General features: G+C 47.0%; 3 protein-coding genes across 7 annotated transcripts; 1 reads left to right on the top strand and 2 right to left on the bottom strand.

Moving 5' to 3' along the window:
• Window positions 1-13,621: 13,621 nt before the first annotated feature.
• On the bottom strand, window positions 13,622-37,139 carry LOC119842444 (early activation antigen CD69-like). 5 transcript variants are annotated; one of them, XM_038370554.2, is made up of 7 exons: window positions 37,026-37,139; window positions 36,220-36,348; window positions 22,768-22,969; window positions 19,976-20,068; window positions 18,634-18,845; window positions 16,355-16,458; window positions 13,622-15,569 (listed from the first exon to the last, which is right to left on the bottom strand). In XM_038370554.2, the coding sequence occupies exons 3-7, from the start codon at window positions 22,832-22,834 to the stop codon at window positions 15,461-15,463; spliced, it is 585 nt and encodes a 194-aa protein (XP_038226482.1). In that variant the 5' UTR covers window positions 22,835-22,969; window positions 36,220-36,348; window positions 37,026-37,139; the 3' UTR covers window positions 13,622-15,460. The 5 variants fall into 5 exon arrangements, with proteins under 5 accessions (XP_038226482.1, XP_038226485.1, XP_043353075.1 ...); XM_038370557.1 differs by lacking the exon at window positions 36,220-36,348 and having other exon boundaries at window positions 37,026-37,114; XM_043497140.1 differs by lacking the exons at window positions 36,220-36,348; window positions 37,026-37,139 and adding an exon at window positions 25,003-25,877.
• On the top strand, window positions 36,482-51,928 carry LOC119842446 (C-type lectin domain family 2 member D-like). The gene is made up of 6 exons (XM_038370561.2): window positions 36,482-36,767; window positions 39,257-39,425; window positions 46,459-46,554; window positions 48,435-48,622; window positions 48,842-48,945; window positions 50,223-51,928. The coding sequence occupies exons 2-6, from the start codon at window positions 39,338-39,340 to the stop codon at window positions 50,284-50,286; spliced, it is 540 nt and encodes a 179-aa protein (XP_038226489.1). The 5' UTR covers window positions 36,482-36,767; window positions 39,257-39,337; the 3' UTR covers window positions 50,287-51,928.
• A 1,668-nt stretch (window positions 51,929-53,596) lies between these two features.
• On the bottom strand, window positions 53,597-63,617 carry LOC119842657 (killer cell lectin-like receptor subfamily F member 1). Its single transcript, XM_043497090.1, has 6 exons — window positions 63,360-63,617; window positions 62,164-62,262; window positions 57,801-57,971; window positions 56,955-57,112; window positions 55,421-55,533; window positions 53,597-53,932 (listed from the first exon to the last, which is right to left on the bottom strand). Exons 1-6 carry the CDS (start codon window positions 63,442-63,444, stop codon window positions 53,809-53,811), a joined length of 750 nt encoding a protein of 249 aa, XP_043353025.1. The 5' UTR covers window positions 63,445-63,617; the 3' UTR covers window positions 53,597-53,808.
• Between the last annotated feature and the right edge of the window lie 6,783 nt (window positions 63,618-70,400).

Here is a 70,400-nt window from a genome sequence, read left to right as displayed (position 1 = left end):
CAGGGCTCAAGTAGCAGGGCTGTACCTTCGCTTTAAAGCACAGAGCTACACTGGGTGTGCTGCAAAGCTGAGTCCCCCAGGGAGTTCTGCCTCTGAATGTAAACTCTTTTGGGCAGGGACTCCCTCTTGCTCCCTCTTGCTCTGTGTCTGTGCGGCGCCCAGCATAAAACCCTGGATCTCAGCTAGGGCAGAGTCTGTGTGTGTACTTCTTGTCCTATGTTCGGTGGTCATGGAGAACAATTGATTTCCATTATGTTATCGTTATCGGATTACCATTAGCAGGACATTAACTCTCCCGTTGCAGGGTTTAAGCCATTAGTCTCTCTCGGAGAGATCTAGAATCTATTATAAATCAGGATGAAAACTCACGTGGGTTCTTCCCCTGTGGCAGCTGGTACTGGCCACTGTCAGAGATAGGGAGACTGGAGGGACCAGTCTGATCCAGTCTGGCAATTTCTATGTTCCTAAATTCTAGCAGAGTACAAAGAATAATAATTATCTAGGCAGCCATCATAAGTCTCCTTAATAAGCTAATACACAAGTTCCAACCCCAGTGATATTTTGCTTAACAGTCAGCAGCTTAGAGTGCTAAGATTTTATTAGCAATAATGCACTGATAATACTGTATGTATGCAAGGGTCTGGACTAGATGACCTCTCGAGGTCCGTTCCAGTCCTACCATTCTATGTATATTATGGCAGCACAGCAAATGGGTCAAATTAGGCTGGGGAGCCCATTCTGTTGGGAGCCGGCTGCGCATATAGTGAGAGGCAAAAAGAAAAGGAGTACTTGTGGCACCTTAGAGACTAACAAATTTATTAGAGCATAAGCTTTCGTGAGCTACAGCTCACTTCATCGGATGCATCCGATGAAGTGAGCTGTAGCTCACGAAAGCTTATGCTCTAATAAATTTGTTAGTCTCTAAGGTGCCACAAGTACTCCTTTTCTTTTTGCGAATACAGACTAACACGGCTGCTACTCTGAAACCTGTCATTAGTGAGAGGCAGTCCTTGAGCCCAAGAACGTACAATCTAAAGAGACAAGGTGCTCAAAAGGAGGCTCATTTTATAAGTGAAGGGACTTTAACCATCTCCTCTCTTAGGAGTTGAAGATCATGATGTGTGTGATCAGGGCATGGTTTAGGGGTCTCCTGCCTAGTGGCCTCAGTTCAGGTGGGGTTGGGGCACCTGGGCCCTCCCACTCCACCAGGTCCTGACCCAGGGCTCTGAGGGACCGGTTTGGCTGTGCACCCATCTCCATCTGGCTTCAGCCTTCAATCAGCTTCCGTGGATCTCTTCCTACCTCAGTCCGTACCCTACCTAGCCGTTGCCTGCGGCCGAGGGAGGTGTCACCTTCAGAGCTTCTAGTCACTGGATGTAGTCGGCTCGATGCGACTCAGCTGCGGTTCTTCCCTGGAGCTCCCAGGGAACGTCCTCCTCCCTGGCTTGCCAGCCTCAGACTGAGCTACCTGGCTGGCTTTTAAACCCTGCCTCCGACCCGAGCATGCTCGGCAAGGGTATAGGGGTGGGGCCTCCTTAGCCCATAGCTGTTCATTGACCCCCCTCCTGTCCAGTGAGGGGTTACACACCTTGTCACAGGATAGGCCTTTTCTATCACAATAATACAGCACGCATAGTATTTGCATTACTCACACCCCGCCTTGTGGAAAACCCCGATGTGTTCATCCTCATCACCACCACCACCACCACCACCAGTGGCCATCCTCCTGCCGTCTCCCTCCGCACCCTGGCCTGCACCATGGCATGCAGCTTTTATAATGCTTACGTGGCGCCCACTGGGGTTCACCCATATTGATGAAGGTTTCAACCCCCTTTCCTCATTTGAACGCCCACACCCCATTACTTCTGGGGTGACCCATTTTCCATAAGCCAACGTCTTCGTTCCCCTGATACTCATTAACACTGATGTCCCCTTATCACCGTAGTAACCTCAAGGAAGTCGCTAATGTTTCACCCCAGCTACCAATGATCATCTTGTGATCTCTCCTGAAGATTGTTATCCAAATCCACACAAAAAGAAAAAGAAAGAGAAAGGAGAGGAAAAAAGCAGAAAAGCACTTCTTTGGGGGTGTAACAGGGTGCAGACTCACTGGTGCAGCACCTCCTGCTGGTTGTCCTGGGAATTAGCTCGTCCAGCTCAGGAGCGCCCCCTGCTGGCCAGTGTCCCTCCTGCCTCAGGCCCCCGGTGCCCCTTTCCCTTGGGATGCTGCCCCACAGCAGCACCCCCATATTCTGGGTCTCCCCTCCCAGGGGAACCCCACCCCGCCTCAGTGACTACTACCAGTCATCATCAAGCCTCCCTCTCACCAGGGCAAACTGCAGTCTGTAATGGCCACTCATCACTGGCAAGGGGGTTGGACCAGCTGCCCCTCTGCAGCCCCAGTACCTCCTTAGGCCTCCCTGCAAGGCCTCAGCCTGGGAGGTCACCAGGTGTGCTCCGCTCCGCTCCTCTCCTCTCCTCTCCTCTCCTCTCCTCTCCCCTGCCCTGCCCTGCCCTGCCCTGCCCTGTTGAAGGTACCCTGTGCAGGCAGCAAGGCCCTTCTCACTCCAAGGCTGGAGTGAGACTGACCTGGCTCCTCACTCAGCCCTTTTATCAGGGCCAGCTGTGCCATGACTGAGCTGGCCACACCTGTGCCCAGCCTCCCTCAGCTGCTCTCACGCCTTTCCTAATAGGAGCGGGGTAACCGCTACAGGGGGTCAAAAACCAGCAAACATATTCAAATAAATGAACATTTTCATGAAGATTTTGATCTAGAAAAAAAGACATTTTCTGTTCGAAATTGTTTCTGAATGAAAAAACAGCAGCACCAAGTACTTCTATCACCAGAGCGCCTCTCAGCTGGACCTGAGAATTGGGCGGTATGTTTCCATTCGTGCATCTAAATTTCCTGTGTGGTTTCACAGTCCCGAGAGGTTGCCAGGACTTCTCGTAAAGGCTGCAGTGGGTCAGTTTTACTCTTGTGGGCACTTAGTCCTCATTTCGATCTGTTTGTTTGAAGGTGCAGCTCCGCTGAGTTTGGGGAAGATGGAGGACGACGAAGGTTACACAGTACTGAACCTCCGGCCGAAGAGGGGACACGCAGCCAGTCCGTCTCCAGATGGACACCAAGGTATTGATGTAGAATGTCTTCAGTTTGAGACATACCGCCATTGAGATCTGGATTGTTATGCCAAAGGTTTCAAGGAGAGGACAAGTAGAAAGCATTTTCCCTGGGTATGGGAGGCCGTGTGGGCTAGTGGTTAGGAGATCTGGGTTCTAATCCTGGTTCTGAGACCTTGGGCATCTCCTTTCCCCCTCTGACCATTTGTCTGTCTTGTTTCCTTATTTTATAAGCTCTTTGGGGAAGGGAATGGGTCTCTTACTAGGAACGTGTACAGGGCACAGCAAAATTAGGGCCCCAATTTCAGTTGGAACCTCTTGCTGTAATTATATTACTAACATAATATACAGCTGCAATGTTAGTGATGACAGAGTTGAGTGCCATTGGTTGTGTGGACAATACTCGGGAGTAGAGAGGGGCCCAGTCTGAAAAACTGTTACTTGAATCTGGACTCTGGTACTGCCGGTGCTAGATGTGCAGTTATTTTTCTCATCTGAAGGCTTCCTCTTCTCAGGCAGGTTAGGTTTGCAGATTTCCAATATTTCCCGCTGAAATAATGTTGCAGGGCTATTTTTTTAAAACGTCAATATAAATGACAGTCTTACCGACCAGCCGCTGGAGCTGACAATAGTATTTCTTATTGTTATTATTTTGTTTTTGTTTTACAATAGCACCTAGAGACGCCATCCATGCTCGGTACCTTTATGCACTAGGTGATATATAGATATATAACCAGAAACAGTCTCTCCCCTAAAGAATTTACAGCCTAAAGAGAGAATTATTTTCCCTATCCAGATGGGGGGAAATGAGACATAGGAGATTCTACTTGATTCCAATCCCACGCTCATCACCGCAGTATCTGAGATTGAGTGAAGTTGCCCAGAGTGAGACAAGGAATCTGTGGCCTTGGCCCAGCAAGGAATTAAACCACAATCCACAGTGTCTTAACCACAAGCCCAAGTGTCCTCTGGCAACACGCTGATTGGCTGCAGGGTGAATTTTGGAACTTATATTCAGGGCCGAAAATAACATTTACTCCTGACCTAGTATCTTTCCTATTCAGACCCCTTTGCTAGAGTTAATTAATGAATGATGATGTTTTACTAAATCTTTCATCTTCCAGAGTCTCCTACAAGTCCCTGTTGTTACAAAATTGCCCTAGGAGCTTTGGGGGCCTGGTGTATCATTCTGACATTAGCGGGGATTACAATCGGCGTCTGGGGTAAGCGTCTGGGATCCCAACCGTTTTTTAAAATTGATCAAATGCAGTCTGTTTTAGATAGATTTCAAGAGTGCTATCATCTTTGCTAAGTAACAGTATAACTAGGTTTGGCAGATTTCAATTGATTTTTATAATTTTGACAGATAATATCAATGTTTATTTTTAAGCATTTTTAAAATTTTTCGCAAGTTACATTTTCACCGTTGTGAAAAATTAGGGGTATTAAGCTTTTTGTATTTTTATCTATTTAAATGTTCACACTTGTGGGAAATTATGGGGTGGTAGGACAATTGTGGGGTCAGACAACAATAATTTAATGATGGCAGACGTGATTCTAAAAGTGAAAGCTTTATAACAGTTCACACAGAAATTTTCAACATCACATGTCAAAATATACAAGTAAAATTAGATTATTATCCATAAATATTTTTCATTAATTTGTATGTATTTGGTGAAGTCAACGTTTACCGATAAAAATCCAATTCTTCCAAGCCTATGTACTACAATTTTTTCTCTAACTCAATTAATTGTGCCAGGAGCTGCACAGACACACAGCAAGAGACAGTCCCTGCCCCAGCTGGGATCAGGGCCCCGTTGTGCTGGATGCTGCAGACACACAGGGAAAGACAGTCCCTGCCCCAGCTGAGATCAGGGCCCCAGTGTGCTGGGTGCTGCACAGACACATGGAGAAAAACAGTCCCTAACCCCAAACAATTCACCATCTCAATAGACAAGAAAAACAAAGGAAGGCTCTGTACTCCCATATCACAGGTGGTAAACTGAGGCACAGGTTGCACACAGAGATGCAGTGACTTGCCCACAGTCACAGACTGAGTCTGTGGCAGAACTAGGAATTGAAACCACACCTCAATCCACTACCTTAAACACAAGACCCACCCTACGTCAGTCAAACACTCATCAACTTCATTGGAAATTTTGCATGAATATGAGCCGCAAACCACCCTTCTTTTTTTTTTGTCCCACCAGCTTTATCCTCTCCAAACATCCAAAAGGAAAACCCGGTACACTAGCCCTTGACAGTTTCAATTGGATATTTAGACTGGAACTAGCAATAATCCAAGTCAGGAGAACCAAAGATTCCCCCCCACTAAAATATTTAACGTCTTGTCTTCTCCCTCTGCCTTTCTGCCTAACTGACCCCGATCCACATTGTCTGATGCTTTATTACAGTCAGACACTGCCAGGCAATTTCCTAACCCCAGCTCTGCTGGATGCTGCTAAGTTTTCCAGGGTCCAGCTCATGAAGAACAGGCTGGAGCAGCAGGGAACGCATCCCTGGAGCAGCTGGTGTCTCACTTGAGACAGCGTCTGTGTGACACAGCACCCGGCAGCTCTGCAGGTAACCTCACCTCCTTCGGACGCTGGGCTGCTATGCACATTTCACACCACCGGGAAGGGTCATCAGTGTGGTTTGAACCCCCGGTCCCATAGCACAGACTTCTATTGGGTGAGCTAAAGGAGTAACTCCAATAGCTGACAGTAGTAGAAAGTTAGGTCCAGTCCTATTTAACATATTCATTAATGATTTGGAAAAAAGGGTAAACAGTGAGGTGGCAAAATTTGCAGATAATACAAAATTACTAAAAAGATAGTTAAGACCCAGGCAAACTGTGAAGAGCTTCAAAAGGATCTCCCAAAATTGAGTGACTGGGCAACAAAATGGCAAATGAAATTTAATGTTGATAAATGCAAAGTAATGCACATTGGAAAGCATAATCCCAACTATACATATAAAATGATGGGGTCTAAATTAGCTGTCACCACTCATGAAAGAGATCTTGGAGTCATTGTGGACAGTTCTCTGAAAACATCCACTCAATGTACAGGGGCAGTCAAAAAAGCAAACAGAATGCTGGGAATAATTAAGAAAGGGATAGATAATAGAACAGAAAATATCATGTTGCCTCTATATAAATCCCTGGTACGCCCAGATCTTGAATACTGTGTGCAGATGTGGTCACCCAATCTCAAAAAAGAGATATTGGAATTGGAAAAGATTCAGAAAAGGGCAACAAAAATTATTAGTGGTATGGAACAGTCTCTGTATGAGGAGAGATTAATAAGACTGGGACTTTTCAGCTTGGAAAAGAGACAGCTAAGGGGAAACATGATTGAGGTCCATAAAATCATGACTGGTGTAGAGAAAGTAGATAAGGAAGTGTTGTTTACTCCTCCTCACAACACAAGAACCAGGGGTCACCCAATGAAATTAATAGGCAGCAGGTTTAAAACAAACAAAAGGAAGTATTTCTTCACACAAGACACAGTCAACCTGTGGAACTCCTTGCCAGAGGATGTTGTGAAGGCCAATTCCATAACAGTGTTCAAAAAAGAACTAGATAAATTCATGGATGATAGGTCCATCAATGGGTATTAGCCAGGATGGGCAGGGATGGTGTCCCTAGCCTCTGTTTTCCAGAAGCTGGGAATGGAAGATGGGGATGGATCACTTGATGATTACCTGTTCTGTTCATTTCCTCTGGGGCACTTGACATTGGCCACTGTCGACAGACAGAATGCTGGGCTAGATGGACCTTTGGTCGGATCCAGTATGGTCATTCTTATGTTCTTATGTTAAAGTTATTCTCCTTTCTGTGGACTAGCTATTGGAGGGGGATGCGGCACACACTTTGCTAGCATAAAGTAACCAATTTCCGCTGGGAGGTTCAAAGTTCAAACCGATTCCTTGGAATATTTCTGTTGACGTTTGGCTGCGTCTAGATTTGGCACCTACACGGATCGGAGAGGTGGCAAGGTGGCGTGTCCAGCAGAAATATGCCATAGGCCCATAATTGTAATTTCCTCCACCAGCCCCCGTCATTTCTGCTTGGTGTGGCCTGACTGTTAAGAGTAATAATGCATTCTTGGGGCCAGTTTTGTGGGTCATCTGAGACATCTAGTGGTCACTCAGGGTATTTCTCAGCCTGTACTCACATTTTTCTAAAAAAAAATCAGGAGTCCTTGTGGCACCTTAGAGACTAACACATTTATTTGAGCACAAGTTTTCGTGGGCTAAAACCCACTTCATCAGATGCATGGAGTGGAAAAAAACGAAAGCTTATGCCCAAATAAATGTATTAGTCTCTAAGGTGCCCCAAGGACTCCTCGTTGTTTTTGCTGATACAGACTAACACAGCTACCACGCTGAAATCGGTAACATTTTTCTGGTTTTTAGCTAGGTCCCGACCAGAAGCCCCCTGCTGTTCCAGCCCTGCATCCCCCCCCCCTCCAACTCTGCCAATGCCCCTCACTCCCAAACTACAGATCCCTGCTCTCCCAGCCTGAGCTTCCCCCCAGAATCCTCAACTCCGCTGATGAAGTCCCTGCTTCTATGTCTTTTTCCAGATGGCTCCGGGTGCAAAGTCTGCCCCCAGGACTGGCTGCCCCACAGGGACAAATGCTATTGGATCTCTAAAGAGAGTAAGTTCTGGAGTGAGAGCTTTAAAGACTGTGAAATGAGGAAGTCTCAGATGCTGGTGATCCAGGACAGGGAGGAGATGGTAAAGAAACTAAGCTGGGGGTTTAACTTTGCCTGGGGAGGTTTTGTTTTGGTTTACCACAGCTGTTGCTAACACAGCAGATGAGGGTGAATTTCAGAGGTGGAATATTTGGTTTAACAAGCTGGGCTAGACTGTCCCATGTCGCCAAACGTCCCCAACGGAAAATTCCATGCACCTGATCCCCAGCTGGTTTAAATCAGTGCATCTCCACTGCAGGCAGTAGAAACAGCCCTACCGAGGAAGGGGCTTGTGGGTAAATGGGAGGGGCAGAGGACGTGGCCTTGCTCCAGGCTGTTGGTCTAAAGAGCCATAAGAAAATTGCTCTGACTCTTCCCCCCCACATGCTCCTGCTTCCACTCTCAGGAGCGAGTATGGCCTTCTGGCCTATCCCTGTGCTTTCCTCTATCCAGAGGGCTTAGAGATGGGAATCTGTTGGAGTTAAGGCTGATCCTATTGTAGCATGTGGATGCCAGTGAATGGCGCTGTGTAAAGTCACTACTCCACCACTGCATCCAGCTACATCTTTCCAGTCCCATGGGTTCTCAACGACATAGGGTTCCCATGGGCCATGGGGAGAACACAAGAAACCAGAGAATTACATTCACCCTGATGCATCTGTCTCACACTTGGCAGGAGTTCATACAGAACATTACTCAAGGGACAAACCTTGTTTGGATTGGACTCACCATTAAATTGCCAGAGACGAAATGGACCTGGGTGAACACTTCCCCACTAGATCAAAGTCTGTGAGTGTTTGTAAGTGGTTACTGGTTTACATGAGGTAGGAAAGTTGTAGCTGTGTTGGTCCCAGGATTTGAGAGAGATAAGATGGGTGAGGTAATATCTTTTACTGGACCAATTTCTGATAGTGAAAGGTCTTCTTCATCCTCAAGAATTAGCAATTGCTAAACTCATTCCTTTTTATGCCTCTACCTCCCACTCATGGATGCATGAGGAATGCAACAGAGCTAGGCTAAAACTTTCTGCCAAAACTTTTTTTGGCAAAAAAATAGAGATTCAGTGACACCGAAATGTTCTGCAAATTCATGGAGGCTCCACCTAATTGTTAATTTCAGAAAATCAATCGATTGATCGATCAATCAAAGCATTTCATTTAGACATTTTCAAAACATTGGGGAATGGTAAATAATGAAGAGGAGAGGTCACTGATTCAGAGCAATCTAGATCACTTGTTAAACTGGGCGCAAGCAAACAATATGTGTTTTGGTATGGCTAAATGTAAATGTATACATCTAGGAACAGAGAATGCAGGCCCTACTTATAGGATGGGGGACTCTATCCTGGGAAGCAGGGACTCTGAAAAAGATTTGGGGGTTGTGGTGGATAATCAGCTGAAAATGAGCTTGACACTGTGGCCAAAAGAGTTAAAGCAATGCTGGGATGCATAAATGGGGATCTCAAGTAGGAGTAGAGAGGTTATTTTACCTCTGTATTTGGCACAGTGCGACAGTGGCTGGAATCCTGTATCCTGTTTTGGTGTCCACAATTCAAGTAGGATGTTGATAAATTGGAGAGGGTGCAGAGAAGAGCCACAAGAATGATTAAATTATTAGAATACATGCTTTATAGTGCTAGACTCAAAGAGCTCAATCTATTTAGCTTAACAAAAAGAAGGGTTAGGGGTGACTTGATTACTATCTATAAGTATCTACATGGGGAACAAATATTTAATAATGGGATCTTCAATCTAGCAGAGAGAGGTATAACGTGATCCTGTGGTTTGAAGCTGAACCTAGACAAATTCAGACTGGAAATAAGGTGTAAATTTTTAACAGAGAGAGTAATTAACCATTGGAACAATTTACCAAGGGTCTTGGTGGATTCACCATCACTGGCAATTTTTAAATGAAGATTGGATGCTTTTCTAAAAAATCTGCTCTAGGAATTACTTTGGGGCAGGTCTCTGCCCTGTGTTATTCTGGAGGTCAGGCTAAATGATTACAATGGTACTTTCTGCCTGTGGTACCTATGAAAACAAAATATATCCATTTTTCGGTTTGAAATTACTTTTCATTTAAAAATTTTCTTTAATTTTACGTTTTTAAAATTGAAAAAAAAGTCTTAAAATGGTCAAAATCGGAACAGAACATTTTGATTTTGTCAAAATGTGTAGTTGGATCCCAAATGACTTTTCTAAATTTTATTTTATGTTTTGCCAAAAATCTCAACAAGTTTTGGTTTCGGTCCAGCAAGAAACAAATTTTTTGTGTGTGGACTAAATTGCCAACAAACCAGAAAATTATTATTCACCTAGTGCCAATTGCAGCCACATTTGGAGCCATAATTTTGACACAATCAGTTGTAAGATATTTAGTGACTGATCTTGGCAATACTCTGAACAAAAGAAACTCTCAACCATGCTTGTAGCTCATTCCATCGCTTCACATTGACTCCATAGACATTTTAGACTTCAGAGTGACAAGCAGGTGATGCTCCTGAAATAATCTTATATCGATAGTAATAAATTACATTTTAAATCACAGATCTTTTGCAGGTTCCCGGTAACTGGCTCTGCTGAAGGAAACAGCTGTGGGATGATCAGAAGGAATCGGATTAATTCTGAATCTTGCAACACTGAATTCAAGTGGATGTGTGAAATGGGAGCCATCCTGCTATAAACCTGGTGGTCCCTGCTTGGAAAAAACGAAAGCTTTGTATTTTAGTATATGGGCAGTATGAGTTTTGCGAGTTGGAGTTATACATTTTAAGCCCATGGCTTGATCACTACGTGGTTTTGAAAAGGGAGAAGAAAAGTTATTTCCAAATATAAACGGAGGAAATTGTTTGGGGCTTTCTTCTAGACGGAAGCTGGTTTTGTTGGGTGGGATTCAGGAGATGTGGGATGATCCTTTGTGACCTTCTTAACAGTGAGCGTGATTAACCATTGGAACAAACAACCAAAGGAAGTGTTGGATTCTCCATCTCTTGATGCCTTGACTGGCTGCCCTTCTGGAAGATGTATGTTGGCCAAACACAAGTAATTGGGCTGGAGAAATGTAATGGCTTGTATTATATAGGCGGTCAGACTAGATAATCTAACTGTCTATGAAACTATCTTCTAAAGCACCTAAGTCACCCCAGAGTAACGGTAATCAAACTTTGGCATTCCCAGTCTGTGAGACATCCTGACATTTCAGAATTTTCTTTTGTCCATAATTGGAATGAAAAGTCAAAATTTCCTGTGAAACAAAAAAAATTGTTTTGGGAATATCAAGAGAGCCTTCTTAAAGTGCTTCATTTTGGCTTTTATATTAGACTATAAAAGTCAAAACAAAGTGCTTCTATAATGTTTCATTGAAAATCTTGATGAAATTAATCTGTTCCAGCAAAACATTTTAAGTTTTGTCAAATCAGCATTTTCTGCGGGGAAACTCCAGCGAGTGGTAGACTGAGAGGGACTCCAGGGAAAGCAACCAGGGAGTCAATGCTCTGTAACAGAGCAAGGAAGCACCTAAAGGTAGCTCAAAGAGGGTTGAGAATTGAGCCCAGAAGGTGAGCTAAAGAGGAGCCCAAAAGGAGCAGAAGAATCTTTTGTTGGCTTGAACTTTTGTTATCCAGGGAGGGGTTAAATTTGGGTAGTGACTTTGCTGCAAGACGGAGTGAAATCGCCAACACAGACCCCTGTGCAGAAGGTCAAGAAGACTTGCCTCAGAGGTGGAAACTGACTCTGAGGCAGGTTTCTCCTGCAGAGGCACACTCCACCAGAAGGGGGCATGATGGGGCAGCCATGCCCTGTGACAGCCTGTTTCTTAAAGCCCCAGCTCCTGGACTCATGTGATTATAGGATGATCTCAGCTTGAATTAAAATAAAAGTAAGTCTCTAACCCTGTGTAGGGCAATCTGCGGCCCATAGGCTGCACGTGGTCCATCAGGGTAATATGCTGGTGGACCATGAGACATTTTGTTGACATTGACCATCCACAGGCACTGCTTCCCACAGCTCCCAATGCCTGGGAACAGAGAACTGCTGCCACTAGAAGCTGCAGCAAGAGGTGTCTGCGGATGGGCATCAGCAAAACGTCTCACAGCCCGCCAACAGATTACCCTGACGGGTCACATGTGGCCTGCGGGCTGCAGGTTGCTCACCACTACTCTAGCCCCTGTGATTGTGACATAACGCTTGAAAACAGGGGCCCCTATAGGCTCAAAAACCAGAAGTCAAATAAAAAGAATTTTTTTTTTTTTTTAAGTCTCATGGTTTTAAAATCACACACATGATTTTCAGGACTTTTTGACTCCTGATTTGTGAACACTTGGGATTGGCGATAGTGGCTAACAGACTCTTGTGAATGCAATTCTGCTTTGTTCTTGATTATTGTATTGATCTAAAGGTCCATATGATCACTCTTTTTTAGTAGTAGTACTGTAGTAATGCCTCGGTCATGGACTAGGACCACACTGTGCTAGGGGCTGTACAAACACAGCACACAAAGATGGTCCATACCCCAAAGAGCATATAAATGGAGGGTGAAATTCTGGCCCCCTTGACATTAACAGTGAAAGTCCCATTGACCTCAGTGGGACTAGGATTTCACTCTGAAGCCTACATTCATGACAACACTTCTGCTCACGCTTTTGATCCATTTTTTTTTATGGGCTCGTCACCTGGAATTGCTGGGGCTCAGAGATCACAGAAACGAGCAAGGTGTAATACTTAGGGCAGTGGGGTAATATCCTTCTGCTCAGCCATTACTGCCTTAATGAATAACCAAGATAAAAAACATTTCACGGAGCATATATAGGTGCACACACGCCCCCTTCCCACCCACCACCACCCACCCAAAGTAAAACCATCACAGTTCCCCCATTATAGGAAAACATATTTCACTGAAAATATAAAAATGCTTCATTTCAAAAATGTTGAAACGAAACATTTATCATAGAATCATAGAACTGGAAGGGACCTTGAGAGGTCATCAAGTCCAGTCCCCTGCACTCATGGCAGGACCAAGCACCATCTAGACCATCCCTAACAGGCGTTTGTCCAACCTGCTCTTAAAAATCTCCAATGATGGAGATTCCACAACCTCCCTAGGCAATTTATTCCAGTGCTTAACCACCCTGACAGCTAGGAAGTTTTTCCTAATGATCAACCTAAACCACCCTTGCTGCAATTTAAGCCCATTGCTTCTTGTCCTATCCACAAACAGAGGTTAAGGAGAACAATTGTTCTCCCTCCTCCTTGTAACAACCTTTTAGGTATTTGAAAACTGTTATGTCCCCTCTCAGTCTTCTCTTCTCCCAACTAAACAAAGCCAATTTTTTTCATCTTCCCTCATAGGTCATGTTTTCCAGACCCCTAATCATCCGTGTTGCTCTTCACTGGACTCTCTCCAATTTGTCCATATCTTTCCTGAAATTTAGATTTGTTTTGTTTAGATGCCCAAAACGATTTTCTCCCAAAACGATTCAGTGAAACCAGCCTGAATGTGGGACATGTTTCACCGTCAGCGAATCTGCATTTGTTTGCTGAAAAAAAAATTCATATACAAAATTTCACCTAGCTCTAGTCAGGAGTTTGACTATGATGTGGGGTAATGGAAGTCTGTTTTTGTGTATTTGCTAGTGGAAGGACAATTGCTTACTGGCTGTCCTTCAGTAGAGTTCTGAGTGGATACATATTTCTATCCGCAGATAGAAATGTGTATCCATGCAGGGCTCTATCCATCAGTCTACAATACCCATGAAACTATCATCCCTTGACAATACACATCTCCTATGCATAATGTACATAGATAAAATACTCAAATGTATTACATTTTATTAAACAGTAGAAAAACCCCAAACCTTGAAAACCATGCAGCTGAAATCCAGGCCTATAAAAATTCCTTGAAATGTGGATAAAAGTTCAGAAGGAAGCGAAACGGTTGTTCGTGGTTTAGTCCAAGATCTTGTGAACTGGGAAACCAGACTGTAAGTGTGAGCTGATGTGGAATGAAGCAACAGAGACCGCACTGGGCCCTACGTGCAATAAAGTATTTAAAAAAATCCATCAGTAATGTCATAATCACCCTCTGCTTCTCACCAGTACAGCTCACAGCACTTTGCAAAGGAGGTCATCGCTATCCTTATTTTACAGATGGGGAAACTGAGACAGAGGGTGGCAAAATGACTTGCTCAAGTTTGCTCTTTAAGGGGCTTCCTTGTAGTGTCTAGTTCTTAAATTCACAAACTCCTATGGCAGTACTCTTCAGTGTTTTTGAAGTGGGGGCCACTTTGACAAAAAACCTTCAATGCGAGAGCCAATGTGTGGGATTCAGTGGTGAGAGCTGCAGGCTGGGATGAGGGATTCAGAGTGCAGGAGGGCGGTCAGGGCTGGGGCAGAGCATTGGGATGAAGGGGGGGTGAGGGCCCTGGCGGGGGGTGCAGGCTCTGAGGTGGGGCCGGGAATGAGGAGTTTGGGGCCCAGGCAGGCTGCCCAGGGGACGGGGCCAGAGGACTTCCCCCAGCCCTCTCCCTGCGGGCAGCAGCTAGCTCCAGGGAAGGGGCCTCTTTTTGTCCCCCTGCTGGCAGGCAGCACGAAGCTCCATGGGACAGGGCCCTTGCTCTTAAGAGGGAACTTAGGGAGCCGCACTTTAGCGTCAATGGGAGCAGCCACTGGCTCCCGGGCCTTGCAATGAAGACAACTGTTCTATGGGGATTTGGCTATGCACAGCTAGAGCTTCGTGCTAACTCAATACTCCAGGCAGTGAAAGAGTCTGTGACCTCCAGCACTCTGGGAAATTGCTCTATGGATGGCTGAAGCCTCGCTGATAATAGAATTAAACCTGTATCTAGGATTTACCTTCCTCCAAGCCCATATAAACAGTGGCAATGTACCTATGCTGGAAGTAGAATATAAAGAAGAAACAAAAGCCATGTGACCTAGAAGCAGCCCAGGGCTAAGAGGCACCACACTCCTCAGTCTGATAGCACCAAGGTGCCTGAATCGGCAGGCAGCATCCCTCCAACTGAGGGAAACTGAGGCATTGCAAGGCTAAAGCCGAAGTCTTGGAACGTAGGTGCCTAAAATTAGGACAATTCTTTAGGTGTCCGGTTTCCAGAAGTGCCGAACAGCTATAGCTCCCATGGAAGTAAAGGGTCAGTAAAGGGCTGGACAAGGTGAGGGGGGGATGGTGCGAGAGTCATCGAGGACAGGATAGGGAGGGGACGGGGGCTGTGTGGGTCAGAGGGGCAGCATGGGAAGGGGACAGGGGGCCACATGGCGGTCACGGAGGGCAGGACGGGAAAGGGATAGAGGAACAACATGGGCGTCCACAAAGGGCAGCAGCTGTGCCCCGCAGAACTTTTATCCCTGGAGATGCTGTATGAAATTGAGACCCCAGCTTGACTCTCAGATCCCAGAGGCAAGCTTGTGATGCTGGCTGCTAATGGGGGGAGTGGGGGTGGGGAGGAACCCCAGCAGCATCTGTTTGCTTGTAAAATGAACCCATCTGATCTGGAGACACCAAGAGATAATAAATCAGTACTTCTAAGGTGAACTTTTTTGCTCTCGGTTTTCAGAGTCGATCTGTGATTTAAGTCCTTCATTTCTGGCAGCCTCACTGTATGTCTGTGTTACTTTCCCTTCATCTATTATGCATACAGTTTGTTGCAGATCCAGCTTCTCACGGTGTAGCACCTTGAAGAGCTGACAGCAGTCTCCATCAGAAATGCGCAGTTTGCATCTCCTCTGACTTCAAACCTGGAAAGAACAGCAAGATGTGGCTTGTAAGCACCCCTCATGATCCTGCCTCAGTTTCCCTCCGAGGTTCCTGGAAATCAGCCACTCAGCACAAAGGTCTTTAAAATCGTATCGCTGTCTTCTTGGGGTCTGATGTATTGAACAGAGTCCGGCTCCCAAAGTTGGCCTCCTTTCACCCACCACTCTAGGTTCAGGGTTTCCACAGCCCTGCTTCTTGGTATTATGTGGTTCAGTTGTGGGAGGGAGAGCTCAGTGGTTCGAGCATTGGTCTGCTAAACCCAGGGTTGTGAGTTCAATCCTTCAGGGGGCTATTTAGGGATCTGAGGCAAAAATTGGGGATTGGCCCTGCTTTGAGCAGGGAGTTGGACTAGATAAACTCCTGAGCTCCCTTCCAACCCTGATATATTCTATGAAGTCAGCCTCTCCAGCCTGCACACATACTTCCCTTTAGACCAGGGTTTCACGGCCCTCTTTCCAGAGACCAGATGCTGGCCGAGTGCTTTTTTTTCAGCAGCTCGGCCTCTGATTCATCCAAAGCCTCACCCTTAATGCCTGATTGGGTCACATGACCTCCATTTTCCCCATCCAGGAGAGTTGGCCGCATCACTGGCGGGGTTGAGACACCCAGCCACCCAGCGATTTGGCCAAAGCATTATTCTACGATGCAGGCCCCGATCACACACACAGCCCGTGGCAAAGCCAAACGTGGAAACCAGACCTCCTGAGTTCCAGCTTTAAACACAGCACAGCCTGACACAACGTTCCAGATGAACAAAGAAACTCACAGGTTGTTGAATTTGGTGCCATTTTCCCATTTCCAGTGATGATCGGAGCCCCTCTGGAGACCAATCCATGGATCTGTGGTGCCTTTATATCGCAGCACGAAATCCTTAGGGCGATAAAGAAGCAAAGAGGAAGCTCGTTATGTACAATGGCCTTCAGTGACTGCACACAGCATCATTCCACCCCACTCTTGTCGACGAAGACTATCATTCCATCACTCTATATAGCCCCATTCCGGAGCATAAAGTGGTTTGGTTTTGTGGGAAATGTCACAATATCGCAAAGATCCAGCCTTCCTTCAGTCGCTCATTTTATTCCAAAAGCAGTGTTTCAGGCTCTTCAGCCATGTCACCAGGATGGACAAAAGTATCCCAGAGAATCGTGCTCTCAAACTCTCCAGCAACGTGCAAAGGGGACCGTTTCCTGACCCTCGCTGGCACCCAGGGCCACCCCAGAGAGCTGTGGGTTTGCAGGACTGAACAAGATCTGGGAATTTCATCACACAGCACCTGGTGCAACGCCAACCACCATGGGCACTCAAACTGGCGCAACGGTCTTTAGTAGACTATGCGTGTTTGACGACGACTGTATGTCTATATTTTAGAGCAGGGGAAAATGGAATTGCCATCCCGTGGGAAACTCTAAATTTTAGTTTTGTCCCGAATCAGGACAAAAGGTTGAAAGTTCGAAATTCTTCATGGAATGAAATATTTCATTTTGGGAAAATCGGACTGTTTCATTTCAACCTTATTAAAGTGATTCATTCTGCTAATTTTCCATCAAAAACTGTTTAAATTGACAAATTCTAGCAAAATATTTCAATGACTCAGCATTTCCCAACTGTTCTCTTTGACAATTTTTGACCTGCTCTAGTATATGTGCTTTGCAAAATCAATTAGTCGTTAGCACTCATCCCAAGGAGGTATTTGGATTATAAGAACTTTGCAACAGAGATTGTCTCTCACTGTGTGTTTCTGCAGCGCCAAGCACAATGGGGGCCTGATCTCAGCTGGGGCAGGGACTGTCTCTCGCTGTGTGTCTGTGCAGTGCCTGGCACAATGGGGCCCTGATCTCAGCTGGGGCAGGGACTGTCTCTCATGCGTGTCTGGGCAGTGCCTGGCACAACGGGGCCCTGATCTCTGTGGGAGACCTCTAGACATAAATAATAACAGAGTTTTTCAGACAAAATAGACCACTTCGGATCAACTTGTGACAGGAAGCCAAAATGCTTTTTGTACGGAATAAGTGGCAATGACTACCATGCAGGATCCAATGCCACACATAGATGGGAGTTCCTCTTAAAAACTCTTTGTGGCAGCCACCATTTTTCTGCCCAGCAGCAGCCCTTGCTCAGTTTAGCTACTGCCCACCAAGGGAAGGAGTGGCTGTGCAGATTATGATGTACATGCACATGGGAGAGGAAACTGGAACAACCTGGCTTGTTTAGCAGGCCTGAGAGGGGATTTGATTGCTCCCTATAAATACATCACAGGATAAAACACCCAGGAAGGAGAAAAAGACACTGAAGTTCAAAGCAAATGTTGGCATAAGAACAAATGGGGACAAACTGGCCATGAATAAATTCAGGCTGGAAATCAGAAGTTGCTACCCATCAAGGGAGGGAGGTTCTGGAACAGCTGACCAATAGGAGCAGGCAAGGGCAAACACTTAACAAATTTGAAGATGGAGCTTGATAAGTTTATTAACAAACTGGGTTGCCTGTGATAGCAGGTCCTGGACTCAATAACCCTTCCTGTTTTATGTCCTTATACTGAGAGACAGCGGCTGCCCCAAGAGCTCATAGACAAGACAGACAATGGTGAGGATTATTAACCCCATTTTACAGAGGGGGAACTGAGACCCCAGAGAGATCAAGATTTTCAAATGTAACTAGTGATTTTTGGGTGCTCATCGTGAGAAGCCTTAAAGGGCTCTGATTTTTAGAGGGCAGGAGTTCAGCAATTTCTCCAGATCAGGCCCTCTGAAGCCGTCTGATATTGGGCAACTGAAAATAAGTCGTCACTTTGGAAAATCTTGGCAATAGGCTTATAATGAGAACTGCCTTTCAACTCACACTTTGAGATCTCAGCCATGATGACCCAGATGCCAGCTGTGAATCGAGCTGCTGAAACGTCCATGCTATTTAGCGTCTTTACCATTACAGGGACCAGAGGCTGTTATGAGCTTCATGGCTGGAACCCCGGAATGAGTCAGTCATTATCATTGCAATTCCAGTCTACTGAGATTGCCATATAGAACAAGAAATCAGTTTCTTCCTTACCAGGTCCTGCCGGGTGTCAATCACAGCCAGGGAGGCACCAAGGGAAGAGCAGTTATTCTTGCTGTAGGTCCAGTTCCCTTCGGCCTCTGAGAAATAGTAGCATTTCCCTTGGTATCCGACCCAGCCGTCCTCACACGAGGGGACGGAACGGCAGATTGAACACGAGGCAGCGATGGTGAATGGACACGACTGCTGGGTTTTAAATGCCATCACTGGAAAGGAGAAAGAAAGAAACTGATTCTCTCCTGCCCCACTTCTCTGTTCACAGAGTCACGAATCAAAATAAGTTGCCCCAGATTTAAGCTTCAAAGACTCTTCAGCGTCTGGCTGCTGGCTGGAGGGCATGTGATAGGAAAGATCAGAAGTTAACCGTCCCTGTGCTCGGTTTCTGGGAGATAACTGGAGCCAGTCGGGAATTATTTGACAAAACGCTTCTTCAATTGGAAAATACCAATTTGTAAAAACTGAAACCTTTCACCAAAGACAAGTCGGTTTTGTTGGGAAGGTTTCTCGGGCCCAGGGGGGAATTTCTAATCAAAACAAGAGACAGAGACACCCCAGAGTAGCCAGTTGGTTAGGGCACTTTCAGGTGGTTGCTGGCCCCGTTTAAAGGGAGTCTGGGCCCAGGCTACAGGTGAGCTAAATTAAAGGGAATGAGCCTATCTAGGCAGTTAATGGACTAACAAACACCTAGGCCTGATAAAAAGCCATCGAGGGCTCTGATGCAAGGAAGTGCTCATAGAAAGAGGAACTCTCCTAAAGAATCCAGCCCAGGATGGGAAACAAACCCCAAGAATGAGGGCTGTACAATCCTCTGAACCCAAGGGGAGAGACTTTATTTCAAGTTTCTTTGGATGTAATAAAATAGAACCGCAGCAGGGAAATTTTGCCTCATCCTCTTTTGGACTCTGTGTGGAGTTCTCAAGGGGTCCTGAGAGACGGGAAACCGAGACAAGGTGCCTGTAAGGCCATGCCTTGCTTCTACGGGCACTGATCTGGGAGGTGGGAAACCCGGGTTCAAGTCTTTGCTCAGAATCAGGCAGAGCTAGAAGTTAAACCTGGCACCCTACCCACCGGGCTATTGCACCAATCTGATTGGAGAGAAGAAAAATTCTAAACACTCAACATTTCTCATGGAAATTCAATTTTGTTTCCAGACCAGCTCTACTCATAAGTAAAATGGGAATAATAAATACTGCTTTAACTCAAAGGTGGCGGGGCGGGGGGAGGGTGCTGTTGCAATAAGGGCTAGACAGGTAGAAGCTGGGAAGACAGGATGCAGGTTTGTAACAGCCCCATGCAGAGAACAAATACTGAGCTAAGTAAAAGGCTGTTTACTCACCTGTCAAAGAAATGAGAACTACAGCTATGACGAGGACTTCAACTACAACTCTAATCTTCCATCTAAAAAATCTGATACGTGCAGATTTGCCCTCTGAAAGAGAAAAAGCCATTAGTATCCAAGTATTCAATGGAGTTAGCCATGCATCAGACTTGCCAAAAACAAGTTGCTTTAGTCTGCAGTTAAAGTTACCGTACAACATCCCCCACCTGTTTTTAAAAGGGGAATGAAAAGTTAAAGATCTAGACAGTCTTCCACTTGGCAATATTTATTTTTGATCTAATCTTGATAACTGCCAACCTCTTGCCATCTCCACTGGCTAAAGCAGCGTCTGGTTGATTTCAGACATCTTTCAGGATCCCTTAGTCAAGTGGTTGTCCAACTGTGGTCTGACAGCCCTTGTTGGTTGTCTGCAGAGAGCTGCTTGGTCACATGGCACTAGCTCCTCTTCCTTGTTTCCAGCTACTAAATTACATGTGCTTAAGGCACTAGAATGGGACTCTGGACACAATTCCCAGCTCTACTATTGAGTCCCTGTGTGTCCTTGGATAAGTCACTTATCCTTTGTGATTTCACTCCCCATTTGTAAAATAGGGATTATAATCCTCTCTTTCTTCTACCCTCGTCTGTTCAGACTGTGAGTTCTTTGGGGCAGGGATGGTGTGTCTGTGCAGAACCTGGTGCAATAGGGCCCTGATCTCAGTTGAGTCAGGGACTGTCTCTCGCTGTGTGTCTGTGCAGTGCCTGACGAAATGGGATTCTGATCATGACTGGAGGCTGAATCTAGGCCCTATAATACATACTTTTTATTATTATAGGCAGCTAGAAGTGCAAACAAGGGATCAATTTTCAAAGCAGTGGGCACAAATAGCTGATACTGAAGCCTATGTGACTACTAGCCTGCTGAAAATTAAGCATTAAAGTGTTAGCAGGATTGGGGCCTTCAGACCAAAAACAAAAGGCACAATAAGGTTTCCTTCAAAATGGACCATATACTCTATTCTCTACCAGATTTACTGGGTTAAAATAAGGCTGCAGAGTTGCGCCAATTTCACTCAGCTGTGTGATTTTAAACCAGTACAGCAAAACTAACACAAAAGATGGTGTGACTGCTTTTATTTCAGTTTCAGAGTATCTTATTTCTTAGAATCAGAGAAATGTTGGGCTGGAAGGAACCTCAAGAAGTCATCAAGTCCAGCCCCCTGCGCTGAGGCAGGACCAAGTAAACCTAGACCATCCCTGATAGGTGTTTGTCCGATCTGTTCTTAAAAACCTCCAACAATGTGGATTCCCTTGGAAGCCTATTCCAGAACATAAGAATGGCCATACTGGGTCAGACCAAAGGTCCACGTAGCCCAGTAGCCTCTCTCACCAGTGCCAGGTGCCCCAGAGGGAGTGAACAGAACAGGGAATCATCCAGTGATCCATCCCCTGCCGCCATTCCCAGCTTCTGGCAAACAGAGGCTAGGGACACCATCCCTGCCCATCCTGGCTCATAGCCATTGATGGACCTGTCCTCCGTGAACATAACTACCCTAGAGTTGGAAAGTTTTTCCTAACATCCAACCTAAATCTTCCTTGCTGCAGATTAGGCCATTACTTCTTGTCCTGCCTTCAGTGGCCATGGAGGACAATTTATCACAGTCTTCTTTATAACATATCTGAAGACTGTTATCAGGTCCCCTCTCAGTCTTCTTTTCAGGTCTGTTACAGGCGCTAGCTCTAGAAGTTTAGCACAAGTGTAGCAGTTTGTGCTTTCAGCTCTGCAGATCCTTGGTTCAATCCCCGGAGTGTTGGCCAAGATAGCAGCCACCACATGAAGACAAGGCCTCAGGCTTATAAATGGGCTATAACCTTAAGCTTTGGAATTGCCTATCAAATGACTCCATAATATCAGCAGTTGAGCTGCCCTGGATCAAGAGATGTTTTGCTATATGGGTCATATTATTAGAACAGGGGTCGGCAGCCTTCGACATGCAGCCCATCAGGGTAAACCTGCACCGCTTCCAGCAGCTCCCATTGGCCAGGAACGGCAAACTGCAGCCACTGGAAGCTGCAGGGGGCCATGCCTGCGGATGGTCAATGTAAACAAAATGTCTCGCGGCCCACCAGTGGATTACCCTGATGGGCCATGTGCCGAAGGTTGCCGACCCCTGCATTAGAAGATAAGTCTGGCTATTCAGGTGTTCCTGGTGTTTCTGCCTAGGTTAAATTTCAAGGGCTGTTGCTTGGAGTATCTTGGCAACAACTAGCTTTTGTTTAATAAGAGAAGAAAATATGGCCCAACCCCACAGCAGGTGTAAATCGGTGTAACTCTATACATTCAATGCAGCTATGCTAATTTACACCATCTATGGATCTGACCTAAAATAGCAGACCCCCTTCTAACTCCATAGCCCTGTCTAGATTAGGATTTCGAGGTGTGATGTGAGGCCATGCCAGTTAGACTGAGCTAGCTAACAATCTCCTAAAGCTGTAATCAAGGAAAGACAACAATTTGCACTTCAACACATGTTAAGATGATAGAGTTGAAGCCTATAGGGAAATTTAGGCTTTGACTCAACTAGCTTAGCATGTGTTAGAAATACATATGTTCTATGCCATCTCTGGCTGGCTACTGCTTCCAGGTGCATTCAGCACCCGCAGCTCACACAATGGAAGTTGTGGGTTCTCATAACCTCTGAAAAATCGGCTAGTCAAACCTTCCCAGACACTCAGAGTCTAATCCTTTACAACACGCTTCACTCCCCATGTCCCCAGAAAGAAAGAGGAAGGATTGGCCATCCGATTACCCTTTTCAAACGAGTTGCAACGTTGCACCTTTTCAGAATAAGAATTAGTTTTCTCCATCTTTCGCATCCGTCTGGAAAGCGAGCTGTCCGTGTGTCCCAGCCAACTCTTTCACTGATATAGAATTACTCCCGATCAGCTGTGACAGTCCTGGCTCCAGGTTCTTTTCTTCCTAAGGTTTCTCCACTTGAGTTATAGTCTGCTCTGTTTTTATACCAGAGGATAAAAGAAAACTGACAAGAGTTCACTGGATGCAATTAATTTAAACTTTCAAGACAAATAAATTGAAATACTTTAGGCAGCATAGAATCATAAGAAGCTGGAAGGAACCTGAAGAGGTCATCTAGTCTAGTTCATCCCTGCATGCTGAGGCAGGAATAAGTAAACCTAGACCATCCCGATAGGTGTTTGTCTAACCTATTCTTAAAAACCTGGGGATTCCACAATCTCCACTGGTAACCTATTTCAGTGCTTAACTATCATTAGAATTAGAAAGTTTATCCTAATAGACAACCAAACCCTCCCTTGCTGCAGATAGTGTCTATTATTTCTTGTCCTATCTCTGGAAGGCTTGGAGACCAATTGATCACCATCCTCTTTATAATAATCTTTTACGTATTTGAAGACTCTTAGCAAGTCCCCCCTCAGCCGTCTCTTCTCTAGACTAAACATGCCCAATTCTTTCAACATTTCTTCATGCGTTATGTTTTTTAAACTTCTGATCTTTTTAATTGCTTTCTTCTGGATTCTCTCCAATCTTTCTGAAAGTGCAGTGCCCCAAACTGGACATAATACTCCAGCTGAGGCCCCACCAGTGCTGAGAAGAGCGGAACAATTACCTCCCGTGTCTTACGTACAATCCTCCTGTTAATACACCCCAGAACTGCATGTTGTTAATACAGCCCAGCATGGAGTCAATCTGTTGGCCGCACTGCCACAATTAGCTAAAGGAGAATTCGGGGGCTGAGTTTAAAGAAAAATGGATTTGTTCTACCAGCAACAATATTTTGTCTTCGTGAGCATTTGCTAGTGCTGTTGTAATTGAGGTCGCAAACCTGTTTCCATTCTAATCACCTTTCCCTACCAATTTTCAGTGACTCGTAACTTCGGAAATATTCATCACAGGTGCTGAAATTTTCCTTTACCCCAAAAATCTGTATTTGGGAAGAAAAAGTGTGTTTTGGGCAGTGGGAGGACAGACATCTGAGTTGTTCTTCGAGGTTCAGATCCTCAAGGGTATTTAGGTGCTTCACTCATATTGATTTCAGTGGGAGTTAGAGGTTGGAAAATGGAAGCCCAAGTCAATGGAAGTTAGGGACCTAACCCACTTTTGAAAATACCACTAGGCACCTATCTGCATTTGTAGGTGTCTAAATACCTTTCAAAATCTCTTGCTCATGGTGCCGGTGTCATTTTTGAAAATGTTGCTCTACCTGATTGATCCAACGGCACACCTGGAGTTTATGGCAGAGTCAGGAATTGAACCCCAAGTCCTTTGAGTCCCAGTCTTAGCCACAAGACTACTCTTCATCTTGTAAGACCTGGCTCTTACCTTCAGATCTCAAAGCCCTTTGGTTTCACTACTGCCATTGTACAGAGGGGGAAACTAAGGCACTGAGAGAAGTGACTGACCTGTGGTCACGCAGCAGAGCCCCGAATAGAACCCAGGTCTTGCAAATTCCAGTCTAGTTCACTGCTCACTAGGCCACAGTGCACCGTCCCTCTCAGGCTGAACTCTTTCTTCCCAACTCAGCGTTTTCTCCTTGAGTGCTCGTTAGTACTAAGCTTACCAGTTTACCAACATTTCCCTATCACCGGGTTACAATGCTGGAAATCTCAACTATGTGTCAGTGTTACATGCAGTTATGTCTCCCTTGCTAAGCAAGAACCCACCAGAATGTTCTGGATAGTTGCATGAAATTTATAAGGCCAGTTGAATATTTTCCATCAGAACTTTTTCCCCCATAGAAACTGGATTTTTGACTAAACAAAATTACCCCCAAAATCTACAGCTGTCTAACTGTCCCCCACCCAAAACTTCCTCTCACCCAGCTCTTCTTTGGATGCTACACCAACTTTCCCCCCTCATCACCCTCCCTCCCCTGCATTTCCCTCTCAGAACTCTTCTTTTCACTTCACTTTTCTCTTCATTCCTTTCCCTGCCTCCCTGGGCCAGGCCTCTGCCTTCCCCCAGACCCCCTCCCCACTAGTCTCCTAATATACGAATCATAATTCACCCCGTCTCCTGCAGCATCAACTCTGAATCCAAAGGAACTGCTCAACTGGGAGAGAATTGTGCAAGCTATGTTCAGTCTCAGGGTGGTAACTGGGCAAAACACCCTAACTGGGGGAGGAGTTGACATGAATGTAAACCAGCTAGAAAGCCGTGAGAGAGCATTCAACAACACAGCAACCTGCCGCCAATCAGGAGTCTACTGTAGTGGTAAATGTACCCCCTTGCCCTTTTGGGAGCACAAGAGAAGGAACTGCCAGCCAGAGAGGCTAAAACTGAAAGAGACTTTCTGAGCTTGAGCAACATTGGACTAGAAAGGCTGATTGAAAACCACAGGAACCGACTACAGCTAGAGCTGGGCAAACCACAGATTTTTTTTTGATTCGCTGGCAATTCTTCAAAAAATCAGGGGGCAGGGGGGGATTTACAGATTCCAAGGGCAGAAGGGACCAATGTGATTATCTACTCTGACCTCCTGTATAACACAGGCTAGAGACCCTCCTCAAAGTAATTCCTTTTGTTTCAGGTCAGTTTGTTTCAACGTTGAACTTTTTTTAAACATGTGATTGACGTTCTTAAGAAAACAACAACAACAGGGAATTCTGAACCGAAAACAAACAAGTTTCAAACTAAACAAATCAAAGCGTGTCCTTTTGAAAAAACTATCAGAATGAAACTTCTGATTTGTTTTGGAATTTTTGTTCCCCACCCACCCAATTAAAACAATTCAGGGAAATCAATACAAATTCACAAAATGTTTCAAGGGCACCAAATCAAATTTGGGAATCCAGTTTGGGAATATTTTAATGAAGTTCCTCTACCTGTGGGTAAGACAGGCATTATATTTCATTTAACTATTTTAGTTAAAAACAATTTTAACAAAAACAAACTTGATTTTAAAAAACTTGAATGTTTAAATTCAAAAATTCATATGCTTGTTTTGTTAAAATATTATATTTGCTGTTGAAGAAAAAAACCAGAATACATAACGTTGTTGTTTTAGTTAAATAAAACAATTTAAATGTCTGTCTGGTTTCATAGATACTAAGGTCAGAAGGGACCATTCTGATCATCTAGTCCGACCTCCTGCACAATGCAGACCACAGAATCTCACCCACCCACTCCTACGAAAAACCTCACCTATGTCTGAGCTATTGAAGTCCTCAAATCGTGGTTTAAAGACTTCAAGGAGCAGAGAATCCTCCCTCAAGTGACCCGTGCCCCATGCTACAGAGGAAGGCGAAAAACCTCCAGGGCCTCTTCCAATCTGGTGATGTTCTCCTCCTAATACAGCATGGCAAGAAAATCCTCCAAATATTAATGATTAACCTGTTGAATTGGAGATAGTTCACCTCCCAGTGACTTCATAAATATCGGCTTCAATTACCTTTTGTAAATGAAATAACCAAACAATCATTCATTTTCTGATATAGCTGTAAAACTCTTCTGAAAAGTTTTCAGAATAAATCACTGTTTAAAAATGTATAGTGTGTACCTTCTAAAAATGAAATCTACATCTATCTCTGAGTTGTGAAGAATATTTATTAAGGTTATAACAACCAACAAGAATGCACTTTTATGTAGAAAACCATGATTCAATCGAGTCTTCCTGACTAGTGATTTAAATCAAATCCACCCTGATATTTTCCAATGAAAAAAGCTGACCCTTAAAAGCACAGCTTTGTAGCTATTAGCTTATTCCACCCCGCATGAGCAAAACAAGTTGCACCAGTAAAAGCACTGTTTGGCTCATATAACTGCATCTATGCACCCCGAACCGACAGCTATGCCGGCAAAGGTCTGTACTGTAAACATGACTCTTGTCTGCACAGAAAATTTTTCCGTTATATCAGTAGAGTTAAACTGATATAGATATAATTTCTGTTGTGGATACTCTTATTCCAGAATAAGGCCTGGTGTACTCTTCACAGGTGCCGACTTTCTTCTTTCCTGGTGGGTGCCCCAAGGCCCTGCTCCCACTCCACCCCTTCCCCCAAGGCCCCACCATCGCTCTGCCTCTGCCCCTCCCCTGAGGCCCCACCTCTCCCTGCCCCACTGTGCCCCCTCCCCAAGTGTGCCCTGCCTAGGGATGTAATTAGTGTTTTAAAAAAGTAAATGTTTAAACTAGTAAAATTGTACCGGTTAAACGTTTAACCACTAGGCTCCACTGCCGCCCTGTGCACCCGGGGCTCTGCTGCTGCCCTCCGTCCAGGGTCTCAGCTGCTGGCTCTGCACCCGAGGTCCCAGCTGCCGCCCCCACACCCAGGGCTTTGCTGCTGCTCCGCGCCCGGGTATGCCGCTCGCTCCTGGCCCCGTGCTGGGGACGCCATTGCAGGCCCTGCACCCAGGGTCCCAGCTGCCACCCCGTGCAGAGCCCTGGAGGCAGGGCTGGCAACTGGGACCCCGGGGGCAGGGTTGGCAACTGGGATCCTGGTGTGGCGGGGAGCAGAAGCCTGGATCCGTGGCATGGGGCTGGCAGTGGAATCCCACAGTGGCGTTTAAATGTTAACCAGAATACCTTACCGATAAGACTGATGCTTACCGGTTAACTGGCTGACTTTTATATCCCTAGCCCCACCCTCGCTTCCTCCCTCCCCCCAGCTCCCATCATCCACCAAACAGCTGATCGGTGGGTGGCTGTTGAGCACCCACTTTTTTTTTTCCGTGGATGCTCCAGCTCCGGAGCATCCACAGAGTCAGCGCCTATGGTACCCTTAAAACTTACCGTAGTTAATCTCTGGAGCAGGTTACCAATGGAGGTTGTAGAAACCCCGTCATTGGAGGTTTTTAAGAACAGGTTGGACAAACACCTGTCAGGGATGGTCTAGGTTTATCTGGTCCTGCCTCAGGCTGGGGGAATGGACTAGGTGACGTCTCAAGGTCACTTTCAGCCCTACATTTCTATGTCACACTATGGCCTTGTTTTCACCAAGAAAAAAGGATTTACCACCTTGTTGGCTAACATTTGGTAAAATCCAAGTGTGGACAAGACAGTTGTTGTCACACGCATTAACTGGTCACACATTTCTCCCGGGCTGTTAATGTGTGTGAAAACCACAAACTGCCCACATAGGATTTTACCATGTTAGCTAACAACAATTTAAAAAAAATCATGCTGTTTCATGCTCCTTACAAACTAGAGGCTGGTTATGAAATGAGTCACTTTGACTTCCTACATGTTAGTGATTTGTGAATCGGCTGACTGGAAGTGATTGATCTTTTTTAGTGGTGCTTTTGTGGTGTAAACCAAGTATTGAAATGACTGTACTGTCTTCTAAGTGAGAAATGTTGATCATTTACAACATAGGCGCCCACTTCCCCTCTAGCCAGGGGGTGCTCGACCCTCCCCCTCCGCCCCAGGCCCTACTCCCACTCCACCCCTTCTATCAAGCCCCTATCCCCACTCTGCCTCTTCCCGCCGCTCTCTCCCTCCTGGAGCCTCCTGAATGCTGCAAAACAGCTGTTTGCAGTGGGCAGCAGTGGGAGGAGTTGATCAAGCAGGAGCCGCGGGTGGGCAAAAGTCGCTGGGAGGAGGAGCTTGACTGTCGGTGGGTGCTGAGCACCTGCTAGTTTTTCTCCATGAGTGCTCCAGGGCTGGAGCACCCACGGAGTGGGCGCGTATGGTTTAAAACAAAGGGCATGTCACAAGCACCCATGGACTCAAACGTGTATCTTAATGCTGCATTTCTTGGTTTTCACAAGTCGGAGTTCTGCAGAACTTGATGTTCTGGGAAGGCAGCCGAGAGCTTCAACTCTGGAGTTTGAGTGGGAGTTCTGTTGGAGAAGGTAGTTGTACTTGGTTTTGTATTTTTAGTATTTGTGTGTGTGTAGGGGCTTTGTGCTGGGAGAGCAGCTGAGCCTGATTAGGGGGTGGGGCTTCTGACTAGAGGTCCTATAAAGGTAGCCAGCCAGTCAGGCAGTGGCACAGGAGCTAGTAAACAGAGCTGTAAACAGGGGAGTTTGAATTGCGGTGCTTGTTTGGGGTTTGCTTTTGCTGGGGGGGGGGTCTTTTTGGTGTAGCTTGTGTTTCCCAGATTAACAGGATTTAGGAGGGAAGGCGATGACAGATACGGAGGCAGCTGTGGGAGTGACTCCTGTAATGGAAGACACATTGAGGATGACTGGATGTGGAAGCTGTGGTATGTACATGATCCTGGAGGGGGGAACTGGTAAGAGTTTTTTCTGCATGAAATGCCGTCTGAGAGAGCTGATGGAGGAAAAGATCTGAGGTTTGGAGATGCAGGTGGAAAGTCTTGTTGAGTTTAGAAAGGGGTCTGAGCAGATGATGGAGCAAAGATATGAGGTATCTGAAGGGAAATGCTCAGACTCACGGATGGAAGCAGGGCTGGGGAATTTTGAGGGGAGATGGGGTGAGGAAAGTGGTCAGTGGAAGCATGTGACTAAAAGAACCAGGGAGAGGAAAAGATGGGCTAGTGAAGGAGAAATAGAGCTTAGGAATAGGTTGCAGAGTTGGAAAATGAAGAAGGGGCTCAGCAGGTACTTGTTGAAGGTGGAAGGGCAAGGAAGAAGAGAAGAGAGGCTAGTCCTATAGGAAAAGCGGAAGAGTCAAGGGAGACTACACCAAATATGAGCCCCAGGAGGATACAGGATGGGATGAAGAGGATTATAAGGGAAAATAGGAATGGAAAGAACTTGCAGCCAGAGGGAACAGGGGAGAGACTGGAGAATAGCACCGTCACCAGGAAAAGGCAGGTCTATGTGATCGGGGACTCTTTATTGAGAAGAATAGACAGGCCTGTAACTAGAGCTCATCCAGAGAATAGAAGGGTGTGCTGTCTTCTGGGTGCTAAGATACGGGATGAAGACCTGAGGTTGAAAAGGACCCTAAAGGGAGCAGGAAAGAATCCACTAATTATCCTTCATGTGGGAACAAATGATACGGCTAGATTCTCACTGGAAAGTATTAAGGGAGACTATGCTAGGCTGGGGAAGATGCTTAAGGAAATTGAGGCTCAGGTGATCTTTAGCAGGATCCTTCCTGTTCCTAGAGAAGGGCAACAAAGGTGTGAGAAGATTATGACTGTCAACAGATGGCTTAGGCAGTGGTGCTATAAGGAGGGATTTGGGATGTATGGCCACTGGGAGGCATTCACGGACAGAGGACAGTTCTCTCGGGATGGACTTCATCTATGTAAGGAAGGAAATAGACTTCTAGGATCGAGGCTGGCACAACTGATAAAGAGAGCTTTAAACTAGGAATTAGGGGGAGATGGTTGGGAGATGTCCAGGAAATCTCCATGCCAGATTTTAGCATTGAGAGAGAAGACGACTAAGTAAGAAAGGATACAGCCGTGGGTAGGAGAATGTATATAAGGAGCGAGGGCGGTGTGGATACTAGTCTAATAGGTTATACTGGCTGTAGAATGACTGTGCCTAACAGGGTACAAAATGTGAGCGAGGCCAAACAGCAAAAATTAAGATGTTTGTACACCAATGCGAGGAGCCTAGGTAACAAAATGGAGGAACTAGAGCTACTGGTGCAGGAAGTGAAACCAGATATTATAGGGATAACAGAAACACGGTGGAATAGTAGTCATGACTGGACTACAGGTATTGAAGGGTATGTGCTGTTTAGGAAAGACAGAAACAAAGGTAAAGGGGGTGGAGTAGCATTGTATATCAATGATGAGGTAGAATGTAAAGAAATAAGAAGCGATGCAATGGATAAAACAGAGTCCGTCTGGGCAAAAATTACACTGGGGAAAAAAACTAGTAAAGCTTCTCCTACGATAGTGCTTGGGGTGTGCTATAGACCTCTGGGATCTAATCTGGATATGGATAGAGCCCTTTTTAATGTCTTTAATAAAGTAAATGCTAATGGAAACTGCGTGATCATGGGAGACTTTAACTTCCCAGATATTGACTGGAGGACCAGTGCTAGTAATAATAATAGGGCTCAGATTTTCCTAGATGCGATAGCTGATGGATTCCTTCATCAAGTAGTTGCTGAACCGACTAGAAGGGATGCCATTTTAGATTTAATTTTGGTGAGTAGCGAGGACCTCATAGAAGAAATGGTGGTAGGGGACAATCTTGGCTCAAGTGATCATGAGCTAATTCAGTTCAAACTAAATGGAAGGATTAACAAAAATAAATCTGCAACTAGGGTTTTTGATTTCAAAAGGGCTGACTTTCAAAAATTAAGGAAATTAGTTAGGGAAGTGGATTGGAGTGAAGAATTTATGGATCTAAAGGTAGAGGAGGCCTGGGATTACTTAAATCAAAGCTGCAGAAGCTATCGGAAGCCTGTATCCCAAGGAAGGGGAAAAAATTCATAGGAAGGAGTTGTAGACCAAGCTGGATGAGCAAGCATCTTAGAGAGGTGATTAAGAAGAAGCAGAAAGCATACAGGGAGTGGAAGATGGGAAGGATCAGCAAGGAAAGCTACCTAATTGAGGTCAGAACATGTAGGGATAAAGTGAGACAGGCTAAAAGCCGAGTAGAGTTGGACCTTGCAAAGGGAATTAAAACCAATAGTAAAAGGTTCTATAGCCATATAAATAAGAAGAAAACTAAGAAAGAAGAAGTGGGGCCGCTTAACACTGAGGATGGAGTGGAGGTTAAAGATAATCTAGGCATGGCCCAATATCTAAACAAATACTTTGCCTCAGTCTTTAATAAGGCTAAAGAGGATCTTAGGGATAATGGTAGCATGACAAATGGGAATGAGGATATGGAGGTAGATATTACCATATCTGAGGTAGAAGCAAAACTGAAACAGCTTAATGGGACTAAATCGGGGGGGCCCAGATAATCTTCATCCAAGAATATTAAAGGAATTGGCACCTGAAATTGCAAGCCCATTAGCAAGAATTTTTAATGAATCTGTAAACTCAGGAGTAGTACCGAATGATTGGAGAATTGCTAATATAGTTCCTATTTTTAAGAAAGGGGGAAAAAAAGTGATCCGGGTAACTACAGGCCAGTTAGTTTGACATCTGTAGTATGCAAGGTCCTGGAAAAAATTCTGAAGGAGAAATTAGTTAAGGACATTGAAGTCAATGGTAAATGGGACAAAATACAACATGGTTTTACAAAAGGTAGATCGTGCCAAACCAACCTAATCTCCTTTTTTGAAAAAGTAACAGATTTTTTAGATAAAGGAAATGCAGTGGATCTATTTACCTAGATTTCAGTAAGGCATTTGATACCGTGCCACAGAGGGAATTATTAGTTAAATTGGAGAAGATGGGGATCAATATGAACATCAAAAGGTGGATAAGGAATTGGTTAAAGGGGAGACTGCAAAGGGTCCTACTGAAAGGCGAACTGTCAGGTTGGAGGGAGGTTACCAGTGGAGTTCCTCAGGGATCGGTTTTGGGACCAATCTTATTTAATTTTTATTACTGACCTTGGCACAAAAAGTGGGAGTGTGCTAATAAAGTTTGCAGATGATACAAAGCTGGGAGGTATTGCCAATTCGGAGAAGGATCGGGATATTATACAGGAGGATCTGGATGACCTTGTAAACTGGAGTAATAGTAATAGGATGAAATTTAATAGTGAGAAGTGTAAGGTTATGCATTTAGGGATTAATAACAAGAATTTTAGCTATAAGTTGGGGACGCATCAATTAGAAGTAACGGAAGAGGACAAGGACCTTGGAGTATTGGTTGATCATAGGATGACTATGAGCTGCCAATGTGATGTGGCTGTGAAAAAAGCTAATGCGGTTTTGGGATGCATCAGGAGAGGCATTTCCAGTAGGGATAAGGAGGTTTTAGTACCATTATACAATGCACTGGTGAGACCTCACCTAGAATACTGTGTGCAGTTCTGGTCTCCCATGTTTAAAAAGGATGAATTCAAACTGGAGCAGGTACAGAGAAGGGCTACTAGGATGATCCGAGGAATGGAAAACTTGTCTTATGAAAGGAGACTTAAGGAGCTTGGCTTGTTTAGCCTAACTAAAAGAAGGTTGAGGGGAGATATGATTGCTCTCTATTAATATATCAGAGGCATAAATACAGGAGAGGGCGAGGAATTATTTCAGCTCAGCACCAATGTGGACACAAGAACAAATGGGTATAAACTGGCCACCAGAAGTTTAGACTTGAAATTAGACGAAGGTTTTTAACCATCAGAGGAGTGAAGTTTTGGAATAGCCTTCCAAGGGAAGCAGTGGGGGCAAAAGATCTATCTGGTGTTAAGATTCTACTTGATAAGTTTATGGAGGATATGGTATGATGGGATAATGGGATTTTGGTAAGTAATTGATCTTGAAATATTCAGGGTAAATAGGACTAATCCCCTGAGATGGGATATTAGATGGATGGGATCTGAGTTACCCAGGAAAGAATTTTCTCTAGTATCTGGCTGGTGAGTCTTGCCCATATGCTCAGGGTTTAGCTGATTGCCATATTTAGGGTCAGGAAGGAATTTTCCTCCAGGGCAGATTGGAGAGGCCCTGGAGGTTTTTCGCCTTTCTCTGTAGCATGGGGCATAGTTGACTTGAGGGAGGCTTCTCTGCTCCTTGAAGTCTTTTTAAACCATGATTTAAGGACTTCAATAGCTCAGACATAGGTGAGGTTTTTCATAGGAGTGGGTGGGTGAGATTCTGTGGCCTGCGCTGTGCAGGAGGTCGGACTAGATGATCAGAATGGTCCCTTCTGACCTTAGTATCTATGAACTCTGCACTAACTAAATTGTTTTTGAACTTTAATAGCCACTAGGTATTTGTAAATTGCACAGCACACGGGAGACCCCGAGCTCAGTTGGGGTATCTGAGGTACGACCCTCAGCAGATCAGAAGTGACAACAGGGCTCTGGGAGTAAGGGTGAGTGAGTTGGGAGCACAGGTGGTGCTCTCGTCAGTCCTTCCAGTCAAGGGTAGGGGCCTTGGCAGAGACAGATGCATCCTAGAGGTGAATATCTGGCTGTGAGGATGGTGTTGAAAGGAGGGCTTCAGCTTCCTTCATCACGGGATGCTGTTCCAGGAAGAAGGACTGCTAAGCAGAGATGGGTTCCACCTATCAAGGAAGGGGAAGAGCCTATTTGGCTACAAACTGGTTAACTTAGTGAGGAGGGCTTTTCTCCAACTGGTTTTTGAATGTTATACAACCTATCCTGAAGGACGACCCATCACTCTCACAGATCTTGGGAGACAGGCCCGTCCTTGCTTACAGACAGCTCCCCAATCTGAAGCAAATACTCACCAGCAACCACACACCACACAACAGAGCCACTAACCCAGGAACCTATCCTTGCAACAAAGCCCGCTGACAACTCTGTCCACATATCTATTCAGGGGACACCATCATAGGGCCTAATCACATCAGCCACACTTTCAGAGGCTCATTCACCTGCGCATCTACCAATGTGATATATGCCATCACGTGCCAGCAATGCCCCTCTGCCATGTACATTGGTCAAACTGGACAGTCTCTACGTAAAAGAATGAATGGACACAAATCAGACGTCAAGAATTATAACGTTCAAAAACCAGTTGGAGAACACTTCAATCTCTCTGGTCACTCGATCACAGACCTAAGAGTGGCTATACTTCAACAAAAAAGCTTCAAAAACAGACTCCAGCGAGAGACTGCTGAATTGGAATTAATTTGCAGACTGGATACAATTAACTTAGGCTTGAATAGAGACTGGGAATGGATGAGTCATTACACAAAGTAAAACTCTTTCCCCATGGTATTTCTCCCTCCCACCCCACCCCCCACTGTTCCTCAGATATTCTTGTTAACTGCTGGAAATAGCCTACCTTGCTTGTCAGCATGAAAGCTTTTCCTCCTCCTCCTCCTCCCCCCCCCCCCCCCCCCCCCCCGCTGCTGGTGATGGCTTATCTTAAGTGATCACTCTCCTTACAGTGCGTACGATAAACCCATTGTTTCATGTTCTGTGTGTGTATATAAATCTCCCCTCTGTTTTTTCCACCAAATGCATCCGATGAAGTGAGCTGTAGCTCAAGAAAGCTTATGCTCTAATAAATTTGTTAGTCTCTAAGGTGCCACAAGTCCTCCTTTTCTTTTCACTTATAAAGTTTGCAGATGATACCACCCTGGGAGGGGTTGCAAGTTCTTTGGAGGTTAGGATTAAAATGCAAAATAAACTGGACAAACGGTCTGAAGTAAATGGGATGAAATTCAATAAGGACAAATGCAAAGTACTCCACTAAGGAAGGAACAATCAGTTGCACACGTACAAAATGGGAAATGACTGCCTAGAAAGGAGTACTGAGGAAAGGGATCTGAGGATCATAGTGGATCACAAACTAAACAGGAGTCAAGAGTGTAACGCTGTTGAAAAAAAAAAAGCAAACATCATTCTGGGATGTATTAGCAGGAGTGTTGAAAGCAAGACACAAGTAGTAATTCTCCCACTCCACTCCGTGCTGATTAGGCCTCAACTGGAGTATTGTGTCCAGTTCCAGGCACCACATTTCAGGAAAGATGTGGCCAAATTGGAGCAATTCCAGAGAAAAGCAACCAAAATTATTAAAGGTCTAGAAAACATGACCTATAAGGGAAGATTGAAAAAACTGGGTTTGTTTAGTCTGGAGAAGAGAAGACTGCGAGGGGACATGACAACTTTTTCAAGTACATAACAGGTTCTTACACGAGGAGGGAGAAAAATTGTTCTTCTTAACCTCTGATAGGACAAGAAGCAACAAGCCTAAATTGCAGCAAGGGAGGTTTAGGTTGGACATCAGGGAAAACTTCCTGTCTGAGTGGTTAAGCACTGGAATAAATTGTCTAAGGAGCTTGTGGACTCTCCATCATTGGGGATTTTTAAGAGAAGATTGGACAAACATTTGTCAGGGATGAATACTTAGTCCTGCCTTGAGTGCAGGGAACTGGACTAGATGACCTCTCGAGGTCCCTTCCTGTTCTATGATTCTTTCTCTGTGCGCCATCATTATATAAACAACACATCTTCATTCACGACCCAGCACAGCTGTGTTAAAGCAGTGGTTCTCAACCCAAGATACGTATACCCCTGGGGGTAGGCAGAGATCTTCCAGGGGGCACATCCACTCATCTAGCTATTTGCCTAGTTTTACAACAGGCTACATAAAAACACGGGTGAAGTCAGCGTCTGTATGAAATTTCGGTTTGCAATGACTTGTTTATACCGCTCTGTTCGCTATACACTGAAACGTACAATACTTATCGTCCAATTGATTTTTTTTTATAATTATAGGGTAAAAATGAAAAAGGCAGCAATTGTTCAGTAAGAGGGGCGGTACCACTTCAGCGTTTTTATGTCCGATTTTGTAAGCAAGCCGTTTTACAGAGAGGTGAAACTTGCGGGGGGGAGGGACGGACGGACGGGAGGCAAGACAAATCAGCTTCATCCGGAAAGGGGGCACGGTAGCCTGGAAAGGTTGAGAGCCACTGTGTTAAAGAAAAACCTCCGTTGACACCCCCCCCCCCCGAACCAAATCCTGCTCTGTGCCCTTGGCGACACAGAGTCAAACTGTTAGAAGAAGCAAAAGAAAACGCTGTTGTCTTAGGGGGAGAATCAGGGGCCGGAAGCCACAGCGGGCATGAGCCCAGGGCTGAAGGGGCATCACGCGGGGGCGGCCAGTGCGTGTCAGGCAGGCGAGCAGGGGGGAGCCAGCCCCACACAACGCGCCCAGCCAGCGCCGGGGGGGAGGGGGGGGGCATCTGAAGTTAATTTTGAACCTCTAGAGACGGAGCCGCCCCTGGATCCAGGACTAGGAGGAAGGGGGGGGGGGGGCCACACCCGGATCCACCCTCCCCCCCCGCCCCACTGCTGGCTCTGACTTGGGAGGTAGGCTGTACCCTGGGGGGGGGGGAGCGTTACGGGGGGGGGGGACTGTGCACAAGGGCGGCTCCGAGGCGCCCCCCGCCCGCATCCTGGGGGGGACACTTAACACGGGGGTGCGCACTAGCTTTCGGGGGGCAGGGAACACCCCGTCCGCTGGGAGAGGGGGGTCACGCTAAGGGTGGGGCACAGCCGGGGGGGCTCACCCGGCTGGGGGTGGGGGTGGGGGGCTGCGCAGCCTGAGACCCCTGGATGGATCCTCACCTCGGGCACGAGGGAAGCGGCGGCGGCGAGCCCGGACCTTAAAAAAACAAAGACACGCCGCCGCCCCCCCCCAGTACGGCGAGCCGGAGGGGACACGCCGCTCGCCCTTCGCGGAACCTCCACAGCGCATGCGCCGGAGAAAGGTCCTTCCCCCCCCCCACTGCCCCTTCGAATCGGCTTGGGGGCGCCCCATAAAGGGCGGGGAGGATCAACTGTGGAGGCTGCTCATGGGGGGGGGGCTCATCATGGGGGACTCTGAAGTGGAGGAGGTTAACGGGGGGGGTCCATGGGGGAATCCTAAGTGGAGAGGGTCAATGGGGGGGGTTGCTACTGGGGGAGTCTAAGCGTGGGGGGGGGCTGCTAATGGGCCTCAGTGGAGGAGCCCCCAAACGCTCCGCGTGTTACGTTGGGGTCGCTAGCTTGGTTTGGGATGTTTTGGGGGGGGCGGTTGTCCCCCCCCCCCCCAAGGCTTAGGTTGCAAACTCTTTGCGGTAGGGGCTGTCTTCTTTCTTCTGTGTTTGTACAGCGCCTAGCGCAGTGGGATCCCGGTCAATGATAACACAAGGAGAAGACCGCTTGGGAGAGTCTCCCGGTTTGTGAGACACCTGTCTCCATGAGCAGCGGGCGGGTGGCATGTGCCTCCCTTGTAGGAGTGATGGTTAGCAAGTGTAATAGAAATGTTTCGGTTTCAACTTTTAATTTATAGTGTAATGTATGTAGTGTAAAATCTGAAATTTTGAAACAAAAACATTATTTCACAATTAAAAATTGAAACAAAAACATGACCTCATCCCAAAGAATCATTTTGATTTTTTTCCCTAAACAAAATTTTGGGTTTTTTTTTCCTAAACAAAATGGTCCTGCAGCACATTTTGATTTTGACAAATCAATATTATCTGATGGAAAATTCATCTGTCGGAAAGTTTTCAGTCAGCTCTGATTACTTGTATAACAACAGCCTAAGAGCCTAAATCATGGACCAGCCATCAAATAAACCAGTGCAGAGCCTTTTGTGGGCAGCTGTTTGACTTTAAAGCACCATGGGTTTAACTGAATTGTAATAATTTGTATTGTGCGATGCTGAATGCGGACAAGGCCTTTCCCTGGTAAGATAGTGCTGTAAATTGCACCAGTGCAGCAGGTTTCTTAGGGGTTTGCAAGCGTAGCTACACTAGTGCAATTGTCTCTAATGTATACAGAACGAGGAGTAATGTCTCAAGTTGCAGTGGGGGAGGTTTAGGTTGGATATTAAGAAAAACTGTTTCACTAGGAGGGTGGTGAAGAACTGGAATGCGTTACCTATGGAGGTGGTGGAATCTCCTTCCTTAGTGGTTTTTAAGGTCAGGCTTGACAAAGCCCTGGCTGGGATGATTTAGTTGGGGATTGATCCTGCTTTGAGCAGGGGGTTGGACTAGATGACCTCCTGAGGTCCCTTCCAACCCTGATATTCTATGATTCTACGCGGCCTTATTCTGGAGGTGGCAGCTGTGACACTAGTTCACTGTCTTAGCTCTAATCGTGGTAGGTGGCAGGCAGCCGGGATGCTGTCAAAACAGTGTGGGAGCTGTGAGAGGGAGACCACTGGGTTACATGCAAGACATAAACTCCCCAAGCTACTGTTAAAGTAGCATCCAGAGCCGGGGTGCAACCAGGCCTGCCCAGGGCTGGTTGGGGCTCAACCCCTCCAGAGCCCCTGGCCACAAGGGGCTGCAGCCTCTGGTCCCTCCTCTGGCTGGGCGGCTGAGAACCCCAGGCTGGGAGGAGCCCAAGGCTGATGGGGTCTCACACACACTCTGCCTCGCCTCATCACATGCTTTGCCCCAGAGAAATGACCCCACTGAAATCAGCACCCTTAGGTCCCTGTCAGGAAAATTCTGATTACGCCCCTGATCCAGACCAGATTTAAACACAGTAAATGATTTTCTGCTTCCTTCAAATTCCAACTGAAGTTTCTTGTGCATGTAGGCAGTTAACAGTTTATGATAAGATTTTTTTTTTTCCTGTAGCTATGTGCCATTAACCAGCTGCCCCAGGAATGCCTGCATTCAGTGACTGGCTGAAAAAATCCTTGTCCATAGTGTGCATCAATGTTTCTAAGATATTTTTAGATTGAAGGTGCCAATGCAATGTAAGACTTGCCCCTGCTAAAAGCCCTGGCGGTTTGTTTTAGTCACTGTGTGGCAATGAATGACAAAACCCAAATGTCCTGACTCTTAAATCTTGGATTTCAGGTCTTCAAATGATGGCGGTTCCTCTTCTAAACACAGCCTCAGCCTGAGAGAGAGTTGAGCAGAGCCCAGTGTTCATAGACCATGCGTCTCACTCAGAGACAAGAGCCTGAGCATTCTGCTGAGGACCCTCTTAATAACAATGGGGACCAAGAAAGGGCAGGAAAACCAGGTAACCAGAGCCTTGCTGCTTGGTACAGGGTAGAGGGAGAGACAAATGTAAGACCCATCGACACTGGAAGAATAGCCATGTTTAGACACAGATCTGAAACGTGGTTGTGGCTCTTCTGTGTTATAACAAAACTCTTCTTGACAGTGGACAGGACAAACATGTTTTAGCCTAGGTGTGTGGCAGGATTAGAAGAGGCTTTACGTCATGGTTAACCTGCTTTTTTTTCCCCCTCTGTCCACACTCTCCATAACACAGGAGAGACGTAACCTTGTTTAAATACTGAGGTTGCCTTTTCAAAGGAGGATTTGCATGTGCAGTCAGGCATATCTGATCACCCCAAACCCCTCTCCTATGTGTTGTTACCTCATTTTGTTCCATGCAACTCTATGCACAGCTGTGGGAATGTTGTGGGTTATTAAGGAGGTTCACGTACATTTCTGGGCTGGAGCATGTATTGCACCTGCACACGATGATTTGGCCCTGGTGCCCTCTCCTTTCCCTCTTTACGGCCAAAGACGGAAGTGGGTGTGGTTAATCCACCCAAGGCATTGCGAGCCCAGTATTCTGCATTTGCACATACAAAAGAGGAATTTGGTTCATTTAGGGGATGTCTCTACTGCATAGGGTACCCGGGTCTGTGTACTCGGGCATGCAAGCCTGTGCTTTCCAACTCGCCTGTGAGCATCCGTACTGCATCGGTATGCACACCTCATACCTGCAGTATATCCTGGCAGCTGCATCCATACTGGGGATGCACTGATGCCTGTCAGACACGGTGGCTTCTGGGCGCGCGTCCCAGGGTTCCTAGTGCCCGGCTAGCTAGAGCTGTTCTAGGGCTTGGTTCGTGGTGTATTATGGGAAAATGTCTCTGTCCATCCTGCGACATGCTGGTTGATAGGCATCTTCTCTGCCTTTTTAACAAACTAGGCGGAGCTGTGTTTCAAATCATAGAATCATAGAATATCAGGGTTGGAAGGGACCCCAGAAGGTCATCTAGTCCAACCCCCTGCTCAAAGCAGGACCAAGTCCCAGTTAAATCATCCTAGCCAGGGCTTTGTCAAGCCTGACCTTAAAAACCTCTAAGGAAGGAGATTCTACCACCTCCCTAGGTAACGCATTCCAGTGTTTCACCACCCTCTTAGTGAAAAAGTTTTTCCTAATATCCAATCTAAACCTCCCCCATTGCAACTTGAGACCATTACTCCTCGTTCTGTCATCTGCTACCATTGAGAACAGTCTAGAGCCATCCTCTTTGAAACCCCCTTTCAGGTAGTTGAAAGCAGCTATCAAATCCCCCTCATTCTTCTCTTCTGCAGACTAAACAATCCCAGCTCCCTCAGCCTCTCCTCGTAAGTCATGTGCTCTAGACCCCTAATCATTTTTGTTGCCCTTCGCTGTACTCTTTCCAATTTATCCACATCCTTCTTGTAGTGTGGGGCCCAAAACTGGACACAGTACTCCAGATGAGGCCTCACCAGTGTCGAATAGAGGGGAACGATCACGTCCCTCGATCTGCTCGCTATGCCCCTACTTATACATCCCAAAATGCCATTGGCCTTCTTGGCAACAAGGGCACACTGCTGACTCATATCCAGCTTCTCGTCCACTGTCACCCCTAGGTCCTTTTCCGCAGAACTGCTGCCGAGCCATTCGGTCCCTAGTCTGTAGCGGTGCATTGGATTCTTCCATCCTAAGTGCAGGACCCTGCACTTATCCTTATTGAACCTCATTAGATTTCTTTTGGCCCAATCTTCCAATTTGTCTAGGTCCTTCTGTATCCTATCCCTCCCCTCCAGCGTATCTACCACTCCTCCCAGTTTAGTATCATCCGCAAATTTGCTGAGAGTGGAATCCACACCATCCTCCAGATCATTTATGAAGATATTGAACAAAACGGGCCCCAGGACCGACCCCTGGGGCACTCCACTTGACACCGGCTGCCAACTAGACATGGAGCCATTGATCACTACCCGTTGAGCCCGACAATCTAGCCAGCTTTCTACCCACCTTATAGTGCATTCATCCAGCCCATACTTCCTTAACTTGCTGACAAGAATGCTGTGGGAGACCGTGTCAAAAGCTTTGCTAAAGTCAAGAAACAATACATCCACTGCTTTCCCTTCATCCACAGAACCAGTAATCTCATCATAAAAGGCGATTAGATTAGTCAGGCATGACCTTCCCTTGGTGAATCCATGCTGACTGTTCCTGATCACTTTCCTCTCCTCTAAGTGCTTCAGGATTGATTCTTTGAGGACCTGCTCCATGATTTTTCCAGGGACTGAGGTGAGGCTGACCGGCCTGTAGTTCCCAGGATCCTCCTTCTTCCCTTTTTTAAAGATGGGCACTACATTAGCCTTTTTCCAGTCATCCGGGACTTCCCCCATTCGCCACGAGTTTTCAAAGATAATGGCCAAGGGCTCTGCAATCACAGCCGCCAATTCCCTCAGCACTCTCGGATGCAATTCGTCCGGCCCCATGGACTTGTGCACGTCCAGCTTTTCTAAATAGTCCCTAACCACCTCTATCTCTACAGAGGGCTGGCCATCTCTTCCCCATTTTGTGATGCCCAGCACAGCAGTCTGGGAGCTGACCTTGTTAGTGAAAACAGAGGCAAAAAAAGCATTGAGTACATTAGCTTTTTCCACATCCTCTGTCACTAGCTTGCCTCCCTCATTCAGTAAGGGGCCCACACTTTCCTTGGCTTTCTTCTTGTTGCCAACATACCTGAAGAAACCCTTCTTGTTACTCTTGACATCTCTTGCTAGCTGCAGCTCCAGGTGCGATTTGGCCCTCCTGATATCTTTCCTACATGCCCGAGCAATATTTTTATACTCTTCCCTGGTCATATGTCCAACCTTCCACTTCTTGTAAGCTTCTTTTTTATGTTTAAGATCCGCTAAGATTTCACCATTAAGCCAAGCTGGTCGCCTGCCATATTTACTATTCTTTCGACTCATCGGGATGGTTTGTCCCTGTAACCTCAACAGGGATTCCTTGAAATACAGCCAGCTCTCCTGGACTCCCTTCCCTTTCATGTTAGTCCCCCAGGGGATCCTGGCCATCTGTTCCCTGAGGGAGTCAAAGTCTGCTTTCCTGAAGTCCAGGGTCCGTATCCTGCTGCTTACCTTTCTTCCCTGCGTCAGGATCCTGAACTCAACCAACTCATGGTCACTGCCTCCCAGATTCCCATCCACTTTTGCTTCCCCCACTAATTCTACCCGGTTTGTGAGCAGCAGGTCAAGAAAAGCGCTCCCCCTAGTTGGCTCCACTAGCACTTGCACCAGGAAATTGTCCCCTACGCTTTCCAAAAACTTCCTGGATTGTCTATGCACCGCTGTATTGCTCTCCCAGCAGATATCAGGAAAATTAAAGTCACCCATGAGAATCAGGGCATGCGATCTAGTAGCTTCCGTGAGTTGCCGGAAGAAAGCCTCATCCACCTCATCCCCCTGGTCCGGTGGTCTATAGCAGACTCCCACCATGACATCACTCTTGTTGCACACACTTCTAAACTTAATCCAGAGACACTCAGGTTTTTCCACAGTTTCGTACCGGAGCTCTGAGCAGTCATACTGCTCCCTTACATACAGTGCTACTCCCCCACCTTTTCTGCCCTGCCTGTCCTTCCTGAACAGTTTATAACCATCCATGACTGTACTCCAGTCATGTGAGTTATCCCACCAAGTCTCTGTTATTCCAATCACGTCATAATTCCTTGACATCACCAGGACCTCCAGTTCTCCCTGCTTGTTTCCAAGGCTTTGTGCATTTGTATATAAGCACTTGAGATAACCTGTTGATCGCCCCTCATTCCCAGTATGAGGCAGGAGCCCTCCCCTCTCAGACATTCCTGCCTGTGCTTCCTCCCGGTATCCCGCTTTCCCACTTACCTCAGGGCTTTGGTCTCCTTCCCCCGGTGAACCTAGTTTAAAGCCCTCCTCACTAGGTTAGCCAGCCTGCTGGCAAAGATGTTCTTCCCTCTCTTCGTAAGATGGAGCCCGTCTCTGCCCAGCACTCCTCCTTCATGGAACACCATCCCATGGTCAAAGAATCCAAAGCCTTCTCTCCGACACCAGCTGCGTAGCCATTCGTTGACCTCCACGATTCGACGGTCCCTACCCAGGCCTTTTCCTTCCACGGGGAGGATGGACGAGAACACCACTTGCGCCTCCAACTCCTTTATCCTTCTTCCCAGAGCCACGTAGTCCGCAGTGATCCGCTCAAGGTCATTCTTGGCAGTATCATTGGTGCCCACGTGGAGAAGCAGGAAGGGGTAGCGATCCGAGGGCTTGATGAGTCTCGGCAGTCTCTCCGTCACATCACGAATCTTAGCCCCTGGCAAGCAGCAGACTTCTCGGTTTTCCCGGTCAGGGCGGCAGATAGATGACTCAGTCCCCCGGAGGAGAGAGTCCCCGACCACCACCACCCGCCTTCTCCTCTTGGGAGTGGTGGTCGTGGAACCCCCAACCTCAGGACATCGCATCTCATGCCTCCCAACCAGCGGAGTCTCCTTCTGCTTTCTCCCCCCAGACATATCATCTGGTCCACTCTCCGCATTGGTACCTGTGGAGAGAACATGAAAGCGGTTAGTTACCTGTGTCTGTGTTACTGGAACCCGGACATTCCGCTTACCTCTTCTGGAGGTCACATGTTGCCAAGCTTCTTCACTGGCCTCTTGGCTCCTCTGTGCAACCTGCTCTATATCTTTAGAGCTTTGTGCCCCTAGAAGGCTATCCTGAGTTTGGTCCAGAAAATCCTCAGTCTCTCGTATACAACGCAGGGTCGTTACCTGTTGCTCCAGACCTTCAATCTTTTCTTCCAATATGGAGACCAGCTTGCACTTTGTACAGACAAAGTCGCTTCTGTCCTGTGGAAGAAAGACAAACATGGCACATCCAGTGCAGGTCACAACAGCTGAACCCCACCCTTCCATATCACCTACCTACTATGAGCTTCCTCAGAGACGTTGGCAAGATGTAAGCCTCACTGGGCTCACTCCAGGCGAACTCCCAGGCAAACTCCTGCTGTGAGCTGCTCTGCTGTCCCCGCTGCTCAGCTGGTTCGCGAGGCTCTGGCTATTTTTAAACAGCCAGGCTTCCCTGACGCAAACACACAGACACCCTAATGCCCGCCCCCTGCAGGCTAGCAGCCAATCAGACACTCACTCAGGCTCTCTCCCTGCCCTCCCAGCAAACACACGCTCGGATACTTCCTCAGCAAGCAAACACACACACTCGGATACTTACCAGTCCCAGGCAAACTCCTGCTATGAGCTGCTCTGCTGTCCCCGCTGCTCCGCTGCCGCTCAGCTGGTTCGCGAGGCTCTGGCTATTTTTAATCAAGTCGTCCGTGTGGAAACGAAGGGTTAAACCCAGGGCGACTGTATTTGAGTCAGCAGGTTGCTTCCAGCTCATGGGAGACAAGTGGGAAGATGGGAGACAGAAGGACAGGAACATGCAGACCCCAGGAATTGTGGGACAGCTTTGTCAGACTGTCCGAACACAAGCTAGGCCACGTGAACTTGGGCTACATCAGCAGCAAAGTTGACAGGGTTGGGTGCGCGCTATAGTGGAACGCAGGTTCGTATCCACACCGCTGCGTGAGCCAGCCAGCCCCGGCTGTGAGGCATGTGTCTTTCGCTTGCAAGAATCTTAGGTCTGGCTTGCAGCACTAGTCTCTTCAGAAAATTTTTGGACAAATGGTGACATTTTTTAAACTGACACCTCCCTTGAATGCATGGCTGTCTATAGAGCAACCTAGGTGCCTTGCGCTGAAGGTCATTTAGAGGAGAAATTTACAGGTTCATAGATTCGAAGGCCAGAAGAGATCATTGTGATCATTTAGTCTAACCGCCTGTATAGCATAAGCCCGAGAACTTCCCCGAAATAATGTCTAGAGCAGATCTGTTAGAAAAACGTTCAGTCTTGAATTAAAAATGGCCACTGATGGAGAAACTGCCATGACCCTTGGTAAATTGTTCCCATGGTTAATTACTCTCACTAGTAAAAATGTACACCTTCTTTCCAGCCTGACTTTGTCTACCGTCCGCTCCCAGCCCTTGGATCATATTTTACCTTTCACTGCGAGACTGAAGAGCCAGTTATTAATTATTTGTTCCCCTTGTTTACCAAATGATCTAGATCACTCTGAATCAGTGACCTGCCCTCTTCCTTTAGGGAGATCTGGAGTGCTTCGTAAACTGGGGGCAAGCAAACAGTAGGTGTCTGAACACAGCACAGTGTCAGCATGTACATCTGGGAATAAGGAACATAGGCCATGCTTACTGGATGGGGGACTCTCTCCTGGGAAGCAGGGACTCCGAAAAAGATTTGGAGGTCATGGTGGATAAACAGCTGAATGTGAGCTCGCCATGCAATGCTGTGGCCAAAAGGTCTAGTACAATCCTGAGATGCAGAAACAAGGGAATCTCAAGGAGGAGATGAGAGGTTATTTTCTCTCTCTATTTGGCACTGGTGTTTCTGGTCTATTGTGTAAATGCCTTCTAATGCAGGATAGGTGTAAATCAACATCGTCCATCAGACTGTAATGACTGCAGTCCCTGTAATATGGAATGGGAACATTTTCCATCCTGTAGCAATTTCTTTGCTCATTAGGGACAGTAATACCAAATGTATACTGCTTCTCCTCCTAAGGGAGTCAAATTTCCAGCATCTCTTCTCCCCCCCCCCCCCCATGGCTTGTCTCAGAGCATCCTGACTTAATGTAGGGCCACTAGGTTTGTGGGCTCGACATCTGAGAGAGAGTCTGATCTCCTGGGTAGGGGGCATAGGCAGGGAAGAGACTGCAGAATGAGACACATTCCCCTCCCCTGTTAGTTGGGAGCCAGTCAGCCCTGGGATACTCGGGATCACAGCGCTAGAGAGCCTGGACTGGAACAATGAGCAGAAGGGAGAGAAAGCAGGAGCCATTTAACTAAATGCCCTATCTGACAGCTGACATGCTGGTATTAATAACTCTGGGTCCTCACATGCTCCTCCTCCAGGAGAACTGACAGCTTTCTCTCTTTCAGGTGGTCAGCGTTGGGCCAAGCCCTGGAAACACTGTACACGTAAATTCCTCTTTATACTCTTGACCACGGCTGTCATTGTCATCATGGCTTTGTCAGGTGAGAGTTCAGCGCTCCCTGCACCATTCTGTTTTCCATTTGGCCCAGGAGCGGCCGCAATCGCACGGTTTTCTCTCTTCTTGCCTCAGATAGTTGGGCCATAGTGGATTTATACAAGACTCTTGCTCCAACTGCCCTTAACATGACTGCCTCATTCGCCCTTCAAACCATCTCTGTGATATGATTCATGGGCATTAGTTTCTAAGCCTCCTTTTCTGCCCTGAAAGGGTTAAAATTTCATGAGCTCTTTAGTTTTGTTACTTGGTCGTTTTTTATCTGATGCGATATCCAATAGAGGCTTCTAAACGAGAGGTGGAATGAGTTAAACCAATGGTGGGCAACCCATCAGGGTAATCTGATTGCGGGCCATGAGACATTTTGCTGATGTTGACCGTCCGCAGGCACCGCCCCCCGCAGCTCCCAGTGGCTGCGGTTCTCTGTTCCCGGCCAATGGGATCTGTGGGGAGCGGTGGCCAGCACATCCCAGCGCCCCTTCGCCAGCAGGCGCCGCTTCCCGCAGCTCCCATTGGCCAGAAACAGAGAACCGCGGCCACTGGGAACTGTGGGGGCGGTGCCTGCGGACGGTCAACGTCAGCAAAACGTCTCGCGGCCCACAATCAGATTACTGTGATGGGCAGCAGGTTGCCCACCACTGAGTTAAAACTTTTCTCCGAGCCAGTCAGTGCAAAGTTTTGTGATGAGGTTCTGGTGCCCTCTTCTGGCTGGACTTTATCGAGTTTGTTTTTTTTTTTTTTAATAATGCAGGCTACCTGCATGTATTAAACAATGTTGATAAGTGCAAAGTAATGCACATTCGAAAAAAATCAGTCCCAATTATACATACCAAATGATGGGTCTAAATTAGCTGTTGCCACTCAAGAAAGAGATCTTGGAGTCATCTTGGCTAGTTCTCTGAAAACATCCGTTCAATGTGCGGCGACAGTCAAACAAACTAACAGAATACAAGGAACCGTTAGGAAAGAGATTAGATAATAAGACAGAAAATATAAATGGCACAAAGTAAATCTGTGGTACACCCACAGCTTGAATATGGCGCTCAGTTCTGGTCACCTCAACTCAAAACAGCTATATTAGAATTGGAAAAGGTGCAGAGAATGGTGACAAAAATGATCAGGGGAATGGAACAGCTTCCGTACGAGGAGAAATAAAAAATAACTGGGACTGTTCAACTTAGAAAATAGAAAACTAAGGGGGCGATATGAGAGGAGTCTGTAAAATCATGACTGGGGTGGAGAAAGATAATAGGGAAGTATTGTTTACCCCTTCACAGAACATGAGAACGAGGGGTAAGCTGATGAAATGAATAGGCAGCAGGCTTAAAACAAACAAAAGGAAGTATTTCTTCACACGATGCACAGTCAACCTGTGGAACTCCTTGCCAAAAGTATAATGGGGTTCAAAAAATAATTAGATAAATTCATGGAGGATAGGTTCATCAATGGCTATTAGCCAAGATGATCAGGGATGCAGCTCCGAAATATTCAACTGCCAGAAGTGGGGACTGGACAACAGGGGATGGATCATTTGATGATTCCCTGTTCTGTTCATTCCCTCTGGGGCATCTGCCATTGGCCACTGTCTGAAGACAGGATACAGGGCTAGATGGACCATTAATCTGACCCAGTGTGGCTGATCTTATAGTCTTCTGCTGTGACTTTTAGCCAGATGCTTTTTTTCTTAAAAGTAAAATCCTTGTCTCCACTGAATCAAATATACAGATCTGAGCGCTGGGCACAGGATGGGCTGCGTTAATCTCAGGGGAAAAGCTTGTGTGGCATTCTTATTGCTGCATATAATTGCATAGGAACAGATGTGTCTCTGTCACCCTGTGTCTGTTACTTTCTCTCTTTTTCCCCCAGGGGTAGCACTGAAACTTGGTTTTGACCGTCCGGGCTCCCCTGCTGTCCCTTGGTGCCCTGATGGCTGGGTTGGGTATCTAGGGAAATGTTACTATTTCTCAGAGGCCAAAGGAAACTGGACCTACAGCCAGAGCAACTGCTCCTCCTTTAGAGCCTCCCTGGCTACGATCGACACCCTGCAGCAAAAGGTGAGACGCCTCCAGATTATAAAATGGGCCTGGAGCAGGGACCAGAACTTGGGTCTCTTCCCAGGTGAGTGACCCAACCGCCAGGCTAGAGAGTCCGTCTCACACACTCTCGGCCCCAGCGACTGTTCAAGTGTCCTATGCAACGTGGAACAGCTTCAGCAGGAGACAGGGAGGGGGACCCACCCCGAAATAACGTCTTCCTTTTTCTGTTCTAAAAAGGCTTTCATGCTGCGCTATAAAGGCCTTTCCGAGCATTGGATCGGCCTGCGGAGGGAAGAGAGCGAGCCCTGGAGATGGGTGAATGGTGCAGAATTCAACAACCTGTGAGTCTTCTCTCTAAGTGTTGAGACACATGTGACTCGAATAAGCATTGAATCTGAACCAGTCTAAGATTGGTAGGAAGACAAAACCACCGATAATCTTTTTCTGGCATTAAAAAGACTGGACATGGTATTTTGGAATTCCTATTCGGTGCGGGATTGGGGGGCGCTGTTTAATGGGGCTGGCTTTGCGGGGATCTTAGCTCTTCTGTACGTGGGCGTTTGTTTGTACTGTTGTAGCAACGTTATTGGCTGATGTCCCCTGTGTAACAGATCTGGCCCAAGATACCTTGTAGTAGCTGTAGTAGTAGTATTGATGTTGGTATTATGGTAGCACCCAGAGTCCCCAGCTGAGATCAGAGCCCCATTGAGTCAGGTGCTGCACAGACACACCGCAAGAGACTGTCCTTGCCCCAGCTGAGATCAGGGCCCCGTTGTGCCGGGCGCTGCACAGACACACAGCGAGACAGTCTCTGCCCCAAAGAGTTCACAGTCTAACTAGACAAGACAGACCAAGAATTGGGGGCAACAGAAGGTACAATCAGATTGAATAGCGTGGTGGGCTGGAAACATCCTACCTGTTCTGGGCCAAGGTGCTCGAAGCACCACAGGTCCGGCAGGAGTACTGTGAGAAAAACGAGGCTTACACACAGCTGTGAGTTATTGGCTTTACTGAAGGTTAGTGACCCACCTGCAACGGGGACTCCAAGCGTTGTAGTCACGGAGGCGGGGAACTCAGCACACCGGAGCTCTGCCTGGACGGAGTCCGAAGGAGGGGCAGACAGTCAGCGTTAATAAGCACTACACAAAAACAGTTCATGAATATAGAATTTGGTACTTCCCAAAGGGGGGCTTTTCCGCTACCTGGCGAAGGGCCATGCAAAGCAGCTGTGTCCTTCAGTAACTATCTATGTCCAACAGTAACCTTTCGGCTCGAGGAAGCGGAAGTTTCCTAGCTAGGCCGTAACAAAGTCTTCCACAGTCCCTTACACTACCTTTGGTCTGATCCCCATCCAGCCTGACGTTTTGCCTGCATTAGGGACAAACCAGTACCAACCCCAGGGCTGCATGCTTCACATGAGAGAACATCATGAAATTAACTGAATTTGATATTAAAACAAATCACAAGGGGATTCTGGGCCCAGATGCAGCAGGCAGGCAGCGTGGGGGAGAGCAGTGGAGAGCGGGGTAATTAAGGCCCCGTTGCCGCCTGCTCTCATCTGCTGCGCTACGCAGCGTGCTCCGCTGTGACTCACGGCCCCGCGGTGCATGTGTTGCAGGTTTGAAATTCGAGCCGACGGCAACTGTGCGTATCTGAATGACAAGGCCGTCAGCTCCTCGTGATGCCACACGCTGCGCAACTGGATCTGCGCCCAACACAACGTGTACACGAAGGGCTAGGGAAAAGCCGACGGGCCACGGTGTTCGGTGCCTGACGTGTGTGGGACTGGCTTGTCGGACTTCAGATCAGCTTTTGCTGCTGCGCTATCTGCATATATTGCAACGGCAGGAGCCACGTCACCGCTGCGGTCATCTGCGCTGCTGTAACGTGACAGCGCCACCTGCAGGGCGCTGATAAGATGGCTGGCGAGTTCCAGACTCCGGGCTACCGTTGAATGAAGCATTTCCTTGCTGCCGAAGGGCTGCTCCAGGAGGAGAGCAATGCAGAGCTGACTCTTCGGTGCTACGTTGGGTGCTGGTGGCCGGGGTGCAAACGATGCCACTGAATGATTTATTGCTGATCTCTTCTCTGAGGATATTTACATCACAGTAGCACCCGGAGGCTCCAGTCAAGGTCAGGGGCCCCATTTTGCTGGCGGCTGTCCAAACAGACTTCAGTAAGACTCGCCCAGAGAACCTCACAGCCATAAACAGGGGATGCTGGGGAAAAGGGATACAGCATCCGAGCAGAATGGCTGGGGCTTCCTACTGCCGCATGCTTAAATGCAGCCCTTCTCTGTTTATTTCTCAATGTGTTTGTATCCTACACAGCAGAGTCCGATCTCTCCTTTCTAGAGGTGATGGGCTGATTAACCTCAGTAGGAATTCGTTCCCAAAAGGGTTATCCAGTCATTTAAAAGCCTTTAGACAGATGCTTTTGAAACTCCCATCCAAATGTCTTAGAACCTGGAGGTAATGTCTTTTATTGGACCAACTTAGAATATAAGAACAGCCATACTGGGTCAGACCAAACGTCCATCTAGCCCAGTGTCCTGTTTTCTGACAGTGGCCAATGTCAGGTGCTTCAGAGGGAAAGAACAGAACAGGCAATTATCAAGTGATCCGTCCCCTGTCGCCCATTAACTTCTTTAAGCTTTGCTTCCTTTTTCTTCATATTGTGGAATTTCCATAGAGGCGGCAAAATTCGATATCTTCCCTTGTTGCGTGTTGTAGCTGTGTTGGGCCCAGGATAAAAGATATTACCTTCCCCACCTTGTCTCTCTCAGAAGTTTGAGACTCAGTGACAGCGACAGAAGGAATTTTGCCGCAGGTGTACTTGATCGACCTCTCTGAGAGAATTCTTCTGTCAAGCTACATCTACAGTCGACCGTACTACGGTGCACAGGCTGTGAAATTTTTCCCAGCCCTGAGCAATGCAGCTCGGTCGATCTGATTTTTAGGTGCAAACCCAGTCTTACACCCATTCTGCAGTGGTGTAAAGTAGCTGTTTAAGGAAATTTAGGGAATCAGGCCCCAGGGTGTTGCAATAATGCCGAGACCAAACTGTGAAAAGGCAAGAGTCAGGGCTTAATTTCACCATCCGTCATCCCAGCGAGCCTCCCACAAGCTGCCTAACTTGGGAGAGACTTTGGGGGATTCTCCCTATTTCACCCTGGCTCAGTGAACCCACTAATAGGCTACAGTATGCTGTGTACTTGAGAAACACTTGTGAATAAGAGTACAGTTGCTACTTAAACCTTTTTCTGTAAATACATTTTTGTACTCTTTTGCACTTTGTGTAAATAAATGACCTCATTGCTGGGTCTGTGGTTTTGTTCTGTCTTCTTCCCTGCATTCACTTCAGCGTCTCCTCGATGCCAGCAGGGCTGTGTCCAGGTGGAAGGAAGAAACGGGGATTTTCTAGCAGCTGGCCAACTAATTTGGTGCGGGGAGGAGTCTGAGTTGCCTCATCAACAGCAGAAGCAGCCAGCACCACCCAGCCTTCCCCTCCTCACCTGGGGTGGAATCTGGAGCGTGGGATGGTTCAGAGCAGCCCTTAGCAATGGACTTGGAAGTGGCTTAGGTGACAGGGCAGGGGTGGGAGGAGAAATAGATGTTAAAGATAGTCACTGTAGTAACGAGGGCTCTGTATTAAGTACATTAGATTAAAAAAAAATAGAGATTTAGGTTAGACCTTTAGGAAAATCTTTCTAACTGTCAGGGTAATTAACCACTGGAATGAATTACGTAGGGAGGTTGTGGAGTTTCTATCATTGGAGGTTTTTAAGAACAATTTGAACAAACACCTGTCAGGGATGGTCTAGATAATACTTAGTCCTGCCTCAGTGCAGGAGACTGGACTAGATGCTCTATCGAGGTCCCTTCCAGTCCTATATTTCTGTGATTCTATCTCTGCTTCCATTTCCCCCTCCACCCCTACAATAATGGTGATCACTTGCCTTGTGTAAAGCACCAAGATCTGCACAAGAAGGGCGCTACATGCTAAGGATGATGGTTATTGGGGTTTGTCACAGATCCACATGCCCAGCGCTTTAGAACAGTCCCTGGGAGGACTCCTTGGGTGCCAGACTCCCTTAGGGTCTCACTCGGTCACCAGGGTCAGCCCTTTGGCTTCACCACCTCCTTGAACTGAACCTCGAAGTCTCCAGCACCTCTGCTTCATGCTGTGAGCTCCCTTCAGTGAGGCCACCTGAGATGGGCATCTGAGGGAGACTTGTATCCCCAAAACGAGCCATGCACCCCTCCTTCAGCATCTGCCATGACTCCCAGCCAGAGTGGTAAAAGCAGGAGGGTTTATTAGCTATCTGGAACACAGTGTAGAGAGTCCTTGGTTAACATAGAGAAAATAAAGTTGCAGCAAGGTCCATTCTGGTTGTCTAAGAGCCCCAGCCAAGTGGTATGTCTTCCCCCCTCAGCTCCCACTCTGTCCTCTTTGGTGAATTTCTCAGGACAGTCCCACCGGGCCCCTTCTCAGTCCTTTGTTGTCCAGCTGCTCAAACACAGCTGGCTTCCTGCGGAGAGGTGGGCCATCCATGGTCCTGGGGGTTGGCTTTGCCATTGTCTTCATGGACTTCCAATCACATGGGCCTCACACTCGAGACAGGCGTCAGCATAGACAGGCGTCAGCCTGCATAGTAGCCTGCCTGAGAGTAACCAGCCTTTTTCTACCTCCTAGGTGATGATGCAGCATACAGGGGAAACTCAGGCACGCACAGGAGTCATACAAAAATATTACAGAAAATTCTCACTGTCACAGGGGTAAGCTGGACCTTTCAGAGGACTGGGAGTAGGATGACCAGATAACAAGTGTGAAAAATCGGGAAAGGGGGTGGGGAGTAATAGGTAGGGTAATCAGATGTCCCGTTTTTAAAGGGACAGTCCCATTTTGGGGGACTTTTTCTTATATAGGAGCCTATTACCCCCTACCTCCTGTCCTGTTTTTTCACAGTTGCTGTCTGGTCACCTAGTAATAGGTGCCTATATAAGAAAAAGCCCCAGATATTAAGACTGTCTCTATAAAATCGGGACATCTGATCACCCTAACTATGAGAAGCATGTAGCTCTCTTCTGTCAGCTTTTTACCGCTGGCCTTTGTTATGCAGGAGGTCAGAGTAGACAATCAGAATGGCCTTTCTATCTAGGAATCTATTATTTCTAAGGATACTGCCTCCCTACTGTCATTGCTTAGATCAGGGCGGCTTCTTTCTGACAAATCCACTTAAATTCAGCACTGCACATTTCCGAACGCATCTGATTCCCCTTTATCACCCCACAGCTGTTTCTCACAGCTGGACCAGATACCAGAAACCTGTGGAACAAAGGGGAGGTGGGAAATAATCCGTGTTAGTGTCTAGACTTCTCAAACAAAGATCCAGAGAAGAGTCTCTTTGTATTAAATCTAATGGTAGGTATTCCATTATCTCTGCCTTTTCCCCTGCAAGGTTATAAATGTCCCAAACCTCCCACCACCTCTGGTCTCCATGTGGGCTATTGGGGACTGAACTCGCCACTCTAGCCTAGAGGCGGCGATGGGAAAGCATGTGTTGGAAGAAAGCTTGCCAGGCTCTCTGCTGAGTATGGCTCTTTGTCTCTTCCTAGTCAGTGGCTGGGCCACAAAAGTGCCTAAAGTCCAGTCCTTTCTCTCAAGCAGTCGTGTGCATGCTTTGAGACCCGGTGGTCCCATGATCAGCCTGAGAATCAAGGGGAAGTTGCCTCCCTAATAACATTCAGAATCACCTTTAATTCCTGAGAGGAGGGGACTTTACTTATTGTTAGAAGAAGCCGGAAAATTGAATTTCCATTCCATGGGATATTCCAAAAATATCAGGAGGTTTGGTGGTGGGTTTTTTTTGCTGCTGTTCTCAATCAGAACAAAACATTGACATTTACAGCAAAATGAGGTTTCCAAAAATTTCGTTTTGGAAACATCTAAACGGACATTATCAAAATGTTTCAATCAGGTCAAAATCTTTCAACTTTTATGTTGTCATGTAATATACAATGTAATCAAATGGATGCCGCTGAAATAAACGGTTGCGATCATTTTCCATCAAAAATTGAGAAAAACCGATACAGTCACAGGCAACGTGTCAATTTCATGGAATCGGTGTTTTCTGAGACCTGGTTTTCATCTAAAAACTGCAGTCGACCTAGCTACATCTCTCAAGGCTGTGAAATATGTTGCATCCTGTGCGACGTCGTTAGGTTGACCTAATCCCTGGCTGTAGATGCAGCTGGGTTGGTGGAAGAACGCCTCCATCAACCCAGCTGCTGCCTCTCGGAGAGGTGGACTAGTTACAGCAATGGGAAAATCCCCTTCCGTCGATGTAGGAAGGGCCCAAAGTTTGGTGCTACAGTGTCACACCTGCTGCACTGTAGCCGCTGTAGTGTAGACGTTCCTAGAGGGAAAGCTGTTCCGTTGGGAATTGTTTCCACTGGCTCTCTGTATTATGTGTGTTCTAGTAATGTTTAGAGGCCCCAACCAATATCAGGACTCCATTGTGCTGGGCATTTTATCTATACACTTAGCAAGAGACAGTTCTTGCTTCCAGAGGCCTGCAATCTAAATACACAAAGTAGCCAAAGAATAATTATTCCTTATGACAGGTGGGAAGTGGAGGCCCAGAGAGTTTAAGTGACTCGGCCGAGGTCACGCAGGGGGTGTGTTCGTAAATCCAGGTTGCCTGAGTCCCAGTTCAAGGCCAGCCTTTCTCACCGACTCGGCAAACATCCAAAGTTACTTAATAATAAACTTTCCTCAAGACACATGAAATATTTAACAGCAAGAAACACTCACAGATTTTGGTTTAAGATGGAGCCGTCCACCCAGGTCCATTGCTCTTCGGGTGATGTAACATTAAGCCCAATCCAAACGGGATATTTCCCTTGTGTGACATTCTGTATGAACTCCTGTGGAGAAAAACAGGAGTGTGAATTTAGCCTGGGGGAAAAGCAATCATTACAAATTTCAGAGTAGCAGCAGTGTTAGTCTGTATTCTCAAAAAGAGAAGGAGTACTTGTGGCACTTTAGAGACTAACAAATTTATTTGAGCATAAGCTTTCGTGAGCCACAAGTAATCATTACAAAGGACACCAGAGAACTTAATCCACAATCTCCAAAGACAGGTTTCAGAGTTGCAGCCGTGTTCTTCTGTATTCACAAAAAGAAAAGGAGTACTTGTGCCACCTTAGAGACTAACAAATTTATTTGAGCATAAACTTTCGTGAGCTACAGCTCACTTCATGAGGCCTTCAGTTGGACCCAAAACAAGCAAGGGAATTTTTTTTTCTATAGAACTGGCATATAACATTTGTTAGGACACTATACTGCTAGGTCTCAAAATTTAATTGTAAACAGGGAATCATCATTGAGCAGGTGTGTTTCCAATGGCATCCCACAGGGACTGGTTCTTGGCCTTAAACTATTGGAACATTTTTACCAAGGACCTGGAAGAAAAAATAAAATCATCACTGATAAAGTTTACAGCAGACACAACAATTGGGGGCGCGGTAAATAATGAAGAGGAGAGGTCAAGCATACAGAGTGATATGGATTTCTTGGTAAACTGGGGGCAAGCCAACAATATGTGTTTTTAATAGAACTAAATGGAAATGAATATAGCTAAGAACAAAGAATGCAGGATGGGGCCTCTACCCTGGGAAGCCGTGACGCTGAAAAAGATTTAAAGGTCATGGTGGATAATCAGCTGAACTTGAGTTCCTAGTGGGACGCTGTGACCAAAAAAGCTAATGTGATCCTGGGATGCTTAAACAGGGGAATATTGAATGGAGTAGAGAGATTATTTTCTCTCTCAATTTGGCCCTGGTGTGACCACTGCTGGAATCCTGTGTCCAGTTCTAGTGCCCACAGTTCAGGAAGGATGTTGTTAAATTGCAGAGGGGTCAGAGACGAGCCATGAGAATGATTAAAGGATTTGAAAACCTACCTTAGAATGATAGACTTAAGGAGCTCAATCTATTTAGTTTAGCAAAGAGAAGGTTAAGGGATGATGTAATCATAGTCTGTAAGTACCTACATGAGAAACAGATATTTCATAATGGGCTCTTCAATCTAGCAGACAAAGGTGGAACATGATCCAATGGCTGCAAGTTGAAGCCAGACAAACTCACACTGGAAATAAGGTGTAAATTTTTAAGAGTGAGGGTAATTAACCATTGGAACAATTTACCAAGGGTCATTGTAGATTCCCAGTCACTGACAATTTTTCAGTCCAGATTTAAAACAAGAGGCATTTTTCACATGCCTGAGCAACATAGCTAGGTTGATCTAAATTTTAGGTGTAGTTTGCACACTTTATTTTTCATATTACCATCTCATCCTGGTCCTGGATCACCAGGATGTGAGACCTCTTCCTTGGACAGTCATCACGGCTCCCATTCCAGTCTTTATTCCCTTTAGAGAACCAGTAGCACTTTCCTCTGTGTGACAGCCAGTTCATGGGGCAGAGTTTGCACTCAGAGCCTCCACCTGGGGGAAAAGGACATGGCATTAACGGGGCTGAAGACACTTCATGGTTCAACACTTTCCATGCAGAGGGTTTAGGCACTTGACTGCGAGTCAGGTGATCTGGCTTCAATTCCCAGCTCTGCCACACACTCTACTGTGTGACCTGGGAAAAGTCACAGCAACCTTCTGTGCCTCAGTTTCCCCACCTGTCATATAGGGATAATACTACTTTGTTCATCTGTCTTGTAAGTTCTTTGGGGCAGGAACTGTCTCATTGTGCGTCTGTGCATGCCCGGCACAGTGGGGCCATGCTCTCAGCTGGGGCAGGGACTGTCTCTCGCTGGGTGTGGCTAGACACCTGATGTCCCTTCATGCCATGTCCTAGCACAGCCTCTGCCTTCTTTCTCACTCTGTTCTAGCCCATCCCTTCCCCTCTCGCTCTCCTGTGCTTTCCCCCACTGTGGTACTGCATATACTGAGAGCTACCCTGACTGGCCAGTTGGTGTCACTGCTGCTCCCCACAGTCCCATCTGAAAAGGCTTGTGGTTAACAGCACTCCTGGTACCCAGTGCAGAGAAGCTCTGGAGGATGGGTGGGTGGTGGCACATGTGGGCCCAGTAGCAGGAAGGAGGAGCTCTGATAGATGCACTAGAGCAACCTAACGGGCTAGACAGGCGCACAGCTCAAGCATGGAAGGAGTTGAGGTTACCTGCTCTGCTGTGTGTTCGCAGATCACACAGATTCTGTCTCAGGTGAGCGAGGACGTCCTCTGGGCTGCTGCTGCCTTCTGCGCTGTTTAAGCGTCTCTGCCCAGAATCACTGTCCGCAGGGCTGTTTAGGGGTGTTCCGGTCTGTCCTTTGTGAGAGCCGCACTGGAAAACTTCACCACACAGCATCCGTGTGAATAGAGGTTAGAGACTTGCCCGGCATGTGTGTATAATAAAGCCCTGAATAATATGGATCCCAGGCAGTCACTTTGGAGAAAGAAACTGAACTATTAAAAAATCCAGAGGCAAACTCTATTATGTTCCTACAGTATTTAAACACAAAAGTGAAACAAGCATGTATCAATGTTTACATCCCCCTTTCCTATTAGATGTAGTAATCTCTTAGGCACTTTCACATTTCTCTCACCTGCTTTTGTCTATTTTCAGCTGGCCCTGTAGTAGTTTTATTTTGAATGATTTCCCCCGGGCTCAATGTGCCTCTGCCTCATTAGTTTCTTACTTCAGCCTCAGCATCTTTGCTTATGTTATCAGTAGAACTGGTCAAAAAAAACCTGACGGAACAGGATTCCGGGGGGAAATGCAGTTTCATCAACATGGAAACATTTTGCAGGAATTTGTCTGTTTCAGTGACATTTTTGATGAGGAAAAAATCTAAAGGAATTGTTTTGACATCCTCATTTTGTTTCAAAATGTTTCAATAAGGTAAAAAAACCATTTTGTTTTGACTTTATCGTTTTGATTCATTTCATTCCAACTTTTATGTTGTAGTAAATATTCATTTTCATATATTACATTTTATGTTTAATATTCAGTGTATTGTATCTGTTGTTATTATTATAATGTTTCAACAAAATCAAACTGACTTGATAGTTCCCAGCCAAAAAAAATTGGAATTTTTATCCAGTGGGAAATTTTGGCTTTTCATTCCAATTTAGAATGAATACAAATTTCAAATTGTCAGAATTTCCCACAGAACCAAAATTCCAATTTCCAGCCAACTCTAATTATCAGTGGTAGCAGCCCAGTTCCGGGAATATGGCCTATTATGTCAATTTGTTCGTCCATAGCTAGTGGGGTCTCTAGCATTCAGCATAAGAACATTGTAAAGACTTAAGGCAGTTTTCCCCAAAAGTGGGAGGCATGGACAGACTACTGAGCTGTTCTCCAGAGCTTCTTCTAAGCCAGTCTCTAGCTATTATCATTGTGGGGGGAACCCTAAAAACGTTGACCGAAGTGTAACTGATCCAGCAACTTCTGCCTGAGTCTGCAGAGAACCTGAAACAATAGCCCTGATATATGAACTGCCCATCCATTTTAACAGATGCTGACTTACAGTCTATGAGTCTCAGGCCAGAACGGACCATCATGATCATCTAGTCTGGCCTCCTGCACATTGCAGGCCACAGAATTTGTATACTAATTATTTTTATTTGGGCATAAACTTTTGTGGGCTAAAACCCAAGCCTATGCCCAAATAAATTTGTTATTTTCTAAGGTGACACAAGGACTTCTCATTGTTTTTGCTGATACGGACTAACACAGCTACCACTCTGAAACCTATATTAATTATGATATTTTAAATGTCAACATTGTTAGCTATTTCACTGTGCAACATGGCATGTGAGAAAGGAGAAGGAAGATCATATTTCGAAGAGACTCCAGCCGATAGGACCAGAAGCAGGGACTGCTGCAGTGAGGGGAGGAGAATAACTGGGGAATAGCAGGCTAGAAATGGGGAATAAGAGGCTAGGTGGCAGTTACAGTGGATCATAAATGGAATATGAGTCAACAATGTGATGCAGTTGGAAAAAAGGCTACTATCATTCTGGGGTGTATTAACAGGAGTATCGTATGTACAATACAGGAGGTGATTGTCCTGCTCTACTCAGCACTGGTGAGGCCTCACCTGGAAGACTGTGTCCAATTCTGGGTGCCACACTTTAGGGGACATATAGACAAATTGGAGAGAGCCCAGAGGAGAGCAACAAAAACGATCAACGATTTAGAAAATCTGACCTAAGAGGTAAGGCTAAAAAACCTGGCCCGGCTTAACCTTGAGAAAAGCAGACTGAGCAGGGACCTGACAACAGTCTTCCAATCTGTTCAGGACTGTTATAAAGAGGAGGGTGATCAATTGTTCTCGATGTCCGCTGAAGGCAGGATGAGAAGTAACGGACTGAATCTGTAGCAAGGGCAATTCAGGTTCAATATTAGGAAGAACTTTCGAACTGTAAGAGAAGTTGAACTCTGGAACAGGCTTCCAAGAGAGGTTGTGGAGTCCTCATCACTGGAGGTGTTTAAGGACAGGTTGGACAAACGCCTGTCAGGGATGGCCTAGGGGTATTTGGTCCTGCCTCATTGCAGAGGGCTGGACTTGATGACGCTTATTCCCCAGTTTGTAGCTGTGCATTTGATTTTTTTTTCTTCCTAAGTATAGCAATGTGCACTTGTCTTTATTGAATTTCATCATCTCAATGTCAGACCAATTCTCCAATTGGTCAAGGTTGTTTTGAATTCTGATCCTGTCCTCCAAAGTGCATACTCTCCATTCCACTGTCCAAAGTCACTAATTACTTCTGAAAAGTGTGGTCTTGACTCTCACAGGGGAGGAAAAACACTCTTCACAATGTAGAAAAATGAGATTATAAATCGAGCTGGTCGAAAATGTTCTTTTTTATTAAAAATTTCAAAAATATAAAAACTCTCTGTTTTCACACTAGACATATTTTGTTGTATAAAATTTGTCCTGTTTTTTGAAAACCACAGAGCCTCAGAACCAAAGACACAACAGGAGAGTATCAAAAATTGACATGCACATTCATCGATATCAAGGAGTCGGACTAAAAACACCTTGTGCCAACATATTACAACCTGCGCCAATCAAAATCTACACAGTGGGAAACCAGAAACTGAAATAATTTTGACAAATGGAAAAAAGCCCAATCATATTTTCACAAACAGAACAAAGCACTGAAAACATTTCAGTGAAAATGTTTGTACAACTGACAAGTTGTCAGAACCAAAATATTGTTTCCAGATATACAAGATTTTTTTTTAATGAAAAAAATGGTTCACAAAATTTTGACCAGCTTTAATTGTAAATGGTCTAACGGTCAAGAGAACCCAGCAGCAGTGATACTTTTAGCTTGTTTTTATTTTTTTAAATTGACTAGATTTAAAGGTGATTGTCTCTTTAAGGACCCTAATCAGGAAACCACTCAAGCACATCCTTAATTTCAGAAACATATGCAGGTGTTTACCTGAACTGGGGCCTACCCATTTCCTGCTCAGCGACCATTTCTCCGTGATGTTACTAGCGATGTGGTATCTGAATATAGGACAGCAGCAAACTGTAACCCATGATGAACCAGTGAGCACTTGTTGGTAGTAAAAACAGGCCACATAGGACTAATCTCCTTGCTTTTACCTGCTAAATTACTTTGCAAAATAGCAACAATTACATTATTTTCCTAATGTTACTCTTTCCATGTAAGCAATAGTTGTCATTGGCACAGGGATTATAAATATTAGAGATTATGTTATGTGGACCAGGGAATCTGTAATCCCCGGTTCCCGCAGCTTCAATTGGCCGGGAACGGCAAACTGCGGCCACTGGGAGTTGCGGGCAGCTGGGCCTGCAGACGGTCAATGTAAACAAACTGCCTCGCGGTCTGCCAGTGGATTACCCTGATGGGCCATGTGTGGGCTGCAGGTTGCCCACCACTGGTCCACACTGTGGTGCACAGCTACATGTATCAGGGAAAGGTTCTGGCAGGGAGGAGGCAGTGGGGTGAGACTCGGTAGCAGGGAATTGCCAGAGACTTTCCCCACTGATGGAGTCTTTCCCTGCCACGGGTAAAGGCTCCACAGCAGGGAGCTGCCGGAGCCTTTCACCGCTCACTTCCCATTGCCAGAGTCTTTCCCCACTTCTGAAGCTTCCCCTTTGGTGGCGAAAGACTCTGGCAGTGGGACACTACACAGAATTGTAAAACAGAATTGTAGATGGGGGAGACACTGCTTGGGTGAGTAGAGAGCTATATTTGTAGAGTGCATACCTGAGTACGTACCCACAGGGTTCAGTGTGTCTTAACCCTATTTGCCTAAGCAGTGCCTCACCATCTACACTGCTATTTACACCCAAGTTAGGGGGGGCATGTGGTATATGTACTCTACACACCGCCGAAAAGAGTGTGCAGTATAGATGGACCTTCACAGGTGGACTGCGCCATGGAAAAGTTTGAGAATCCCCGGTCGATTAATAGAAAATAGTTACCATGAATTACTAAGGCATAAGAAACTTCACAACCCCCATATTTACAAAACAGACAGGATCCAGACACTTACCGAGGATAGTCAGAATGATCACGGCTAATGTCAGAATGATGCAAAGAGCCCCCAAAATCCCTAGCATGCATTTAAAGCACTGGGAACTCAAAGGAGAATCTGTAAAAAATGCAAAGTTTGGTAAGACGGCTTCAACCTTATCTTTGTCTTTTAAAATATGGTCTCACGTTATATCATTAGGCATCGTTAGTCAGATAATATCCATAATGCAATACAAACTGATATTTCTAATGCAACCCTACATGCAGTAATTTACAGTACAGTTGCATAGCCAGTCTTGGCTTGATTTTTTTTTTTTAAAGCCTCAGTGAAATCTACTAAAGTCAAGTGAAGAAAATGCTGCGGCAATTTTTCAAGTTATGAGTGAAGATTTTCAAAAGTGACAAGTGATTCTGGGTGCTCAAATTTAGAGCCCTTAAAGGGGCTTGATTTTCAGAAAGCACTGAGCATCCACCCTCTGAACCCTCTGCAGATTATCAAGCTCCTTCTTGAATTGTAGATATCAGAACTGGACACAGTATTCTAGCAGCAGTCACATCACTGCCAAATACAGAGGTAAAAAAAATCTCTACTCCTACTCAATATTCTCCTGTTTATGGATCCAAGAATCACCTTCACGGTCGGTTGCAGCCCCACACTGGGAGCTCCTGTTCAGCTGGTTGGGAATTTGTCAACAAAACTGTTTTTGTTGGAAAATGCCGATTCATCAAAACGTCTCATGGAAGCGTATCTGTTCCATCAAAGTTTGCTCAGGTTCAGAGGTGGTTATGTCATTTCCCCTGGGATGTGGGGGAGTCAGGCTCAAGTTCCTGCTATATCAAAGGATCTTATTTTTGTTCTGCTGCAGAATTAAAACAAATGTCGAGACCACTACATTTTTCAAAAAAATGGAATTCCTGTTGTGCAGTCAGCCCTAAAAATAAACAGCTTTGAAAACCAGAGCCTATGGGAACTGAATGTCCAAATCCCATTTATTTTGATTCAATTTGGGTGTCCAAATCTCTTAGGCAGCATTACAAATCTCAATCGTAAAGTGCAAAATACCCCTTTCTGAACAGGAACAGGGAATGTCTGGTCACGGGGTCAAAGAAAAGCCTGTCTGATATTCATCAGAATAATGGCGCTCTGCACTTATGCTCTTCACTCATTCTCTCCTTGTGACATGCTCATGAAGTATAACTTTCTAACTTCCGTACCTTGGATCCTCCCTGGTGACAGGCGGGTGCTGGTTTTCTCCTGCGGTCGGAGGTTTAATACCGTGTAACCTTTTTCATCCTGCATCTTCCAGGCTTGCCCAGAAAACGACGAGAAGAGAAGAAACAAATGACCCTCCACAGACTCACCCTATCTGACTGAGGCTCAAGGCTGCAGAGGAAGTGCTAGCCCCATCTCGAGCTGTCAAACCACAAAGCTGACGCAGATGCAAGAGGCCGGCTAGCCTGCTAGCGAGCTGCACGGCTTGGCACTTTGAAAGGGCAAGAGGATTAGAGCGTGGGTCAGAACATAACCCTAAGTGAGGGAACCTGTAAAGGGAGTAATCACAGGGCAAAACTGGACCTGATGCCCTGAAATAAGTCACAGGGAAGTTGCAAGCTGCAGGCAGGACCGAGAACAGCCAAGGCACTGTGGGGCTATACTTGAATCTGTGCCCATGCCCTGCTGTGCCTCTCAGCAATAAGAAACACATCTCTAAACATGCAATAAACAACATCATGGGCCCAATCCCCTGGTGCTGTAAGCTGGTATAGCTCTTCTGAAGTCAATAAAGCATCACTGATTCACACCAGCTGGGATCTGGCCCCATTGAGTACAGTGGAGCTACGGCCAATTGACACCAGCTGGGGGATCTGGCCCCATTGAGTTCAATGGAGCTACGGCCGATTCACATCAGCTTGGGGATCTGGCCCCCAAAAATGTTGGTTTGAAAACACAGTGATCATAGAATATCAGGGTTGGAAGGACCTCAGGAGGTCATCTAGTCCAACCCCCTGCTCAAAGCAGGACCAATCCCCAATATTTGCCCTAGATCCCTAAATGGACCCCTCAAGGATTGAACTCACAACCCTGGGTTTAGCAGGCCAACATTCAAATCACTGAGCTATCCCCCCACTGATGAATGTGACCCTGTTAGACCCAAATCTTGCAAACACGGAAGCATTTGCTGAGCACAGGTAAGTTGTTTGCCGTGACTGGTTGGACTGTGAGCTCTTCAGGGCTGTCTTTTACTGATGTTTCTTTAGACAGCACCCAGCACAATGGAGCCATATTATGACGGGCCTGGGGCCTGGCATTATGGGCCTGGTAGAACTGTGCTGCCATAATACATATAAAAATAATAGCCAAATGGGAGTCAGTAGGGCTAGTTCTGTGCGTAAAGTTAGCCACGTGCATAAATGTTTGCAGGACTGGGGCCTCTTAAGGAACGTTGCATTTACTGCAATTGCTTGGTGGATTTTAAAAGATCGGTATGATTCCCGGACACGACCTATCGTGCCAAAGTTTGTTTTGGATGGGGAAGACCTTGTTAAATGTCTGATCTATCTTTCGAATGTTGTATTAGTCACCTGACCGCTGGCTACATGCATTGGGTGAGATTTTCAAAGTTGCCTAGAATGTGCTTAAAACCCTTCATGAGTTTGAATATTGCAACCATAATGTTCAGGTAACGCGTCCGTGCAGGGCTGTATCTGGGGCGAGCAGGGCGGCCACCCAGGGCACAAAGCCGCAAGGATGGAAAATTGGGGTGGAAAAATGGTAGGAGCGCAAATATGCTTGTTTGCCCCGGGTGCTAAAATGCCAAGTTACAGCTCTGCTTCCGCGTTGGTCGGGACGGAGGGGCCTGGCAGAGCTGTGCGTGCAAGAGAAGCCCAGGGCTGGGGTAGCAGGAGACTGTGGGTTACAACTGAGGGTCACTGACAGAGCTTGGTGTGGAGGGAATCCCAGGGCGGGAGTAGTAGGGGGTTGTGGGCTGGGATTGCGGGGCACCAGCAGACCTGGGGGGCAGGTGGGGGTGAGCCCAGGACGGAGATAGCATGGGGGAGGGGCTGTGGGTCAGGAGTACCTAACAGATTTAGATACTTTTGAAAATCCCACTAGGCCCCTCTCACCATCTTTAGGTGCCTAACCCCCTTTGGAAATCTGCCCCCTCCATCCCGTTGACTTGCAATGAACCGCAGGCTCCTGGCTGACTTTGGAAAAGGGGAGCATGGCTCCGAAATGGCTTGGGCAGTGTCTTGTGAACCTTTTACCCAAGAGAAGCCCCTTTGCCCCTGTGAGCACCACAGCATGACGAGAATTCGAGTTCCCGCAGGGAGGAAACACGGGGTGGGTGCAGGACGTGGTCGCTCTGTTGCTGAGGCTCCTGTGACAAAGTTTCCAGTAGGTTCTGCGGGGACGGCCAATAAATACCAGGCCTAGAACTGCGGGACGTGAGGCTGTTCCAAAAAGAATCTCGTTTCAACACTTTGTACGGCGAGTGACACTGGGTCGCTCCTCTGGACGGAGCGTGGTGCATCCCTCGTGTGCCCTCCCCTCTGCTTCAGGGACTCCCTGCAACTCTCCCCCATTCTCTGAGTGCCCCCCATTCCCTCCTCCCCCATACTCTATGCACCCTCCTGCCTTCTGCTAAGGGGTCTCCTCCGGGTCACACAGGGACTCTGTGTTCTCCCTCATTCCCTCCCACACCCCATCCAGTGCTGTGTATGCCCCACCCTTCCATCTATTCTCCAGCATCCCCAATTTTCCTCCCCTTGCCAGGGGCTCTGCATGCCACCCAACCCTCCAGGCCAGATGCTGTGAACGCCCTTCATTCCCCCTTCTCTCCGATAGAAGGGCCCCCTGCTCCCCCCATGCCAGGCATTCTGTGTACACTCTTTTCCCCACCATTGTTATTTCTTGGCCAACAGTCACCATTTGTCCTGCAGGTCATTGCCTTGCATGAGGCTAGAAGTGGAGAATTTGGTGCCAAACTGCCCAGAAACACTTATTGATTTGGTTTTGGTCTTAAATTTCATTCAAAACCAGCTAAGCAATCATACCATTGTCGTCTACCCCAGCCCTTGAAATCAAGGAAATGAATAGTTAAGGACCCTGCCAATCCTAACTTGCCCGCATAACAGAAATGTTGCTGTTACACAGAACAGAGAAATGCATATTGCATCGCAACACCCTTAACTCTGACCCCTGGATTTGCATTTTTCCCCCAGGGATTTTTGTGATCTCTATTTCGGTATCTTGTGTTTATTCCAATTTAAAGGAAAATATAAAAACTTGGCTAGACAGGCTCCAGGGACCCGGCCCCAGAGAGCTGACAGTCTAAGAGACAACAGATGGATACAGATAGACAGGGGAGCACAAGGAAACAGTGACACAAGAGTGGTCAGCATGCTCAGCCGTGGTCACAGCACACCAGCAGACTGACCGTTGTCAAGTTTGCTGCGGGTATCACAGCAGAAGAGAGTTTGGAGGAGAGACTTGAAGGTGGATAATGAGTTCATTTTGCAGATTTTTACAGGAAGGTCTTCTAGGGCTTTGTTTGTTAAAAGAAGAGGGGCTGGGTGCTGAAGCAGCTGATGATGGTGTCATCTGAAAACGTGAGCTAGTACGTACCGGACGTGTGAGGTCACGCCTTGCATGCCACGCGCAGAGGAGGTGTCAGGGCTAAGCGCTGAGCTCCTCCCAAAGGCAGGAGAAAGCTTCAAGGGGTTTGTTTGAAAATGCAACAAGTGGGCAACAGAGGATCAGAGGCGGAAGTTTTGCAACATCCCAAATGGGGCACAGGTTGAGAAATATGAGGGTCTCTGTGACGCCCCCAGTGCCCAAAGCTAAGGGGCAGGAGGGAAGCCAGTCGTCCCCTCAAAGCCAGCCAGCCAAAGAGCTCCTGGATGTTTCTTTCTCAGCTGGGCAGCCAATGACCAGGAACTGTTGGCTGCAAACACCCAGCGCTGCACAAACCGTAAAGAAGGGAAAAGCCCTGGGATGCAGGTGAGAACTGATTTACTGTGGGTATGTGGATGGTAGTGTGGCTGTTTGGGGATGGAGATTAGATGGGTAGGGATTTGTGTGTGTTAGTTTATGTGGCTATTTTCAGATGGAGATCAGGGGTGTGTGTGGAGGGTAGTGTAGCTATTTGGGGATTGAGATCAGGGGTGTGTGTGTGTGTGGAGGGTAGTGTAGCTATTTGGGGATGGAGATCATGTGTGTGGAAGGTAGTGTAGGTATTTGGGGATGGAGATCGGGTGTGTGTGTGGGAGAAGCTAGGGAGTCGATTGTTATAAGAACCCCTCCTGCTATCCACCCCCACTGTATTCTTCTGGTCACATGTAGTTTTCATGTTCCTCCCTCCCTCATTTCACTCCCTTCCTCCCCTGTGTCCCTCTGATAGTCTCGGTATGGGAGCCTCATTTCCCACCCCTCCAAGGGATGCAGCAAATTGGCAGGAACCTGCAAGGATTAAACTTTTTCCAGGATGAAGCCCTGGGAAAAGGACCATAACGAGCCATCCTGCCTTGGTCTCTAGACCAGAGGTTCTCAAACCGGGGGGTGCAGAACGTATGGAGGGGGAGGGCGAGAGAAGCTTTGCAGTGGTGGCGGGGGGGGGGGGGAGAATATCGCACACGTGTTATCCACAGCAGAGAATAACTAGCAAAGCTGATTCCTCCAGACCCGTCAGCTCCTCCAAGGGTGCTGTGCGTGTGACTGTCGAGGGCGCTGTGCACTGGAGGGATTTCTGCTCCATATGTAGAGCGTTATACACTGTCCCGGCCGTCTGGACATTAATCCCTTTGCTGCAATGCAGCCGTGTGCCCATTTGACTCGAGGCATGGACCAGCTGCAGGTTGGCATTTGCTTTTGTTACAACAGCTCGTTGGCTCTGTTTCAATCAACGCCTTGGTGGGTTGAATATTTTGGGAGAGCTGCATGTTGGGTTTTTTTTAATCGGTATATGTACATGTGTGGCAGGGGGACATAAACTACTCCAGCCACACAGAATGGGGGTGGGGGCGATCACATAATTTGAGAGCTTTCAGAGTAGCAGGCGTGTTAGTCTGTATCCACAAAAAGAAAAGGAGGAGCATCGCTTCATCAGATGCATTCAGTGGAAAATACAGTGGAGAGATTTATATACACAGAGAACATGAAACAATGGGTGTTACCATACACACTGTAATGAGAGTGATCACTTAAGATGGGCTGTTACCAGCAGGAAGCAGGGGGGGGAGGGAAGGGGGGAAACCTTTTGTAGTGATAATCAAGGTGGGCCATTTCCAGCAGTTGACAAGAACATGGGGGGGGGGGGAAAGAGAATAAACATGGGGAAATAGTTTTACTTTGTGTAATGACCCATCCACTCCCAGTCTCTATTCAAGCCTAAGTTAATTGTATCCAGTTTGCAACTTAATTCCAATTCAGCAGTCTCTCGTTGGAGTCTGTTTTTGAAGCTTTTTTGTTGAAGGATAGCCACTCTTAGATCAGTAATTGAGTGACCAGAGAGATTGAAGTGTTCTCCGACTGGTTTTTGAATGTTATAATTCTTGACGTCTGATTTGTGTCCATTTATTCTTTTACGTAGAGACTCTAAAATTTGAGAACCGCTCTTCTCGCTGGGATCTTCGGGGGGAGGGGGTCCCCTCTAACTCCACACAGTCCTCGCTGTTGTGTCTGCTGCTTGCTACAAGCTGAGGAAGGGGATTATCGGGATGAACCGAGCTACTGAGGCCGAGCTGGGCGTGTGCATGAAGTCACCCTCTTTCCTGGGGTGTCGCGGAGCTGGAGGGCAGGGGACTGTGGGCCTGGCAGAGCTCTAGGGTGGGGTGGGGTGGGGCAGGACGAGACCGAGGTTGGGATAGCGGCGGGGGAGGGGGCCGTGCTATGGGTAAAGTTACCATATTCCAACAATCAACGAAGAGGATGGGGGAGCCCCTCCCTAGCCCTGCCCCCATCCACTTCCCGCCCCCCTCAGAACTCCCAACACCCCCTGCTCCTTGTCCCCTGATCACCCCCTCCCGGACTCCAGCCCCTAACTGCCCCACAGGACCCCACCCCCTATCTAAGCCTCCCTTCTCCTTGCCCCCTGACTGTCTCCTCCTAAGACCCCCCCACCCTAACTGCCCCCCTAGAATCCTACCCCCTACCTGTCCCCTGAGTGCCCCGACCCTTATCCACACCCCCACCCCCAGACAGACCCCTGGGACTCCCACGTGCCATCCAACCACTCCCCGCCCTCTGACAATACCCCCAGAACTCCCGATGCATCCAACCCCCCCTGCTCCCCGTCCCCTGACTGCTCCGATCCCTCTCCACAACCCTTCCCCCTGACTGCCCCCCCGCAGAACTCCGAACCCATCCAACCCCCCCTCCCTGCCTGCCCTGACCCCTCTCCACACCCCCGCCCCCCCGAACCACCGACCGATCCAACCCCCCCCCTCCCTGCCTGCCCTGACCCCTCTCCTCACCACCACCCTGAGCGGCCCCCCAGAACCCCCAAACCATCCAACCCCCCCCCTGCTCCCTGCCTGCCCTGACCCTTCTCCACACCTCCGCCGCCCGAGAGCCCCCCCCCAGAACTCCGGACTCATCCAACCCCCCCCTCCGATACCTCTCCACACCCCCGGGACTCCCCTTACCAACTTACGCCGCCGCAGGGCAGCCGCTGGCCGCTGCGGGGTCCGGCGAGCCCCGGGGCGGCGGCGGCTCCCGGGGCGGAGCAGAAGCAGGAGCCGGGGCGGGTCTCTGGCTGCCGGAGGCCCATTGAAAGCGGCTCAGTCCGGCCAGGTGTCAGAGGAGCAGCCGGGTTAGTCTGTACCCGCAACAAGAACGAGGAGTCCTTGGGGCACCCTAGAGACCAACAAGTGTATTTGAGCAAAAGCTTTCGTGGGCTACAGCCACAGCCACAGCCACAGCCCCCTTCAGCGGGCGCTGCAGGCCAGTCGCCCGATCAGCCCCGCCGCACGGTGCGGAGGGGGGCACATCCCGGACTTTTCTACCTTATTACCAATTCTTCCCCGGGCGGCTGTTTCAAGGAGAAAAAAGCCAGGGATGCCCGGGGAAATAGGGACGGATGGTAACCCGAGCTATGGGTTTGGGATTGAGAGGCATTGACAAAGCTGGGAGGGCAAACCCAGGGCTGGGATAGCAGGAGGGCGGGGGGGTCAGGGTTGCGGGGCATTGACAGAGGGCGAGACCAGGGCTGGGGCAACAGGGAGATTGAGGGGTCAGGATTGAGGCTCATTGGCACA

This window comes from Dermochelys coriacea, chromosome 14 (assembly GCF_009764565.3).
Source record: "Dermochelys coriacea isolate rDerCor1 chromosome 14, rDerCor1.pri.v4, whole genome shotgun sequence".
NCBI classification, from domain to species: Eukaryota; Metazoa; Chordata; order Testudines; family Dermochelyidae; genus Dermochelys; species Dermochelys coriacea.
The sequence above is the reverse complement of the archived record's forward strand: the minus strand, read 5'-3'. Positions and strand labels throughout refer to the sequence as shown.

Coding starts and splice junctions, on each gene's coding strand:
- LOC119842446 (XM_038370561.2), top strand. CDS start 39,338: ATGCGTCTCACTCAGAGACAAGAGCCTGAGCATTCTGCTGAGGACCCT. Junction 39,426..46,458: donor AGAAAGGGCAGGAAAACCAG/GTAACCAGAGCC, acceptor TCTCTCTTTCAG/GTGGTCAGCGTTGGGCCAAG. Junction 46,555..48,434: donor TGTCATCATGGCTTTGTCAG/GTGAGAGTTCAG, acceptor TTTTTCCCCCAG/GGGTAGCACTGAAACTTGGT.
- LOC119842657 (XM_043497090.1), bottom strand. CDS start 63,444: ATGCAGGATGAAAAAGGTTACACGGTATTAAACCTCCGACCGCAGGAG. Junction 57,113..57,800: donor GCGAACACACAGCAGAGCAG/GTAACCTCAACT, acceptor CTTTTCCCCCAG/GTGGAGGCTCTGAGTGCAAA. Junction 55,534..56,954: donor TCCAGGACCAGGATGAGATG/GTAATATGAAAA, acceptor TTTTCTCCACAG/GAGTTCATACAGAATGTCAC.
- LOC119842444 (XM_038370554.2), bottom strand. CDS start 22,834: ATGCGAAAGATGGAGAAAACTAATTCTTATTCTGAAAAGGTGCAACGT. Junction 20,069..22,767: donor TTGCAACTCGTTTGAAAAGG/GTAATCGGATGG, acceptor TTTCTCTTTCAG/AGGGCAAATCTGCACGTATC. Junction 18,846..19,975: donor AGTTCTCATTTCTTTGACAG/GTGAGTAAACAG, acceptor TCTCCTTTCCAG/TGATGGCATTTAAAACCCAG.